The sequence below is a fragment of the Cyphomyrmex costatus genome, unplaced genomic scaffold (genome assembly GCF_001594065.2).
Source record: "Cyphomyrmex costatus isolate MS0001 unplaced genomic scaffold, Ccosl1.0 scaffold60, whole genome shotgun sequence".
In the NCBI taxonomy this organism is placed as follows: Eukaryota; Metazoa; Arthropoda; class Insecta; order Hymenoptera; family Formicidae; genus Cyphomyrmex; species Cyphomyrmex costatus.
In genome coordinates this window covers 893,674-965,762 of record NW_017280156.1, presented here as the reverse complement: position 1 = coordinate 965,762, position 72,089 = coordinate 893,674, and the positions used below count along the sequence as shown (strand labels likewise).

The following is a 72,089-nucleotide window of genomic DNA, read 5'->3' as shown; positions in this document are numbered from 1 at the left end:
AAGTACACGAATAACATGAGACACTTGACGCGCTTCGAGGAGCGATACATATATACATGTATGTGAATGTATAAGTTTCCGTGTTTTTCTCGCTAGTAAAGACTAGCAAGGGTTGTAAAATTTATGACGAGGTAGTACAGCGGCTGAAAATTGCCGCAAAGAAAGGCGCAGCCGTAAAAAATTGTACAGCTCGAAGGCACTACGGGAAGAACAGAAAGATTGCCACACGTGGCACTTCTCTTTTCCTTAATAAAAGTACTTCAGTAAAGAAGGAAAAAGGGCTGAGGAAAGAAAGAAAGGGAAAATTGATCACGCCAGAAGAGAGCCGGCTGCCGGGTAATTTTACCGAAACAGTGTCCAATTAAAAGTCCTGATAAACAGTGTTTAATTAAGCCAGAGAGTGGAAGCACCGGGTGAGCACGTGGAAGAGGGCCCGACGGCGCGCAAGAGCGGCTTCATACGCGGTCTCGTACGCCGATTGAGCGGCGGCAGCAGAACGGGGCGATCGGCTCGTTCGATTGCCACTTGTGGCGGCGGCGGCGGCGGCGGCGGCGGGTCCAAAAGTGGAGGCGGTGGTGGTGGAGGCAACACGAGTCCCAGCGGTGGTTGCATTTTCGCAGCTGGGCAACAGTCGGTCGCGGGGGCCGATAGCACCACGGTGTCCGCATCCGGGACTCCCCTTGGTGGCCGCGGTACCCCGAGCCGACGGTCCAGTCGCGATCTAAGCCCATCGAAGAAATCGTCGTCAACGTCGTCAGTGACCGGCCAGCAAGATGCGGCCGTGGCCAGCCACGGGGTCGGTGATGGTGCCGGTACCGCTGCGTCGTCCGCCAGTGGTACCGGACAGGATTGGCGGAAGCTAGTCGGCAGCATAAGGCGCAAGGTACGCCGCAAGACCACCCAGAACAGCTCCAGCGTATCCGAAGCCGCTCTGCAGGATACAACGAATCGTAATCAGGATGACTTCCTCAAGGCCGCAATGAGGATCTTCTTGGTGGTGTCGCCGCCGATGGGGCGCATTCAGGTAAAATGCGCATATCGGCCGTGCTCGCTGTTTTGTATCAACATACTTAGAATTTGCAAGTGCTAAACATTTTTTTTAGCTTGCTTGTCGATTGTGTTACACTGGAAAGAAGTTTTTAAAAAATATTTGTTTGAATAGTTCTACGTGAATATTTACTAAATGTAAACATATATTTATTTGATACAAGAATCATTAATTTAACTATTATTTTTTTGTTTTGAGTAAATATCTATTGAGTTAACTGAAAGTAAATGTTTATAGTTAGTACTATTCAAAGAAATATTTATTAAGACGTAGTGAACTTTTTTCAGTGTAAATTTTATTTGATCATCTTTTCTTAAAAAAAAAAAAGAAAGTATTAAATGAGAGAAGACATGTAACATATGATAAGTAAAATTTAAACATCAATGCCTAATTTCTGTTAAATTAAATGCATGAGACAAATCTTCTTACGTAAGACTGAAGCTTACATCATCTTAAATATCTCATCCATCATGCTCTACATACAGACACTGCACGAATTTCTTTTCTCTGACGTAAATTGCAATCGCTACGATCTACAATATATCCGCATATCCTCTTCTTTTCTTTTCTCTACTCTCCTCGGGCTGATCGGCGAAACCGTATAAAATGTTTTAACGAAAGGAAACATTTGATGCTATCTAGGCAGAAGATGCTTTCCGCGCAATCATACAGCTCGGATCCAATCGAATACTTTTATTCGATGAAAGGAGCTGATAATTGTCTTGCGGATCTAAGACCCAGATGGGATTTACTTTCCGCGTCCAAGGACAATCTGGTTTCCCGTGATAAAAGAGAGCTATCTTCTTCGCCATCGTACTCGCTATATACTCGCAACGTACAAAAAAGGCACTTTATTATTTTCGGACTTTAATTCCTTCGGGCAAATGCGCTTTATGCTCCAGTTTTATCCGCATATATCGCGTTATATATTATTATCTATTTATTTATCTATTTATATTGAATTATTATATCAATATATCAATACTCCTCCCCCATTTATTTTGAATGACGTATACCAAGCGAATGTTTGTCATGCTAATGAAATTAAATTTTTATTAATTCCATTTGCGATAAGTAACAGCCATTTCGGTATACGTTTAAAGGCTATTGTGGAATATATCTCCGATAAATCACGACAATTAATCTTAATATCCAACGCAACGAGTGGACCGGTCATGCGTTACAGTCGTTCTCGCAATTACGTTGACCAACGAGTGCATTATTCGTCGATGGCCTGCCCGAAACGGGGATGTTCTGTCGTAGATGCGCGAAACAAATTGTCTCTGTCATAAAATATCCATGCCAGCGAAATGTTATCACTAGATTTCCCGCACATTTCTGAATCTTCGATAAATAGTTGGAACTAACTGAACTATTAGATAGTTGGAACTTATCAAATTTGTTAGAGGAATACTTGGAATGTTAGAAATATCTGTTTATTAAATTACATGCGTATTTCCAGGCATGCGCCTCTATTGTCGCTTGGTGTGAGAAATTCTCTCTTGTTGTTCCAGATTTCAGAAATTCCGTTGTAATACACCGTAGAACGATGCGTTATCTCGTTTCGCCGCTCCGTCTACCTGTTTCCGTCTGAATTTATCAATCAATCATGCCTGAATGGGCGCCTTAGTCAATTAATCGCTCCGATTAAACAACCGGTATGTTCTCTAATCTACTTCGGCTCGGTTGCTCGATTTTTCTTCCTTGCTATTTTTTAAATATTTTTTTATCAGATGCGGCTAGATAGACATTGATACGCAATGTAATTCTCCCGCTAATCGATTATCGTCACTGTTTGCACCGCGACCTTTCGTTTGATGCAATAGCTGCATTCGATGACCCGTTCTTCAACAATCGTAATGGCGTGGTTAATATTTGCACGCTATCGTATCGTTGTTGTAAGTGGAAATCGATCAAAGATAATTAATAATTCTTATCCAGCGGAACATTTCTTGCGCATCGATTTTTTAAGGATCGATTATTTTTCGAGTGTTGTTGCACAGTATCTTATTTAGTGAAGGAAGTTATAAGTGCTAAAGAGTTTATGGGTTATCGTCGTGTTGTGATCCATTGCTAATGCCAACATTTCGTGAACTTTGCCGTTCATTTCATTAGGGCGAGATACGCCCTATCAGTGGAAACGCAAGGTTTACGAAACGTTGGTATTGCAAGGATTGCGACATGACGATAACCCGTAAATCCTTTGAATAAAACACCTGGGAAAACCTCAAAAGTATTATGAAGGAAGTTACATTTCTAAAATTTTGACACTAGCGATTTTTATACAGTTGAATTAATGACTATTTTTAAATAAAAATTATTACACGGTCTATACATGTCCCATCTTGACTTGCTTCTCAATTATATCAATTTATGGTGACAATGTACAAAACATATGTATGTATACATTGAAATTTTTTCACAAACTGAAAAGATATCTTCCTCTTTGAAATGAAATACAATATAAGTCATGTACTATTTATATTAATACAGATGATTTGTATAAGTAAACTCGAAACATCAAGAGACGTATAGGGCTGCTTCGTAAATAAAAGTCTGTGAGAAAATATCCCGTGTATAACCCCGTGCTTGTTATGCTACCACTTCACCTACTTTAAGGAGAGTCTCTTGTAAAATCAAACGCAGTGCGTCGTTTTTGCTAAAAAAAAAAAAAAGAAAAAAATAATCACTCATTGTTTCTCATTACATTTTCGAAGAAGAAATCCAGTGATTTTATGAAAAAGAAACGTTCGTTTGTTTTATTTTTAATTTGATATAAAACTATCATATATAATAAAATTATTATTGTTACTGATCTACTACTGTTATTACAAAATAAATGCAGTGCACTCGAGTAAATCTTTTCGAAAATCTGACATTTTTCTATTGAAGATGAGTGTAAAATATTCTGGATAAACTTTTTTCGATCGCAACTTGTTTTTTCTTTATTCTTTGACATATCGTTTAAAGTGTTTTTCCGAACGTTAGTGACATTGCAAATTAAAGATATCTACTAATCCAGATTTCGAAGTGTTAGCTCAACCCACAGATGCCATGTGATAATATCGTAGTTGACACAACAAGATATATACATACCTCTGCATGTGGCACGTGTTTAATGCGCGTTTCTGTTGCGTACTCTGTCATGTAAAATTTTATCTTTCTGTTATTTGCGTTAGCCATGTTTTCCTAAATATCAAAATTTATGACCAACATATCGTAGAGAGAAATAAATTTAAAACTTTAAGCTAATTATTTCAGTAAATAAAAAATTATATCTAATTTTATACGTATAGAACAGCAAAACCTTCAAACACAGTCATTACTAAAAGTATCCAGAGAGACATCAAGTATTACAAAATATTATTACCACTTTATTTTAATTTTTTAGCATAAAATGATGCTCACATATGATGTAAAATTATATTTTATTTAGGATATTTATCAGCGTGTATGCGTTACTCTTTTTTTATATGGGTACTATATAAAATTACATGTCTGTAACATTAGTACTCGCATTTTCCTTCGTTAGGTTAATAGATTTTATGACAAAATTATATTGTCGACAGCACATTTTCTGTAAGATTTGAGAATATTATCGAAAGTGATAATATATCTGCAATATCGAGTAACCATTTTGTTTATCAATAATTGTAAGAGATGATGATAAGAGAGATGGAAAGAAAGAAGATAAATCATTTCTTTCGACCATCTCTGCGCTGAAGTAAAACACTTCTATCGTATCCATAATTGATCTTTTATATTTTTTTATATTTTCAAAATAAGGTAGTTTATTGTCTATAAGATACTTTTACAGTACATTTATCTACAATGGCGGACTAAACCTTACTTTTGTTAAGTCAAATATTTATTAGAAAAAATTAATTATTTGAAAAATAATTGGCTAGAAAAGAATAAATGACTCAATTTGTTTATTTTTTACGACATTTTTATATTTTAATTGGTGACATTTTCTCGATTCGTCATGCAAACGAGCATGTCACGCGAAATATAATTCCTCTTGTTAAAAATAATGAGCGGTATATTATTCGAAAATTAAGAAGTGAGTACGATCGTACATCAAAACTAAGTGAACTATTGTATTTTAATAAAAAAAATACACAATGTCTCAAAATTCGCTATTCAAAATACTGCGGCCAGAAGGTTTTCGAAAAATGAAGTATAAAAAAAGTTAAACAATATTAAATATTAAAACATATAAGATAATCAAATATTAAATCGTAATTAAATATTGAATCTTTCTCATTAGTTATAAAAAAGTTATTTGTACATTTTTATTTTAAACAATAGTTTCTGAAATACAAGGATTTGAATAATATACCAATTGACTATATTTAAACTCTCTTTTACTATTTAAAAAATTACTGTTTAATATAAAACTTTACAAATAACTTTTTTACTTAATTTTTCAAAAATATTTTTGTTATATTATTTTGCGAACACATTATTTTGGAACACCCTACATAGCTCAACTTGTATACATCAAAGATTATGAAATAATAATGAAAATTCTATTGATTTAGTTGTAGGGTGGTACTAAAAGAGGTGTACTATGATGAAGGAGGGAAGATAGAGAGAATATATCAAATATTAAGTGGCCATCTTGTGATAGGAAAAGAGGTGTAGTGTTTTGTGAGAGATTGATGGCTGGCGGAAAATATGGAAAAGGTGTGTAAGAGGAGTGCGGATCAGAAAAATTCCTCGGGAACTGATGACACGTTGGTATCTATACATATCATATATGTATATATACATGTGTATGTATATGTATGCGATTTCACTCACCTCGGTTATAAAGTCTCGAGAACGATGGCAGGGATAATCTTTGGTGCGATGCCAGATAACCAGGCGACCTTAAACCTCAAAGGTTTTCTACTTTCCAGGGAAAAGACCTACGGCGTTATCCCTCCATCATCATTGAATCTTATCGTCTTCAACAGTGCTTCTCAATTTCGAGAAATATATCGGCTTAAGAGGGAGACTCGCCCTCCTGCGAGCTACATGTATTAATATTCGAACCCAATTTTCCTGCTTTCTCGAAAGTTAAAATTGCTATCCATCACGTGGTATCTATCGCGTACAGGGATACAAGCCTCATTTTTTTTTTTGCAGATTTTTCATACGTGTGTGGAGATATATTGAGATTGAACAAAAAGATTTATAGTTGCTATAGATGTTGCTATAGATTGATGTTTCGCATTAAAAAAGTATAATCAAATGTTTATTTAAATTTTTGGTCTAAATAATTATTTCTATCTCAACTAGATAATTATACAATTTTTTTTACTTGACAGAATATTATTAAAAATTACTCCTGCTGTTTGTCAAAATTTTTCATCATGCCTTACAAACTTATACAGTAATTAAATTATAATCGTTATAAATGAAGGTTTTTTCTCTCAAAATAAATATTATATTATTTCTACAACATGACAATATAAGCAACCATGTCCCGGAACACTTCGTCATACGAATCCCTCATTGTTGTATAACGTTCAGAATAATTGCAACAAGCGTATTCGTCCCGAGGCAATAAACGATGACAAATCGCGTCGCGGCGACGCGCGCTAATTAGTTCCTCAGAGTAATTACGATCACGCTCGGTGATACGGAGAGTAACTTAATGAAGCGCCAGTTTACGTTTTGATATACAATTTACTGATTATGCGATTAAATCGGGCCTTAATCCACCTTCCCCGGCCTACCTATTTAATGGAGTTAACAAGTTTCTCAGCTGTATGCCTTCTCCGCACCGACGACGTATTTGTGTTCCCGGTAAGGCGTTGACGAAATATGGCCCCGAGCTACTTGCCTTAAGCTCCACTTATGCAATAGTTTGTTTTACTACCGCATATCATGCCGGCCCAACTTCGATAGCACGTAAGCCTTGTAGGCACTATATAGAATAAAGTAAATATGTCACATATATATACATAAATAAGTTGTCGTAATGCGGAGATGGTTTTCTCAAATACCGTGTCGCACATAAAATGAGATGTGAGTTATTTAACGAAGCTGCCTCAGGTTTTTGATGTTAAATGAATTCATTTGGCAGTTTACATCTAGTGCACATCTGGTATCTCTAATTAATTATCAATTAAAATTATTTGACAATTAATTAACTCTCCCAATATTTTGAAGAGTACGTAATTTAATGGCTATCGAAATATTTAATGTCGACTATTAAAATTACTACGTTAATGAATTCAATCAACAAGAATCCTGTTAAATTTCCTCGATATTTGGCAATCGTTCAAATTCCATCAACGAAATGTATCGTGCTTATTTCGAAATTTACCAGTGGTCGTAAGACAGACTCAATTCCCAGGTGCATTTTTGCTCCGTCCTGTCGCAAAACGGAAGTTACTGCGGTCGAGGCGTTTTGCAGTGCGCCCAATTTCTAGATTTAGTACAGCTGGTACACGAGAACCTTGAAATTACATTCCCGCTCGTGAAGCTTTCCGTGTACGAGACGGAGCTCGATATTGTTATACCGTCAGCTTAACGTCCTCATCCACTGTAGGAGAAACGGACGGTTAAACGAGAAGCGACGGGTGACATGTGAGAGCTCTCCGAGTATTTCCTATATGAATCAAAACATTAACAATGTCAATTGAATACAAATCATAACGAGCTAAAGAATTACCAACTTGAAAAAATTCTATATAATTCGTGAAATGATCGATAAGAATTTTTTAATTGTCTCGTTATTTAATTAAATTATCTTCAAGGAACTTTTAAAGCTTGAAACTTATACAAAGAAATCTAATAATGTAAAAAAAATTTTAATCTTAAAACATTTAATAATCGTCTTTTTCTATTGTGGAAAATATACACGCAGAGAACGATTCTGCTGAAGTATCCAAACATTTAGTTAGATACAAATCTAAAAATAATTTTGCTGGACTGTCAAAATAATTAAGTAGGACGACGAAATTGGTAAAATGTCAAATTAAACAAATCAAAATTTTTTTATATTCTAGCAATCAGTTTGAGTGTCTTATCTAAAAATTTTGATTCTAACAAAATTATTTTTAGATTTCTAGTTAAATTTTTAGATACTTCAACAAAGTCATTCTCTCCGTGTAGGACTGAAAATAGCCCATAGTAGAATACGATAAACTGAACAGTAGGGCAGGATTAATTATTCTTTCACGCTAACGTACGAGCGAACTATAGAGGTCTTTACTTCTGGAGTATACTTCTGGAAGTTATTAAATTCTCAGGAACATCTCAATAGCCTTGGTTATCGAGCTCGAAAATTTAGCACGTGAATAGGTTTGCTAGCCTATTGCGGTTTACTGAAGCATCGGACGTCCACAATCTTGGATGATATGAACTAGGTTTATAGGTGGACTATCGGGGCGGTTAATGTTCTAGTCGTGGTCCATTATTATCGAACAATAGGCTGTCTACACATTAATAACGAGGTACATTCCAGCGATGATATGAGAGTAAACACTGAGACGCGTATAAAATTTAGATTCTAAGTTTATCATTCCTAAATCAGCATCTCATATTTTTTAATACTATTTTTACGACGAGACTATAAAGAAGTGCATATATATATAATATATCCATATTTTTTGACGATAATTAAAAGTCGAACTTTTATTGTCTTTCAGGAAAAATCACTTTGCTTAATCATTAAAATGTTTGTAAAGTAGAGATACGAATATAAAACAGATATATCATACGATTACCATATATGAATCTCGAGAAGATAGTTCGACCAGAAAGCGTTAATTTCGAAATCAAAATTATAGAATACTTGTGTTTGAAAAAATTGTTAGAGCGAAATTATACGTTTGCATGTATCTTGAAGTATTACATCCACAGCGAGAATCGAAGACCTGAATAAATTTGTAATTTTAGTGGCAATTCGTAATTTGTGTCTAATATCTAGGAATATAATATTAATTTTGAACATGGCCGAAGATACTACCGCGTCTCCTGATACATAATGTAATACTAACTTAAAAACAATCCTGTGCACGGAAAGAGCAATTTTGTTGAAGAGATGTTCTAAAAATAATTACTGAACCGTCAGAATAATTAGGTATTAGGACGACGAAATTGAATGCTAGAATATTAAAACGTTTGCAGCACTGCTAAACCACTCTTAAAATTCTCACAAAATTATATTCAGATCTGTATCTAGCTAAATTTTTAGATTTTTCAGCAAAATTGCTCTTTCGGTGTGATTTATGAAAACACAAAACATCATTAAAATTACGGAGTTGTATAAATATATGATATATGAATATATAAATCTAATTGTAAAATTTAAATGAGCAGCTGATTAAATAACTCTATTAAACTGAAATTACACTTAAAATTACGAACTATTACAAAATTATATTTTTTATTCAATAATATTCAGTTACATTTTGTTTTGCAAAAAGAAAATTCCTAAATCATCTTTAATTACGTTTCTATAAATTTTGCAGCAATAATAATATTTTAATTAATTTTAATTAAAACTAATTTTATTTAAAAAAATTCGCTATATAAAACGGCACTTTGAATTAATCAAATATAAATTAATGTAACAACGCGTTTTTCAATCATTTAAAATAAAATGTATTTCATGATGCTGATTCTAGGAAAAAGCGACGCATTTTCTCTCGCATTCAAATTCAACTAATTTTTGCCAGAAATTAATTTCTTTATTCTCTCGGATCTCTATTTTCGGACACGAACGCTACCAAAATCTCTTATTCTCTTACTTTTCCTCTCGTATCTTTCCATAAAAAATAATTCGTATTTTCATCAAATAAATTACAATTCAGCATAGAAATAATATATATATGTATGTATTTCTAAAATATTTTTACAAAATATTTTTTAATTTTATTTGTTTTAGAATATAACTTTATTTTTAAGAGTTTATTAATTTTATTGATTTATCATAAATTCACTCTGATTGTTGCATCATCGTTGCGATGTACAGATCGAATTACATTTGTCTCGTGGGACTTCTCGCAGTTGCCACAACCGCACGTACCTCCTCTTGTTTTATCAGGCGGCTGTTTTAGCGAGTTTGATCGGATAAGCCGAGGTCAGGAGAAAAGAGCGAAAGTCTGCATTTTCCTGATCAAACCATAAAGTTTTACATATTTATTCTACTCGCTGTTCGGTATAGGAATGCATTTCAGTCGAATTCTGATTTGATGGCACGATATTTAACAAGTTTGTTAAACAGTTGAAGAGCAAAGTCATAACCAGCCGTTTTTGCGCTCTGGTACACTTTATAATAACTGCGCGAAGATAAACACCGAGAAATACTTTGTTAAGTGAATTGTCAAGTGACTTGGCGTATACAGAACAGATATTCCGCGTGAAAATGTTTCACTTAACTTCCGTCGCTCTCTTATATCTGGCTAAAACGGATTGCACATTTCGGTAAGGAAACTTTCAACAAGACTGGAAATTGAAAAGTATATACTATTATAGAAACAAAAGCACGTTTACAGTCAAAACAAAGGATTTATCTGTCCTTTATAATGCTGTTTAAATCATAACAATTTATCATTCTTATTATATCTAAAACTTAATAATTAAAGAAAGAACATTATCGTATTCAATTTTTATGACATTAAAACTTGTGTAAATTTGTTGAAAAAAAACATAACATTTTATAACACATAAGAAAATACCATCAATAATTTACGTTGATAATTATTATTTATATTAAATAACACTTCAGTAACTTTTTAAATAACTACATTCAATCCTTTCTTCTATTTATTTTAAATAAGTTTTAAATAATTTATATTTCTAAAAAAGTAATTATATGTGTTTTATATTAAATTTACATTTTAAAAGTTTATACTTGTGAATATCAAGCTTGAAGAGAAACTTAATGTAGTGTTCTTTTAATAACTAATATGCTTTGTTAAATTTCAATTTGGCGGAATTGATATAATACAATAAGCTCATTTGAGGGAAACTTTATGAGGAATAACCAGCAAACTTCGAACAATACACAATTAGGCTAAGTATGATAAATTAGCAATTATAATCGCCAGGGACTATACCCTAATAGCCAACAACAGCGGATGTTATGACATAACCTTATCGGCTATTATACATATATAGTAGGATTACAAACTAGGATTCTGATAAATAAATTGTTTTTGTGAGATAAAGACAAGTTTAATACAATATAAGTGAATTTTTTATTTTTTTCAAAATACGCCTATAAAACGTAATGAAAGTATTCATTACTTTTCCCTTATATATATATGTTTTTATTAATCTTTAATGTTAATTAAATATAATTAACGTTAATTAAGTATTTATAGTATCTAGAAACATGTAGAATAGAGAAATTCTATTTTATCCTTTGACAATGAACCGAGTTATCTTCTTGATTGCTTCTCTTCGTGTAATATCGCTTTGATTCAGCATTTATAAATGTAATAACTAATCAATTCCTTAGCAGCAAAAGTTCCTCCTAGATTAAATTTCCTAATATTCATCAATCAGATTCAATTGCTATTCGACTGTCGTGCAACTGTCAGATCTGACTATAGTTAATCATTTATCATATGTAGCTGCATAAAGCAGTTTAATTCAGTTTCATTCAAACATCGCTACATGATCGTTGTCCTAGTTTTTATTGCTAAAACGAGACACGCGAAGTAATCTCCGCGTTTTAACAATCGCCGTTATTCATCATACTCATTCATCGTGCAACTTTTAATTATTAAATCCAAGCATAAACAAGAACGAAATGGTATTTTCTATGTGCATTTAAAATTTTTCGTTTGATGCTGAAAACAACTTTTATTATTACACACATTTCAGGTCATATGGAAATTATTTCACTTTGTTTCGGTTATTTTAGATTGTTTTCTAGTATTTTTTACTGCAGCTACAGATTGATTAGTTGCTATATACAAAAATAAATCCGAACGATGTTACGTGGAGTGATAATCGGCAAAATAATTCGCTTGAGAAAATAAAATTGTTTTTGTACAAAACAAATACGTATTGCATTTTTGTATTTTATGAAACTTATTAAGCACTATTGAACTAGTTTTTTTTTCTATTTTCATTGTAAACGCTGCTCAACTTGATAGGCAAGATCGATATACTATCCAATGTAACGATGTTTAACACGCTGTTCTATGTTGTCTGGAGATACCTTGGATATTAATATAAGCGAAGCACATTCCCGTAGTTTCAGGATACAGTAAGGATGCCAGTAATGCGTTTCTTTCAGCGCATCATGCCGAGGAGAATACGCGTTCTCACACCAATCAGAACTTTTTCCCTCTATATATTCCTCGCGCAAACTTTCCTCCTCAGTGCAGCTATTTTCTTCAAGTGATTCTTATGTATCAACACGCAGACAGTGTATCAAAGTATACGCGATCCGTGATACCAGTGAATTCATCAACAGTTTAATGCATCGCGTTCTCTTTGTTATGTGGAATTTTGTGCGTTCTTTTCGATACATTCCCGCATTTCGAAAGTTCGCAAATATCCGAAAGATTTTAACGTATAAAATTCGCCGTTCCAAAAAAATTCTATAGCTGAATATAGCCGATAAATATTCAAATTTAATAACTTAATAACTATAATCAAATTTCATGAACGATCGCTAAATTAATTTTTAACTGCAATTCATTAAATTATTTAACTAAAAATTTAATGAATTTGAGTTAAAAGAACATTATATATTTTTTTAGTAAAACAAGAGAGGATTAAATTTAACACGTACCTTGCAAATTTTATACAAATAGAAAGAAGTATTATGTGCAAACAATTTATATTTCTCTATTAAAAATTACGTGGCAATCAAAGCTCAGTTTTTTCCGAGACAAAGTTAAATATTCTTAATCATTTTTATTACCATTTAATTTTGGCATTATTACATGTATACATTTTTCGTCATTTAACGAATGTTATTTCTTTATATTGCTATATCTAATAATAAACATTTTCGATCGATACGCATTGAGATATATTAAAAGTTAAACAGCCAAGGTTTTCGTAAGTTTAGGACTTAACACAGTTCCTCCAAGTTTCCTATCGGAAATGCGAAGGGACTATTGCAATGCAATTTATTTCATGTCGCTTTCCGCAAATACGTAGACTGTACCCAAACTTCGCTATCGAATAGCACTTCGTCGAGTTTCGCTATGACTGTAGATAACTCGGAATACTTCATACATTTTGTAATCGAGAAATTCGGATCATAAAGCAAATATCATGAAATACATTTTTTAGTACATATCGATATAAGTATCAATCGTAGGCCGAAGTGCACCGATCTTTATTATAAATAAAATGTAATAGAGTATGTAATACAGAGATATAATAGAAACATTTTATTGCTTCGAGTTTAAATTTTCGCATTTAATAACAATGTAGTTACTATCGAATATTCGGTGTCGATGTCCTGTTTTTTAAGTAAAATTATAAAGATTCAGAAGTTACGTTTTGTGAATTTAAAACTAAACTGTACACTTATCTCCTGACGGTTTTCTAAGGGTGCGCTGCGTTTTCATGCTCACACGCTATAAGAATTAGTTCATCCTTGTTGTCTATGAAATATTAAAGAAGGACAAATGTATCCGAACGCCGCCATCTAACAGTAGTTCAAGTTTTGCTATAGCCGTAGATAAATGTACTTTGTACATTTTATAATCAAAAAATTTGGATCAAGAGAAAAATTTCACGAAGAAGTAAATTTTTTGGAAGAAATAAATACATATTAATATACATAGGTATCTATATCAATCGTAGGTCGAAGTATATCGACAACAAGCGCTGTAAGTGTTTCAAAACGAAACGCACCCTAAAGCTTGCTCTTGGGAAGAAAGACAAGTCTGAAGAAGGTACTGAATGCTCTAGTATCTTTATTAATACAACATATTACCATAATTGAAGGAAACAATTGCCACAGCAAGACGCACTCGGGATGTTTCAACAACAACAGCGCAAGACAACATAAAGAGCCACTGTAAAGCTCTTCCAGCTGTTTGCTGCTGGCACAACATTCGCACACACAATAATGATTTAGACTGTAACTCATCAGTGCTTCCGCAAACTTAACAATGAACGCCTCGTTGTCGTTATATATTATAATAACAAAACCAAACGGCCGCGTTTGCACTTTGCATGCATATTTATAAATCTCGTTTAGTACGACGATCGTTTTGCGGTAATTAAATAATAACAATATGTAACATGAGAACAATATGACGCTGTAACGAAAATAACGCAAAATTGTAATAATTAATTAAGTAGCGATTATGACTGCGTTGTTGTTCACTAAATTGAAAATTAAATCGCGAAGAGTGAGGTTAAAATGTAATGACAGTCTCTTTCGGTGGCAATTAGTTACTTTTATCGCTGTAATAATTATAATAATATAATAATGTTATAAATATAATGATATAATAACGTACTGTGATGGTTACCGTATAGTGATTGAATATAACTTAAAATTCTTGGAATTATTCGGCAAATATCAAGAACACAGTGTCCATATTTTTTTTTCCGATCGCGAGAGAATCCGAAATATTTTCAACCTGCACAAAATTGCACCCTGCTACGAATCGTGGACTGGCGACTCTTGTCAGTGACTCACTCTTTGCTAAACTGACAAAGCTGCGAGGCCCTTCGCTAAATTGACAAAAATCAGACTCTCGCCGATGAACGAACGAACGAACGAACGATTGCCGTTTGCGAAGTGTTACAGAATGCGTGATAAAATTCGCGTATATAGTTTGACGCTGGCGCAATTAGTTTCCATCCCAGCCGGACGGCGAAACTCTTTTTCCGTATGAGAGACCGAAAGTTCCGGCAGTCCGACATTTACGATGCAGTAAAATCGTCCGCTCATTCGATCATCGATTCAACCATTTCACCTTCTGACCATTGCGCACCGTTATCACCGCCTCTTGATTTGATATATTATCGCGCCAGCAGATAATCTGACATACTTAATGGCGCGTACATATATTCGCGAGCTGAACATGAGCCCCGATAATTCATTAAACCACATTCTCATTATCCGCGCGTTATCAATTATCGCAAGGTTTCCATTTTTACCTCGTTTGGTATCGATTATGGTAACAATAGTATTTCGCGCTACGTAACAGCTTACATTTGCGCTTTATTTACATTTATATATACATGTATAAATTGAAAACAAAAATTTAATTTATGTGTTCGAATGAACGCGATCAGCGTTCTATTTCCAGCATAAGAATATTCTGTATAATCTATAAAAATCGATCTTTCAAAGCGTTAATAGCGATTTATTTTGCGAAAAATTAATTCTTCTATGTAAAAGGAGCTATTTTAAACCGATCTATTTATACAGAATCACTTCGTTTTTAATAAAGGAAGCTATTTCGAAGTGATCTTCTTGCAAAAAAATCAATTTTTAGCGAATCGATCCGCACATTTCTGTTTCGCTAATAACGCGCTGGAACTTTACGCGCGCGATTATAACAGATCGCGTAAATGAGCTGTCGAATTATCGACGCGCGTCTCTGTTTCAGAACTCGATTAATTCCCATTTGAGGAGGAACATAATTTCATCTACGACAGGCGTTTAAGTGCCTACACGTACATAGCGATTGCGCGCCAAAGCGAGGCAATAATCGCAAAAAGCACGGTGAAAAGGGAAACTGGAAGCGGGGTAAGGGAAGTATGTAAAAAGATGTAGCGGAATAAGAGAAAGAAAGGGATAAGACAAACGGGAGAAATTAAGAAGGGATGACAGGCGTACTATCGTTTGGTTAGTTCAGCATGCGAACAAAGTTTACGCAGTAACGCCGAAAATCTTCAATTAAAAGCATGAGATGAAACGAGAGAGTTCTGCGAAAGTTTCGTATCTAACTTTACCCTTCTTCTGATCTTCTGACAAATGTCGCTGTATCTTGCAAACCGTTGGTCTAATCGCTTTTTCACCTTACAGTTTTCGATACAACTCGTCGAGAGCTAAACGAAACGCTACTCAGAACTACTCGGTACTCTCAAAAAATTTTCCGACGTGGGACTTCGAAAAAAATTTAAAGTCAAAATTTTTTGGGAGTACCGAGTAGTTCTGATCGGAGTTCTGGACAGTTCTCGGCGAGTTCTGTCGAAAAGTATTAGGGCTCAAAGCGATTGGACCAGCGGTTTCCGAGATATACTCACTTTAAAAATTGTTGATCTTCTGACAAATGTCGCTGTATCTTGCAAACCGTTGGTCTAATCGCTTTTTCACCTAACAGTTTTCGATAGAACTCGTCGAGAACTATAAGAAACGCTACTCAGAACTATTCGGTACTCTCAAAAAATTTTCCGACGTGGGACCCCGAAAAAATTTAAAGTCAAAATTTTTTGGGAGTACCGAGTAGTTCTGATCTGAGTTCTGTACAGTTCTCGGTGAGTTCTGTCGAAAAGTATTAGGGCTCAAAGCGATTGGACCAGCGGTTTCCGAGATATACTCACTTTAAAAATTGTTGATCTTCTGACAAATGTAGCTGTATCTTGCAAACCGTTGGTCTAATCGCTTTTTCACCTTACAGTTTTCGATAGAACTCGTCGAGAGCTATACGAAACGCTACTCAGAACTATTCGGTACTCTCAAAAAAATTTCCGACGTGGGACCCCGAAAAAATTTAAAGTCAAAATTTTTTGGGAGTACCGAGTAGTTCTGATCGGAGTTCTGGACAGTTCTCGGCGAGTTCTGTCGAAAAGTATTAGGGCTCAAAGCGATTGGACCAGCGGTTTTCGAGATATACTCACTTTAAAAATTGTTGATCTTCTGACAAATGTAGCTGTATCTTGCAAACCGTTGGTCTAATCGCTTTTTCACCTTACAGCTTTCGATAGAACTCGTCGAGAGCTATACAAAACGCTACTCAGAACTATTCGGTACTCTCAAAAAAATTTCCGACGTGAGACCCCGAAAAAATTTAAAGTCAAAATTTTTTTGGAGTACCGAGTAGTTCTGATCGGAGTTCTGGACAGTTCTCGGCGAGTTCTGTCGAAAAGTATTAGGGCTCAAAGCGATTGGACCAGCGGTTTCCGAGATATACTCACTTTAAAAATTGTTGATCTTCTGACAAATGTAGCTGTATCTTGCAAACCGTTGGTCTAATCGCTTTTTCACCTTACAGTTTTCGATAGAACTCGTCGAGAGCTATACGAAACGCTACTCAGAACTATTCGGTACTCTCAAAAAAATTTCCGACGGGGGACCCCGAAAAAATTTAAAGTCAAAATTTTTTGGGAGTACCGAGTAGTTCTGATCGGAGTTCTGGACAGTTCTAGCGAGATACGCTGAAAAAAACTAAATTTTAATAAATATTTGTTTGATTAGTTCTAAGTAAATATTTACTAAATGTAAACATATATATATATATATATGTAGTAGGTACAAAAATCATTAATTTAACTTAGCTATCATTTTTATTGCGTAAATATTTATTTACTGTAAGGAAATGTTTAATATACTCAATATATTCAAAGAAAAAAATACGTGTATATATGTATAAATTAAGATTTAGTAATTTTTTTCAGTGTAAAGCTTGTATACCCAATTATGTGATGGACGATGACGAACCGCGATTCAAGACAATCGTTGCGATGAGAACAAAATGTATTTTGAAAGACGGAGAGGAGCTTTGTGCAATTTGAAGTAGATTCCTCTTGAACAAGTTCTTTACAAGTTGTATTACAAATCGCTGAAGATAAAGGGCTTCTCGCTAATCACGTGAATCAGAAAGGCAAATAAGTATCGAAACTTTTAACTTGAGGTAGGCGCTGTTCTTCAAAGGAATTTTAATTGCAACCGTCGTGTTGACAAGACGTCCAATTTGAAAGTTGAAAAAGTTACATTGACTTCTTAATAACGTCCCGACGCCGCTGAACACTCTAGATGTAAATCAGCAAATATGAAATAGGATTTTCTATATGTATAATTACAAAATGTATTCTCGGGAATATTTCAACGATGAGCTGGTCAGCATTGTTTGTGAAAACGTACCGCATGACTCGTGTAATTTTATGCAATCGAACGTCATCGGCGAGTCGCATGCAACCAAGCATGTCGATTTAATTTCCGAGATCGCGTTCATAACCGAATTTACGCGAGCGAGAAATCTCGTCGTTCTCCATCCCACCCGATCCAATTAGCCGTCGCCAACCTCATTTGCTCTATTTTAATTACGACCTTCGTTCCGGCGACTCCATGCTGATGAAAAGTAAATCTGTAGTAGCCAAAACTTCTTCTGGTCTTTGAATTATCGTCGCATTCGCGGATTTTTTTAACGAAGTTAAACATCCACAATTAGAATAAAAAATTAAAAGAATTAGAAAAATGAAAAAATTAGAACCGTTGACAGGTAGAGCATAAATAGCAGCGGCAATTTTAAGCTAACGAAACCAGTTTTTAATTAAGTGAATGAATAACGATTTTTAGTAAGCTTACAAGTACTTTCTGTAATTTTTATACATTGAATAAAGTTTTGCCTTTTCTTTCTAGCGACTGTATATTACGTGCAAAGCATGTATTGAGAAAAGCATTTTTCATTCTTGTTAAAGAACCTATTACTCAAAATTAACAAATATTTTATCGCTGCTACTTCAATCTCTTCTAGTTTTTTTTTATCTTCTAAAATATGCATTTATTACAAATCAGTTAATATATTACTTTAAATTCTAAAATATAATATTAAATACGTACTTTATTTTGAAAAACATTTATTATAACGTTTGCAATATATAGTAATTAGTATTTATTGCTTCTTACCACTTTCTAAATTTACCACGTCAAGTACATTCACTTATTTTCTCTGCTGCCGCTCATGTGACGAAACCAACCCTGATTTCCCATATGCCACACCAAAGATTCGATTTAACGTCTGTCATGTTTAGACGGGGGATCGACGAAAATTGCGTTGCCTGTTCGTGGCCGTGACGGCCTGTGAATCCGCAAAATCTTTGATCGGAAGGGAAATGCGTTAGAATGCATGTGACACCGGGAAGCCGTAAGCATGCATCTCCGTTATTGCCGATTCTTTAGAACTCTGAAAGGTGAAAGGGAAAGAGGCGCGTTCGTGTTAGTCGCAATATTAAACTTGCACGGCCACCGGGCATTCTCAACCACTCCATTAAATGCATCGTTTTCTGGGTTAACGTTCGCCAAGCTGTACGTAGCACATTCGCTTTACGACTAATATCGTGGATCATTATTGGCGATGTTTCAGATATTAAGGGCAAGTTTTACCGCCGCCCTCGTGAGCGAGGTTCGCGCATTTGCATTTTAACAGCTGTGTGGGCAGGCATAAGGAACTCGCGAAAAAATGTGCGACGACAGTATCGCACCACTGTAATCTAATGGATATTTCGTTATTACAAGGTCGATAGGTCGGGCATAGCCTACGTGATGTTTCAAGATGTCTCATAAAGTGGAATTAAAAACATATTGCGTCATACACGTCACAAAATAGCAGTCATAAAAGAGTCATATTCTCCGAAAGTTGGATATAAGAATCGCGGCATGAAATGTTGCAAGCATGATTCGTTTTGTCCATATTTGTTTTTGTTTCGCGCACAGATGTTTCTCTATTCCCTGAAGAAATCCGAATGTTGTACATTAAATTATTTATTATATACAAAGATATCTCACTTGTTCAAGCCGTTAACACCGTTTTCTTCGGTTCTAAAGTAGGAAGCCTTGCCGGTCCGTAATCGAAATTCGGAAATCGGAAAACGTTTCATAGTTCGAGAACTACGAAACGCTACCGGAATCCGAAGCGATTCAATTCTCGCTATACTAACTGATAGAGGCTAGCATTCGAGTTTCCGGGTAATTAATCGCCCGTCGAACCACATTAAATCGACGATTTCGACGTTAACGCGCGGCACAGATGCGATCTTACGCGATATTGTTGTTACAGAATCGCCCAGACTTGACGAGGATTAATTAATCAAGGGGTTAATTAATGGAAACTTCATTTGATCATGAAATAATGCCAGTTTCAACTTCAGATTAGTTATCGTGAACTGCGGCATCGCGCGCTCGTAATTGACGTTGGAATTTAGGGCGGGAATTTAGGGATTCAACAAATTGATAAGACGACAGTTATAAATGAGCACAGTATTTTCCGATAAAGAAACATATTTCTTAAACAGACAACGTGAATTCCGTCAGACGAGATGGTTCGTATTATCGCACAATATTTATCGCGAGAGAAGAGAAATGCAAGAGCCGAAGAGACAAGAACTATAAATACAGTCAGAGGAAGGAAAGAAATACTCTTAAAAACGTCAAAGAAACTGCCATTATGAAACTGCCGTTCGCGTACAGAAAAGAAACGTTTCAATCTCGCATTTAGATTTTTGAATTGCCCCAGGAAATCAAACCGCGACATAATATCGTGTCCTTGTGAACGCGCGATATTCGTTTTAAAATACACGGAAAAGGTATAGCGTGTCGTAACATGGGACGAAATAAAGATTGACGTGTGTCGTACGACTTGCAGGACGTGCTGCATAAAGTAAAATAGATGGAAGAGGCCAAGGCAAGGAATCGAGAATACGCGGAACGATTTAATACGCGTCCCGCACATACGACACTTTCTCGTAAAATAAAATATGTTACGGCTCTCGCCCGCGAGAGAATTCTGCTGGATAATATAAAGTCGAAAGCTCGCGGATATATTATTTGCAACGTCACGATAAATCTGTAGAATGTCGGAATCAGAGAATGCGTAAAATCAGGGGAAATGCAACGTTTCGAGAAATTCGCAAAGAATTGTCGCAGAATGTCGCAATAGAATGAAAGATTAAGCGCGCAGGAGACAGATTGATCTAAAATGCAGTCCATAAAAGACAGATTGACGTCTAAACGAAACGAATACAACGCTTGTCTTTGGATTAAATAAGTTACTTCGAATTATTGATTCTCGAATTATTGATGCGAATTTTTTTGTGATTTACTTGTAAATAAAAACTGAAATGAATTGGAAAATACAATTAACAAGGTTATTACTGTTAAAAATAAACTAAAAATTCCCGCATTTGCACATATTTGTTATAATTAGTGGAAGATGACGTGTAATTACATTTTTATTATATACATTTTTATTTTATTATATAATTAAATTATATAAAAGATTATCACTTGTGAATTTTGGAAAATTTTTTTAATTCTTTATTCTCTCCTAATATTTTGTATATAAACTATACTAAAAAAAATTTCTTAAATCTTAATATACTTCTTTATAATATAATACTAAATAAACGATAAATTAGTGGTTTTTGTATCAAATAAATATTATATATGGTTACATTTAGTAAATATTTGTTTAGAACTATTCAAATAAATATTTATTAAAATTTATTATTTCTGACTTGTTTCTAAAGTATAACTAAACTCTATATTTTTTACAACAGAGCATAATTCAAATCTTACAATACACACATCGCACTACATGACAATAACTTTGAAAAAAACCATTTTTAACAATTGACTCAGTAAGGATCCACTCTCTTCGTTTAGGACACAGAATGACTGCCTGTTTTCGCTACCGACCGTAGAATGGGATCATTGATTTTATAGACGATGACAAATGTAATTTAGATGGTTAATCTTTTTTAGTATGTATTTTCTCTGTTATTTCATACTGTAAGGAAAGTGCTTCATATTAATGACATCGTGGGGTTTAATATGTATTATGATTAATGTATGTATTTTACAAGGGGATTGTCAAAATTTGTGTCGCGGCTGATGATGACTAAGTAAAGATTTAAAATTATTTTTAGTACTAATTATTAGTTCGTTTAAATAAATATTTGACCTGGTATGCTAATGTAAGAATTTGTTTTATTATTTCCATTTTAAGGATTGAGAAAATAACCAGTCAATAGACCTCATTTTTAAATGTATTTTGTGTTTACATAACTCTCCCTTTTTTATTTATACCCGACGCAATCTAAAAATTCCGTTATTCAATCGCACTGTCTTATTTTTAGAAGAAAAATCCCATAAGCTACGCGCGGAACGTACACAGGATCTTATTTATCTGCATGAACGTGTTTTCCAGGATACAACATATTGTATATCTTGTAAACGCGGCATTCTTAAAGGGATTGCGAGAGATCTTCTTGAAGAAGATTGTCGATGACCGAGGAATAAACTTCAATATTTTTCGATGACCGTAGTAAGGCGTCATTCTGCATCCACAAATACCACAATCCCTCTCCGACATTTTTCATTTCGCACGCCTTCGTTTTTGCTATGTCACCACGACGACACATGGTGACGACGTCTAGCTACGAATCCCTACAAGACCACGGGTGAAATAAGATCGAACGATCAAAGACGCCCAGGAATCGGCTTGGACCCATCGATGAGTAAACACCACGCGTGGAAATGTATACATCAAAGTATGTACATACAAGCGACGTGACGAAAGTATCAGCGTCTTCGATACCGCGCGAGGGCGTAATTGAGTTTTCTTCTCCTGTGATCCGACTCTGTCTCTTTTCCTCTTTCTTTTTGTAAAAGTAGGTTACTGTCATCCCTATCCATTTTCGGAATGTCGTCAGGGAACCAAAAGAGAAAAAGAGAGATAGTAATGTTGAAAAATTGACAAACCCGCCCGATTACCGAATTTCCAGCAAACCTTAGATTAAACCTCAAAGTGGAGATGAAAAGGAAAAGGAAATATACGTATAAGGAAATGCAATCTTTGAACGCGACCATAATCTGCAAATTACTTCTGTAATACGATTGTCTCGTATTGATCTATTATTAAGCAGCTGTTTCTCGTCGCGTAAATTGCCTCGAGTGCTTTCATCAGTCAGGATAATTGTGCCTCATGAAGGTCCCTTTGACAGCTAAAAAGGATTTGACACGACGACGCACTCTAGGTCGGTGTAAATATCCCGTTTTCGCCCTAAACGCTCGAGATGTGTGTAACCCAATCTCGCATGAAATCGTTATATCGCTCGTGATAGAATCGAAATCGTGGACACTTTAGAAATTGGGACGATTCGAGCACAATAGGGGAATCTGGAGAAGTTCAGAAAATTATATTTATTTGTTTGAGATATTTACATACGTTGAATTTGATCTTTTGTTGAAATTGAATTTTATCTTTAACGTATTTACGTTGAATTTGATCTTTTGTGTTGTGAAGTTTCGCCCTCGATTTAATAAATTATGCTTTAGTAAGTTGTTGTGTATTTTTACAAAATCTCAATTTTCTACATATATCAATCGAGTTAGATTTATTTTTCTAAACACATGGATCAAATTTAAGTGTCACGTTATTTTAATTTGTTATTTATTTCAAAGTTTTTATACCGGATACATGTGCGTCAGAATAACATATGCAGTTTTTGGAAGTTTATTCACTAGATAACTTCATGGAAAAAACAAATTTTCTCTGCCGTAACTATAATCTTGGTTTGTTAAAATATATTTACTGCCGTAGCTATAAATTTATAAACTACTGAAATAGTTTGCTGTTTGCTACTATAATATAGGTATCATAGCTAAGACATGAGCTATGATATCATACTTATATTTTAGCTATCCATATTTTACACCTATTAGGTTTTAGTTACGGCAACTATATTTTTTCTATTATTTTTTATATGGATACACCTTAGAATAGTACAACAAAATTGCCTCAGATAATCGAGCATTGCTATGCGAATTATTTATAAAATCGTTGACAAGAGCAAGAGCATCTCGCTATTTTTGGCCGTAAAAATTGCGAGAGAGCTTTCTAAAGAATTATTTATACGACCGGAAAAAGTATCTCATGTTATTCTCATGCACAATAGTTCATGCTTTTAGAGAAGAAATGTTTTTCAAAATGTTCGGAATAAATAGTTTATCTTATATATTAACAATATTTCAAGATTGCTTAATATTTGTAATGTTAAAAACACAACGATTAATTTTTATTATTGTCTATGTCTTTAAAAAGATTTAATATTAAGGGGGGTTAATGAAATTTATATTTGAGAACTCTGATGTGGATCTCCTAAGGATAAAAAATTTTCATAAAGAATGATTATACTATATATTAAACATCGTGCAATTTACGTGATTTTTGTAATTATTTTTAATTGGTCTTACACAAATGGTTATTACTTCTCCTTAAGACCCTAACTTTAAATTAGGCAGTAACACGCCTAGCTGCTCGTTGTAAACTTAACGACGGTCATGCTTCCTTCCCTATTTCCAGCGTTGTCCTAAAGTTACGCGTCATTTGATAACTACTTCACTTAAGACCGCCGTATGCAAAATGAGAGCTTGTCCCCCTGTACTCCAGTCATTCAATTATATATCTTATGCGGTTTGTCGCTAATAAGAGAAAGAAAGAGAAACCAAGCGAGAGGAATCCCTTCGAAGACGCACGTCGCGGCGGTAAATTATTGCGACGACTGAAAAGAAAAGGAAGAGTACAACAAGTAAATTGTGATAACGAACGACGGAAATCCCTCGAGGTACAGCAGGGGGGATTGATTCGCATAAATCGATCGTCCAGTGACCCGCTTCGTCCGCACAAAGGTTTCCCCTGGATTTATCTCCTAGGAAGTCAGCCTGTTGGTTGCGTCTACACACTGTTACGCCATGCCGCGGGTTCGTTAATATTAGACCGGGCATCCTCTGTCGATGTGTCACCCTCCGCTTCGTTTGCCCTGCACCCTCCTCTCAGACGCGCCCCATGTATACTGGTGCATTTGATTGCGGCCACAAATTTGTTTTATTGTGGTCGCCCGCAATAATACGGATCGCATTATTCGTGCTCGCAATTCCAAAGCATTCGGCTTGATCCCCGAGCGAGTAATTGGAAGATAATTACGGGAAGAGAATTAGATGGAACGGGATAGGTATGATATTTGCATGAGATTGCTTGCAGTGATAGAAAGCGAATAATTTATGAGTTCACACTGCTCTGTTTAAAAAATTTCGATGATTGCATTAAATATAAAAATATAATTTTCAGGAGAAGTGTCCCTCCTTATTTTTATATTTTTTTAAATGGAGCATTGCTAAAATGTATTATGTCAAACACTGAACTTGATTTGCTGCTAATTAGACAAGCATTGTGAGAATTTAACGATATTTATCGCTTTTGAAGAAATAGAAGAGTTTTGGACGAGATTGATTATTTATCATGATTTTTACTCTAAAGCAGAGAGTAAAGTAGACCTCTCATTTTTACTAAAAAGCTTTCTATACGTTTCCTATAAACATATTTTTAATTAATTATTATTATTTCTTTACGCATAGCAACACATTATTTATTAAATATATATTATATTTTTATTGTTACGTTGTTATTAAACATGTAATTAGGTATTGTTATTATTTGTATAATGCGGCAACAGCAAGTACACGTAGTATGATACACGTTTCTTACTTAATTATTATAAGCGACTTAATTCTTAAAATTTTTTTTTAAGATAAATGATGTTTTATTGTTACAGGTGCGTTCGAGGTCGTTGACGCAGCTAGACTCTCTGAGTGGCAGCATGTTAGACACGGGGGAGCATCATCTGGAGGGCGACCCCTCGCAACAGCAACCCTCTCACCTGCATCACCATCAGCAGTCCCATCAGCTGCAACACCACCCTCTCGGCATTGAATGTAACCGGATTCGATTTCTCGCACCAAACGCGACACCCGCCGAGATCGCGAACTCCAATCGCAGGCACAAATTCTCGCGATCTCAGGTGAGTTCTTATCGACAAATATATTCGACAAACGCCTCTTCAATGTGTCACATCGGAAATGATTTGCGACGCGCTTTCACCACGCTTATTTTCCAATGGAATACCTGAATGCTCCTCCTGAACTTTCTTGTTCCCTTTCCTCAATTTAAAAGTTGGCAAATATTGCTGCAGCTTTTATAGTATAATTTATAACGTCTCTTATTATAGCTTCTCCCCCGCGTTTTTATGTCTTTGACACACTGTTATTAACGTATCATTTTTAATTAAAAGGAAGAAACTTCAATGCAGTTTCCGTAATAGTTTCACAAGTCAGACTTTTTCCTTCGTCGAAAACTAAATGCATACCATGGTTTGACGAAACAGCTGAAGTTTCATTATTAAATAACTTAGCAATTAGCTTCGAAGTGCGTTAAATTTCGTTGAAATAAAGTTGTCCGAAGTTATTTCAAATTGTCCGGAGTACCAGCTTAGTAGATTCTATTGCCATTTTATGAAAGTTTTACTTTTATGAAAGTTTTAAGTCGTTTTTATTTATGTTTTTTTTTTTATTGCTTATAATTAATAAATCACGATTTAATCCGGCTTAAAGTCTGTCGGAAAGGAAAAATTGTCTTTGATGAAAAATTTCGAACTTTGATGTGAAATATTGCATAAACAAATATATATCTACGAGGATTGTATACAATGCAAAATATTTATGTTACATTTGTTTGAGAGTAAAAGAGGGGGAAGAAGGATACGATATCCGACATAGAGATAAAGGATTTTCACGCATACGAGAGAAGCTCGATATAACGAGAGAATTTTCTCTTTATTCGCGGATTTCGCTTTATCCCAGCGCAACGAGCGAATAAAACGGATAAAGCAAAACGGGATCGGCGAGCTCTTATCGTCATTGTATCGCGAATGTCTAAAAGAAACATAAATGTTTCTACATTCTTCGCGCCGTTTGCCAGAAATTTACCCTTCGTCGCTTGGATATGAATTTCAAACCGGTGACTGTAGAATGAGAAATATGCTATGAGCGACCGTGAAAATTATGCAAGCGGTGAAATACAGCAGTTCCATTCTCGTCCTTGTGCTAACATCAATAAATTTCACATACGATAATCGTAACGCGATATCCACTCGAAAGCGAGACTACATGTATATGTACATCAAAATCTGCGAATTGTCTGTTACTTGATATGTGGTGGTTCACATTGCAGCACGTTTCGATATTATACAGTTCTTCCCGCGAATATAATCGGCAAGAGCTCAACTCTTTGTACTATTAGCTATCTTTACATGTACTTACGTGCTATGAATGTACAGGCTGAAGGAGACGCAACCATACGAGTTTAAACCATTATTCAAAAACATTAATCATATATGGCAATTATCTACAATATATAATCACGAAGAAAAATGTTTGTTTGAATTAACTGAAATACTTGTGAAAAAGGAATAGAATTCTAGTTGCGACAATTTTCAGACAACATACAGAATTTCCTTGATTAAATCTAGAAGTCTAGTAGATTTAACCAGAAATCTAATGGGCTTAATCAGAATTTTCGTTCATTCTCTACCTGAGAATTCCAGTTAATTCAACTAAATATTTTTTTCCATGCGGAGTAAGCTGGATGCAAAAAGTAAGAATAAAAAATTGACAATTACAGTCAAATGTGAGAAGAATAATCGACTGTCGATTTCTTACTCTTACTTTTTCCACCAAATTTACTCCGCATATTGTAGACAATGCATAAGAGATACATCTTGGTTTCGTGCTTAAGTGCAGATTTTGTTAAAGTAAAATCGTGGATTCCAAAAATTGTTGTTACCTTTCCATCTTATGCGTGCATTTTATTTGATCACGTTTGTGTCATTAAATCTGTAAAAATAAAAACTTGTACTTTACTATATTCTTACTTGACGTGTGGAATTCTTAAATTTAGGAAATTCTGTACTCTACAATCTATACACAGCTTCTTGTTTTTAACTCTGTCTTTTTATTTTGAGTACATAAATATTTTATTTTGAATACATACTTGCGCGTGTTCTTATTATTCGCGCTTTAAAAAACTCTTATCTTTGGGACGCGTACTTGTTTACACATACATACTTAATTACAATTTTGAATGCTATTAACAAAATTGACTGGCAAGATTGTCGTGTAGAGGCCGTTATATTGACAGATACCTCCGACAATTCAGGAGACGCCCCATGCTTTTGGTGAAGCATCTCGGATACGGCTCGAACTTCAACCCCCATATTCCAAATGGAGATTTCATGTTCACTTGCTGAATTCACAATGAAACCGGATTGAGTACGCGACAGAACAGTAATATGCAATTAACGACTCTTCAATGGACCATCAATATTTATGTGTTTAAATGCCCATTTCGATCTTATAAGTTACGCAAAAGCGATTAAAAACTTTATTTCCCTAGTCGGTATAAAACACACGCAAATTACTCTACGTCCCGTCGAGTCTTAGCGAAATTAATTTCCTTCTCCAGGTCGATGATAAAAGAATAGTGTGGAAGAGAGTTTACTGTAATTTACTGTAATGTAATTTAGGATGTTACAGTGATCGTATCCATGTCGCGAATCAACGGCACTTTATCGCCTTAATCTACATTATTTTATTTCTTTCGAGAAAAACTATTACAACGATTAGCATATTATTTTGCATATTATCTTCAAGCTGATCTCTGTAAATGAGAACATCAATATCTTCATCGGCGATGTATAAAAATTCTTTTAAATAATTATCTTCCTTATTTCAAAGTATTATACGTTTAATTATACAATATTATTTATGATAAATAAAACATGTATTTATCATGTATCATAGGAAATTTAATATTAAAAATATTTTAGGAAAGAAGAGAGAGAATGATTTCTGATGAATTAAAGAACACAATTTGATTACAAAATTAAGCGGTCAAAATTAGAACAATTTTATACAAACGTATATTAAAATTTACCAAAATAAAGCAAGAAGCACAATTTTTTAATAATTTTATGGCTGTTGTATGGATGCGAATCCACTGTGCAAAAAATTCTTCGTCGCCTTTTCATTTTATATGCTAAATAGCAATCTTGTAAATATTTCTTTCCGAATGGAATTATATATATTTGACTTCACAATTAGATTCCAGGATTAATAAATACATTAAGTCATGAGGTTACTAGGAATTACAGAATGTCATTCGTTAACAAGAAGAGATAATCAAACTAACTTTAATTGCACTAGGGAATTGTTCCGCATTGTTAGCAGTTTCTGACATTTCATTATATTAGCTGACCTGTTGTCATTTTCTTGCGATATGCGCTAGTGCGTGCGTATAAACGTCACCGAGTACATCCATAAAATTAATATATCAATTCGCATAATCCCACGTTCCTGTGACAATCACACGAACGCGACGAGATTACATTGAAAATGAAATAATGTTTTCTCCGTCCAGCATCGCACAATCGCTCGCATCGTCATAAAATGTCAGCCTGCCATTTTGCTTCACCCGTCTCTTTCTTATCTCTTTTCCACTCTGTAAGAGAGACGATGTTCTTGAGCGATACAAAAAAAACGCCTTATCTTGTTCTTCCAACCGGCATTAATTAATTTGCGCAATATTTTAAATTCCCACTGTAAGTACTTTTATCGATCCTTTTTAATTTCGCAGCGACTTTTCTAGAGTTATTCTCTTACTTTGCTTCATCTTTTTTTTTCAATTATATTATTAAAACTCAGATATTAAAATATGAAAAAATAAGAATAAAGAAGATATTGTTTATACTTTGAAATAAGGAAGAAAAACCTAACTCATTATTACATTCGTAAAATTTTATCGTTATGTTTATAATTTTGTTCTATATTGAGAAAAAAGTTGCTGTTTCAATAAAATATTAATTGATTGAACTAAATCACGGGCTGCCAAACAAATATTTGTTAATTTAAACAAATAATATGTTTTAAATTACAAGATTTTGTTGACATGACTCATATTTAACTTAGGAATAAATATAAAAATGAACTAAATTACTATACGAACGTAGTCAAGACAACTTTTTGTTCAGTGTATTTCTGTGAAAAATATTTTTTGAAAGGACGAGCAATTAATGTTTTTCATTAACCGGCGAATCTTAATTACAATTCTCGTTACTGTTTATCGCTTCATAGTTACATACAATTTCGCATCTCCGCGGATAAACTTCAACGCCATAATTTGCTCGATAATTTGAACAGCTTTGTACAGGACATAAACACTTGTATACACGTGTTACTATTTCGTTTACATCGCATCTGTGGCACGTAAATAATTGGAACTAAATCATGCTTAATACAATCTGCGCTAAATTATCAATCGTCGTCGAGCAATCGGTATTCAACGAATCGTTCCTTGCGAGGGAACAGACTTCTTTGTGTAATCCCCTCGTCGAGCGAGTAACCGGAATACGAAATTTAGAGACATCCGCAGAAACTGCTGCGGGGAGCGGCGTGAAAACAGGACGAAACACGAAATCGCTATTAGCCGGATCTGGTTTCGTAAAACTACGGGCATTGTGTATAACGCCGGGCGATGGTCGGGAAATACGCGCCACTGCGAAATACTTGATGAAACCGTAACACCGCAGTTTACTATAGTTTCAACGCGACGGTAATAAAATAAAATTAGCTACGTGATTAATAGTTAGCCGACATAATGAGCGAAGTAAAAGTAATTTATATCAGTATCCAAATATGCGCTAAATGCACGCGGCAAAATTTAAAAGCCGCGCGACCGCTAATCTGTTCCTAAGGGTGCTTTTTATTTGACACTTATATTATAACAAGGAGAAATAACGAGCATTATTTTTTCTTGTTTAATATTTGATAAATTACAAGGATATATGAAATCATTTCATGAGCGTTACGAGCATCAAGTGGAACACTAAATTCTCGTTTGATATTGCATCTTAGAATCTGCTGCATGAAGCGCAGCTTAGAAATGGAGCTCATGTTCATCATGTAGATACATGCATCAGTTAATTATATAAATATCTCATCCCTGATTATGTGATATTAACAAGGCTTAACATCACCGAGTGAGCAGCTGGTGCAATAAAAAATGTAAAGGACACAAGGGAATTTAAACCAGTGTAAATCGAACATTAATAATGTTTTGCGAACACTACTATATCGCTGTATATTGGACGATCGATATTTATGTGGCCATTAATAACCGATGTTTACGCGGATGTTAATAACCAAACACTAAGCAATCGATTACTAAGCATTATCTCTATAGCTATATTCGATAGCTACATTCTTTGTCTAATTTAGATACTGAAATTACAGTTTCGAGTATGCGGAAATAATCATAAAATTCCCCTCCCCTCCTCTTTTTCTCTCACTTGTGTACTTTTAGATAATAAAATGGATTATTTACATATACCGTTCAGATTTAATGAGAAAATACGTTAGCAATTACGATGTGCTTGTATGTTTACAATAACACGGATAAATTTTTATATTTATTTTTTTCAATTCTGTCGCCAATACCTATTTATTTTGTATCTTGAAAAAATATAATAAAATTCATATATTTTTATATTATACTTTTATTATATAAATATTATTTTGCATTATCTATTTCTTATTTATTTAATAGATATTTACATCTATACGTGTATCACATATGTACCATATATGATAACTCTAATTATTTATAAGGAAATCATGTTGAAGATTTATTTTTTTTTTCTTATAGACTATTGTCAACGGCGGCTACAATAATTAGAATGTAAATAATTTACAAGAAGAAGAGCCGTAAATTGTGTAAAATAGTACGAGTACAGCAGGTCGTTTGTTCATACGAAAAGATCAAAACTAAACGAGCACTCCGCATTGCAAAATTATCCGGATTTACCGCACTCTCGCTGTCAAGGTCGTATCTTAACGGGCATAAAAATCTCGACGAATCGCAAAAGTGCGAAATTACTGCAATTTTCCGCCACAAGTGGTTGGTGAAGGGAATGTTATAGCTCGCAGGAGGGCTTTTTTTAAGTTTTAGAGGATAGAAGTCGGTAGTTCTCAAGCCCACATTATTGTCGTTTTCGAGAAATAAGATCGAATGAATAGATTAGACTGCGGTTACAACAAAGTGACCTTTTAACAATGCAAATGAGTGGTAATTTGCAAAATACACCCCGAGCTTTATCACATACATGGTTTCATGTTCTCGTAAAGCTTTCGAAAGGATATTAAAAGGTTTCCACATAAAAGTTACTCGATTATATTTTCACATGTCCGCGTTTTTATCGTAAAATATCAGCTAGATAAAAAAGATTTACTCAAAATTATTTTGCAAGCGCATTGTAAAATCTCTAATCACCGCAGTTGTTCCCACAAGGTGTATAAATTATTTTTTATATTTTTTACATGAACTACTCTATCACATATTTTCTTTATTATTTTTTTTTAATTTAAATTTATTTTTAAACTTGTGAACTGAAAGTCGCTTAATCTTAGTTATATAAAAGCTATTCAATTTTATTTATACTGCAATAGCGACTAAAGTCCACTATTTCAGGAGACTTCACCAAACCACAAACTGGCATGTGTACAGATCGATAGAAAAGGGTAAACACTATATGAATGAGGTTTATATCTATATGTAATCTACTGAAATATAAGTGGCCGCGTAGGCGTTGATTTGGACTACTTGCAACTACGCCTACACGTGCCGCCTATGACGTAAAAACGTGAACGACGATAGTTGTGTGGCATTGTTACGAAAGAACGAGCATGTAATCAATCTATCAAATATGAAATTGCAAGGAAAATGTGCACAGAAAATTTAACCGTCGGTATTTACTGTTTGAATGAATAAGTAAATGAAACTGGCACTGACGGAATATTTTCAAAGCTCATTGCCTCTTTTTATGCCACGCTAAAATTTTCTCACGAAATTTAGTACAATTTAACAAAATCGTCGCATACTTTTAGCAAAAGTTGGGATATATTGCGAATTTTATTCGAGTCACGTAATAATATACGATGAGAATTGAGTTTGTCAAACTGTAGCCCTCGGATAATTCAGCTCTCTCCCTCTTTTAATGTCTTTTATTCTTGGTGAGAATGGATTGATAGTTTTCTCACGTATGGATTATTAGATTAAAGAAAAATTTTGTCAGAAGAAAGTTTCTGGGAAACAAATTCCAGTAAGTTATGAGCATAGAGTTAAAATAAGCACAAGTGAAATAATTTAATGCTGTAGAAAATATTAAAAGATATTTCCTGACATAATAAAAAGATATATAAGAAACAGTTGTCATCTCGCGTAAGAAATAGAAAAAAAAAAGAAAATTTCGCGCGATTTAATAATAATATAGAAAATATATTAAAGAGCGATTATTCGAAAAAAAAGTTTACTTTCTATAAGGGCAAAATTGTAATTATAAGGTTATCATTTTTTATGGCGATTGTCTTCATAACGACATTTTACGACTCTCTTATTACAGCTTTAATTTTTTATTATCGAGTCAATCACATTAAATATTTCTATTTTTTTATTATATTCAATTATTTGCACTATATATTTTCGAAAAAACTATAGACTTTTTTGCACCTTTAAATTTGACATAAAAAATTAAAGATGTAATAAGAGAATCGTAAAAGGTCGTTATAAAGGTCGTTAGTATCATTGTCACGAACTTCCAAAGTATTTATTCTTACTTCGAGAAGGTCAGTAAATTAAATACGTCCTCGAGGGACAGTAATGGAGTCCCGCTCCTCCGGTTATCCCCTATCGAAAGTTGAATCGATATTATGCAAACGTGCAGGAAAAAACGACTACGGTTGCCACGACCAAAAATCCATCAATACATTTTTTGGTTATAGAAACTATAGTATGATTGTGATTACCATAAAATTGGCATATCTTAATATCGGTTTTGTCTGTAAAGATATGTTCATTTTACGATTATCAGAACTAAATGTATTGATGAATGAGAATTTATTTCCGGTTGTAACGGCAATCGTAACATTTTTTTCTGTGTGAATCAACAGTGCCTCCAGAGCAAAGAGATCCCTGCAGGATTCTAAAACTAATCAATTTTAATAACGCCGCGACAATACGCTGAAGTATGTTGACAAAATTACGACAGACGAGATTATCTCTACTCTCAATTTCGCGTTTACGAAACACATGCTTTGTTGAGTATTATATAAAGATAAAACTTATAACGGGAATGAAGAAATATATGATTTGCTATAAAATTCGGAATAAAAGTCTACCAGTTTTTTTATGAGCTTAGAATTAATCTTTATTTTAAGAAAAGTTTCTAAAATATATGAAATATTTCTTTTAAAATCTTTCATTCTTAATGAAGTAATGTAAAATTAACTAAAATTTAACTATTATAATAATAAGAAGAAGGGAAAAGAAAAAGTTTATAAGAAAGATTCATAAATGAAAATTTTATTTATAAAATGTGGAATACTATTTTTTTTTGCACATATTATATATTTAATAATAATATAAAACGAAATAATGTAGCAGAAAAATTTATCGTTACTGTACATCAACCTCAATTATATTTGCTAAACATTTACTTATAGAAAAGATGATTTAATGATATTATTTTACGATCTATTATAAAATAGGATTAATATAGGGACAATCATTATTTTTTGTTAATGGAGGAATAATTTAATCTTAAATAAACAATTCTTACAGCAAAATGATTTTTGACATTGGTTTTGTGCCAAATATTATGATACCAGCATCGTGTATACAACATAAAGATTTATTCTAAACGTAACAATATATCGACTTAAATAATATCTTATGTGCTACTCTTGTTTTAAGAAACTAAGTCAATTTTATTTACTTCAAGGAAGGTAAATACGTGAATTATTGATTTAATTTTAATATTGTCTTATTTTTATACCGCATAATGAGATTAAGTACATCAAGAATATTTTTATCTTCTTATCAAAAATTCTTTCTGAGAGGACATTGCAGTTACATATTATGATTATCTGATAACTTTGGCAATTATCATGGTGTATTTAAATCTTGATTAAGACCACTTTATATCGATCTATAATTCGAGATCAAATTCAAAATAAAATTTTATTTATAATTTTTTATGTGATATATTTTAAATGTATATCTTAATATATATGTATTTTATAAACGTGTAAATTTCACTTCAAATGTTTTCTATGTTACACGACACGCTAAATTATAAAGAGAAATCTATTTCGAATTTGGAATTATAAATCGTTTAAAGTGAACTGAAATGTTGCCAACTGTTGATTAATTTTATTGTGATGCAACGCCGCGCAATACTTTCTAAATTTTTGTAATAAAAGGATCGATAATACAAAATCCACGCAGAAGAACGTGGTGTGTATAGTCTTTTTCTCTCTCTCGATTAAGTACTCAAAATTACATAGCCAAAGAAACAATTTAGTATAGCTATTGCACCTTGTTATGCACTTCGCATTTCGAGCGTGAAACATATTGCGACAATTGCAGTTACAGACTTTGAAACCCTCGGGATTTAAAGTACAAGAACCGACAACTACCTTTTACAGTCCGGGTATGATTTATGTACGTGATCTTACATGCAACCGACGCATTCAAGAAACGAAAAATATCTCTCCCACATGGAACAGCTGTTGTTTCGAATTTATTTCAAAAAGTTATTATATTAGAAAACTTTTATTTTGAAGGTCGAAGGGCAGCCAAGTTTCTGTAATTCTCGCGATCTTGATTCAACAGTATTTTGATTTGCCAATCGTGATTAAGGATTTTCTTTTCGTCAACTCACTCGGTGAGTATTTTCCTGAAATATAATACTTATTGAGTATGTCATTTATATGCTGAACAGCGAGATAAGCTAATTTGCAGCGATGACAAGCAACAATCTTTGCCGCGATGACGATTACTCCGGTGCCGCGCGCTTTAATATTTAATTCCGCTGGTTGACTCACCAGCCTATCCAGGTGACTCGAATTTATGAGAGCGTTGCGTCCCTGCATTATTTATGAGGGGAAAAAATTGAGTCGAATAGGCGAACGTGGCGGCAATATTGAATCCGAGCACCCGAACTACGGAGTAATCGCAGTAACGCGAAGGAGAAACTGGCCAGGCCAATTTTCTAAGTTTTCGAGATGCGTAGTAAAGATTGTAGACAAAATATAAACGACGCTCGACTTCGAGCTATATCTGCGTTAAGGATCGCTGAAACGCGCGCAACCATAGAAATATTTGTATGGGCGTTTTGTATTCATAGACCCTTTGTATTATACGTTGTCAGATTGCTAGATAAACGCCTAATTTGTTTGAAGCTTTGTTTCTCGCGCGCTAAAATACGCGAATCTCGAGATTCGTGGTCGATTGTAACAGTTATTGTATTCGAGAGATACTGCGGCATTTAGTTTTTCCTTTCAAATTTAATGCCTTATCACGAATTGTGCATTTAAACAAGATTTATTCATTCAGCGTTCAGTTTCACTTATTTAAATCACAGTACGTCGCAGCTTACTGATTATCCGATCCTGTATATCCGATCCTAAAGCGATTAATGGTAAAACTAAAAGTCAGCTCTTTGTGCGGCAAAATCGGCTGGAATTTTCTTTAGAGTGTAATCCTGAAAGAGAAATGCCATCAATGGAGTTAATCGTTGAGTTTGGCACAATTCGTGTGGATTTATCAGTATCAGAAATTTATTATTTAAAGTTGTCGCTTTTATGCGAAAATATTTTATCTCTTAGATTTGCCGATGTTTTATTCTTGCGCGATATGTACAAGACATTAATTTTAACAATTAAATAAAAAATCTAATAGCGAATTCATGTGAATGCACATTAAAGCCGTTATACGTCGTACACAAATTGACGTAAAAATATGTGTTTGATATAAATTTATAGAAATGGATTAAACCATGAAATCCTCAATACATTTTATTGTGCTGTTAGATAAATTCTGTATTTTATAATTCGAAATATTTGCATTTTACTTTTACACAGATTAAAGTATAGTCTACAACAACTTTAATACGCACTAATGCGCATTAATGCATCCAATCGAATTCTCTATAATATATCGTGATATATATAAATATATATTAAGTAGAAGGAACATTCTGCAGTATTTTATTAATTCAAAATTGTATATTGTATATTTAAAAAATTAACCATTGTACTATTCGATAGAGTAACGTTTCAGCTTTAAGAATTTGATTTTTTAATTGCGGTACGATATAATTTTTAACGGAGTTATGAGTAATTAAAATCAAAATACTCCTTTATTTAACTCATGAATAACTCAGGAACAAAAAATTGTAGGAACATTTAAAAAAAAAATGTTTTTAGGAAAAACTTTAAGCTTTCACGTTAGATAGTCAAAAATTTTCGCAAATTCTTTTTTGATACATGACAGATCCACAAAATGACAAGAAAAAATTTCCATTTTTTAATTTGTAGTTTTCTATATGTAAAAATTATGAAATTCACATGAATTAAAAAAATTATAAAAACCTTTTAAAAGTAGAGATTTCAAACTTTAAAACCTTTTTTCTAAATATAAATTTGTTCATTTTTTACGAAGATATTGTATGTAGTTTTGAATTAACAAAAACTACATAATTTTTCCTCCAATCCAATATACTCTGAGAAAAATGTACTAAATTTTAACGAATATTTATTTGAATAGTATACTAACTTAACATTTTACTTACGGTAAATACATATTTACAAAATAAAAAATGATATTTAAATTAAATAAATTGTTCGTGTATATATTCAAATATAAATATATATGTTTAGTAAATATTCAGCTAATATTATTCAAACAAATATTTATTCAGATTTAGTATTTATTGCAGTAACTCTATTGGCTTATTAGATTTCATTACGTATATTTTTTTACAAATCTGAAAATAATCTTCTTTTAGATATAATATGACATACAAATAGCTCGAATAAAAGTTGTCGTACAAGAGCTCTCTGTGAAATGAAAACTGTCTACGAGCTTAACATTTATTTATATCACTTTCTCGTTCAAAATTCTGTTAAATCTCATTTACATCAACAATGAGTGAAATCTTTGCCAGACCAAGAATTATCTTAAACCAAGATTCTAATTACCAGAATATTAAGATCAGCTTCAGCTGTGAAGAGATAAAATTAATTGTACTTAAAGACGTGCTTTATTCTGATTACAGGTATCCAGCAACGAATACTTCAGCGTTAGTTTCGAGGTAGGCGATGACGTCTTGACTTCCTTCGACCGGGAGGAGTTTTTGCCGGCAACTCGAGGAACTTACCTGGTGTGAGTGAAGCTTTATCGTACTTTTAATACTTCGCGCATTCGCGTCGCCGTAGGGGGCGATAAATTTTCACGCGTGTCACGTCGCGAATGACAATATGGCGATATTTATAGACGCGCAACGGAACACCGCAATACGCTCGTCCCGGGACCGATTATTATCCATGCGGATAACCGCTGTATTACGTCATACGACTTACGAAACCCTCCAAGTTGCAAGCGAGGACGTGAAAAATGTTTGCCGTCCGCCCTCGCGACATCATTGTTCTGTTATCTCACGATGGTCGATCCTGAGGCGGATCAGTTTCAGAATATTCGTCCCGACATCGACATCTTTCATCTCCCATCGTTGTCGCGAGATTAAAATTCACTCTCAATGCGAAAAATCTTCGTTCTACCTACCTACGCGATCAATAATGCTTCATAATTATTATATTATCTCTTCATTATTTCTCCATATTTCTATATGAAAATGTAATTTCAATTTCGCAGTATCTGTTGAAATACGATTGGCAAAACGATAGCATTATATTCGTCAATTACACAGTGAACTTACAATTTATTTCCATCATATGTGATATACGATTCTCATTGCAACGTGGCGTTTTTTTTTACGAGAGAGAATATTTTCCGGAGCGCAAATTTCTGAAATCATCAATTTCACGTTCAACGTTTTTTACCATTAATTCTCACTAATTAATGCCTGCAGAGACATGCTTGAAATATATACTACGTAATGCCTATCATTAAAGAACATTTCGCCATTAAGTCAAATACCATCGTCATGTATCACATGTTGTTAAACGACGACCGAAGATATACCAACCGACTGCGTTACATTCAATCTTCTTTAGATTCATTCGCGAAAAAAGGAGATAGCTCCTCCTACCTCTTTTATCGACCTCTGAGACGATCCATTAAAGAAAGAGGAGAAGAAGAAAAAAAGGCAAGAAAGTACTTCCATTTTTGAAATCGTCAGGAGGTCTCGATTCTTCTTCTCTCCTCTCCCCTATAATTTTTTTGCTTTACAGGGTGTACCGATTTATTATCATGACGCTGCATTTATCGTGGTGCATTTATAATAAGAGACAAGGAAAATATGATAAGTAGCGTCACGCATTCGAAAGCTTTATTTTATAATCAAGAGCATGGATTCACACAGAAAAATACATTAAAAATATTAAATTTCAATAAATATTCATTTGAATAGTTTTAATAAAATATTTATTAAATATTATATATAAATATATATTTATTTTTAATATAAAACCAATTAATTTAACCCTCAAATTCCACACTGATGGGAATTCGCTCTAGTAAAAATACCCATAGAAAACATATATTTTGACATATTTTTGCTTTTCATTTTCATAACAAAATTAACGTTCAAAGACTAAAAGCAACAAACAAGAAACAAATTCGCATAATGTCGAAGTTATGGTTGCGTGATGTGAAATTTGAGAATTAACTATCATTTTTTATTGATATAATATTATAAAAAGAATTATATTAAAATTTAATAATTTGATTTTAATGTATGGTATATTGTACGTAAGTAATAATTACTGGTTTTCAATTTTTCAAAAGTTCGTATATCCCCAAATTTATCAGGAGTTCATCAAGCATCAGAGAGAGATTTACTCAAAGTAATTATTTAAAAAATTCTAGTAAATTTAATACTTTAATTAACATTATTAAATTAATAAATTTAATTTGATTGTTATGTAAAATTCTTCTTCGAATGAATTTTATAATATTTTTTTTAAAGAAAATTAATTAAGTACATAATAATGAGTTTTCCTCTAACATTTGTAATAAGCACATTTTAAATTCATTATCAATAAAATAGTGTTTATTAAAGATAACCGTTACTTAAAAGAAAGAAAGTAAATTGAATAATCATATTTTTTAACAATAGAATTATATTTTTTGCAAAATTATCTTGATGATTTATTCAGGAGACCTTTTATTCTTTGTTTGTTTTAATCAGTACAGACATATGAACACTCTCGTTTATCCGTGAGAAATTTATTCACAAACAAAAAAAGAAAGAGACACGATTAATTAAAAATTCTTTTCCGGTATAAAGAAAGGATGTCATTTTAATATATACGCTGATTAGGAATTAAATTTGTTAATTTAATAATGTTAATTAAAGTATTAAATTTACTAGAATTTTTTAAATAAATACTTTGAGTAAATCTCTCTCTGATGCTTGTGTTGAATTCATGATGCGGATATATGAATTCTTGAAAAATTAAAAAACAAGTAATTATTACTTACAATAGCAATCTATCTCGCAGTTTTGTAGTGCCACTTCTCCAACTTTTCTGTGATTTTTCGAGAGTGAGTAATAAATTAATGGGCAAAATTTACTGACAAAGAATCTCCCAAGAAATGAACGGGATGCACTTTAAAACGTCGCTGTTTTAGAAACGTCCCAAACTTTTGAAAAGCTTTGACTCATTTGAACAGCCATTTAATGTTCAGCAATCAAGTAGCTTAATAGTCCAGGCGGTTATTATGACAAGCGTGATATTTATAGAAAAACTTTTAGAAACTTTATAGATGGATAATGAACGTAGAAATCTCCTTTCAGAAAATTAAAACGTGACTTTTCAATTTTTTTAATCCTCTTAGCTTTCGTTATTTATCAGATTCACAAACAATTCGAACATCATCGTCGCTATTCTTGTCTTTAATCAAATTCACCTGATTGCTATATCCTTGACTAATATCTTTGTCTTACGTAACAAGTAGTATCAAAAAATAAAGGCGTTGTATCATGAAAGGACAATACTACCAGTAACCTGTCGCTATGGTGCATGTGAAAGCGCCTTACGCTTTCAAACGGATTACTCTTAATTGCCAAGTATTGTTACGCTGCGAGCAGAGAATTGCACAAAGCCCGCGTGCGTCCCGCTTTTGTCGCGTCTCTTCGTTTCGTCCCATGGAAAAATTCTCATTTTACCGGGATCGCGACCGCGCGACACGCGGTTTGCATGAAAAGCATACTGTTCATCACAACACGGGATCTTTCTCGTCTCAGATCACGCGGATCGTTTTGTTGCTCATAATAACCTCCTGAAGCTACGGCTTGCATAACAATTAAACGCGCGTTACCGTTTCTTGCGAGAGTCAAAAGAGGAAAAGAATTCAATTCGCGTGATTGTAAAGAACTCGATTTGACACCCTTTTAATATGGAATATGTCTTTAGGATAAAAAAGAATAATTCACAAATCAGATAGTGATTTCTCTTCTTCATTTCTATTTCAGACTTGTCACAAATTTCTAACTTACAATTCCATAACTTTTCTTTGATTTCCAGACAAAATTTTATGATCTTCCTTGATACTTTTAATAACATTTTGAATTTTTTATATTTTCGTCCTGATTTGGAAACCGTCAAATATTTTGTTAGAAGAGTAATTTATAACAGCAATGTGTAAATTACTGTTAATGTTATTTACACTGCTTGCATTTAATTGTTAAGTTGATAATATATTCCAAAATGTATAGAGATGTGATGCTGTAAGCACATTTAAAGTTCAAGCACTTCTTTAAAGCTAAGAATTTTAATTTTTCAGAAAATTTTGTAATCTTTATAATTTTCCTGATCGTTTTTAATTTCTCTGACATTTTCCTGATTTCCAATTTTGTATCAACCCTGTATTTATTCTCTCAAGTCGAATTTATTTCGATTGAAAAATTTCTCTTTCTCTTAGTTGATTACGTGTTAATTATTTATGTATGACACCTTAATTAATTATTCGATGTCTAAGAAAATTCAGCGACAGGTGCATTTATGTAGAAGGCATGAAATATAGCCCTTCCTTTCTCTATTTTCCCTCCTTCTTCGCATTCGAAGTATCTCATGCTGACACATCGGGAAATGTATATTAACGACGAGTATCGCTGAGTCACTCACTTTGAAATGACATACCGCTATTTAGAATGTTAACGTGCGCATATATACCATACATGCATACACATGTTCATATCTAGCTAGGTGGCTGTCGCATCAGCCAGTGATTTATAGCAATTTAATGCGACTGGATACGTTCAATAAATATGAACGGGGCGCAAAGGGACAGTCCTGTTCAAACGATATATATCGTAACTGTAGGAGAAAATATAAAAACGAGTAAAAGGTGAAAACGATTTTGCGTTACAAAGATTGCATCTTCGTACGGAAACTAAAACTCAATGGACATTACGTCATAACACAAACAAACAACAAACAAATTATGGATAATGACTGCTTTCGATTGAATAAACATCATTACTTGCTTTTTAATGAAAGAAAAATCAGCTGAATCAAGTTGTAATATAATTATTTATATTTATACAATGATGTAAATCTCACTTTATATTATTACATTATTTAACATATCTGTTTTATATAAATAATTATTGTTATCTCTGTTATCTATTATTTTCTAAACATTTTGTATTGATCTTTTAATTTTACATTACAAACCTATGAAGTGACGATGAAAAATTACATTGACAAACATTAATTGAACTTAAGAGGCTTAGGAAATTTGTAAGCTTTATTTATTTGCAGTACTTGACATCATAAAATTTCGAATTAATATTGCATTTTATTAAAAAAAGAAAAGTATTCGATTTCAAAAGGCGCAAAGTTTAAAAGTTTAAAAAAACTATATCCGAGCACACACAAGTGCCACTCTGTATGGCTGAAACGAAAGCTGCAAAGCCTGTAGAATGTGAAATAAAAAAAATGTCGGGAAACCGGACTGCCAAACGCAATGACGATTCGACTTTTAAGTACTTTGAACAAGCCACGTGCATCGTTTTCGATTTCGTGACGTTGCGTCATCGGTTTACTTTACTTGCATCAATACACTTCGAAATTTTAATTTTACGAATTTTTAGCTTGACCTGATGCAATTGCAACATACTCGTGTATCATCCAGTTTTTTATTTGACATTTCACTGCTTCAATAAAATCCACAATTTAAATATTCGACTAGAATTTCACGCTTGAAAATGTGAAAAAATATCGTAAAATATATTTATTTAAGAAAATCAGGCAAATTATTTTGACGAGAATAATGGTTACCAAGTTGCGCCTTTGAGACGGGACCGTCCAAGAAAAGCTTTTGTTTTGATACATATTAGTTAATGTTAAATAACGAAGGCGCGGTGTAAAATGTACGAAAGCAAAGCTGAATAATGAAAGGGTTGTATAAAGCTTGGATAAATAAATTAATTTCTTATTCCTCTTGTTCGAATTTCCCGCCGACGAAATTTCTCCTCTGTCACTGTCTATACAGCATTATACAGCTTTCTTTAGGTAGGACGCGCTTTGTTCCACTTTATACCATTATTTCATTAGGCACTCCTTGTTCTTTTGAAATAAGCCGCCGGAAAAACTAAATGATATCTAGAAAACAAAGACAGATAAACTTTAGGCTACCGGAAAGCGACCGGTAATGTAAAATTTAAATACAATTAATTTCAACAACAAACTCGCACACGTAAATCTTCAACTCGCGATTGTTTTATGGTTTACCATTGGACGTAAAAAATGATTACTGTATGAATCAATTTAGTTACATCAACGACTTGTCGATATTTGTTCGATTTGTTCACATCGTTATTGTGGTTGATTATATAATTTCTGTTTTGCAAATTACGTAATGAATTTACAAATTCCCGTGGCAAAAGTGCGAAATTTTGGATGATTTGCATCATCAAGAAGCATGTGACAATAATTTTGCATAATTTGGTAAAATTTCTGTAGTCGCAGCATGAAGTGAATGGAAAACAAGGATAACAAATTTTATCCTTTAACGCGGAGGGTGCGCGTAATAATTTCTGATCCCTCGACTTGGAAACAACTTAGTCGCCTTCTCTAGTTACCTAACTCTGTCCGGAGAAAGCAACGGAGTTGATATATGTATTGTACAATGTTATATGATTCGTCTGTCGTGTCCAAACCAAGTGTATCATGTTCGCAATTTATTTTCGCTTAATATACACGAAAGCACGGTATGAAACGTCATTGAGAAATGCAATAAACGCGGATCAAACCGAGGATTATTGACTATCGGAATAGATACGAAAAATTAAAAGTAACCATCGACTTAGTGCTTTGAAATTAACAATAGAGTTATTTCTAAAACTGGGATTATTCAAGGAATTGAGAAGCGCATCTGGAAACTAAATGCATGATATTAAAAGAAGGAAGTCCTTTGTTAATGCAACAAATAAAAGTGAGTTCAAAAAGAACAGAGTTTAAAGAAGATGTTTTTAAAGACAAGGAATGACGGATGTTATTTCTGCGGATAAAAATACATTTGTAGTCTTCAGAAGTAATGGAATGAGTTAAAATCAATCTAAGACGCTTGCAAGAACATAATTAAACTTTGAAAACAATAACTACAACAATAAGATACGAACAATAATTGTTTACTTGAAGAAGAAGTATAACATTAGCTTTGCATGCTAAAAAAGGAAAGATTATTTATAATTTTTTTTATAATGTTAAAAGAAATGATTTAATATAAAAATATAAAATAAATGTATAACAATCTGATTAAACAACTTCAAACCATCTGATGAAATATTTTTAAAGTTTATAATATTTTAATCTTTCTCTAAACATTTTTTAAATCTTATATCGCGCACGTATAATTAATTACATATTCTCCTTGAAATTTTTTTCATGTAAATTCACAAATTCTGTATGATATATGGACGAATATATCATTCCTTTTTACAAAAAAAATGTACGATATTTTGCAATCGAATTTATTTCTGGAAAAATTATAAATTTATTTTATTAATTTATTTTATATTTATTGCATCTCGTTTCGCTTGAAGTTAAAATACTCTTTAAAGTACGAGATATTCCTTTACGGATTTTGCGCGAGGTCTTTTTAAGAGATTTCTTTAATCGCCGTAGAGTCCGACTGAAAAGTACCTAAAATTGAATTACTTATATACTTTTATTCTCAAAAGTTGAGGGGATTACGCGGATGAACAGATTGTAGTGGGAAGTAAAATTCGTAGACGAGAATTAAAATTTGTATTTCTCGACGAGAGCTTCACGATGATCGTGATAGCAGTTTAAAACAGACAGGAAATTTTTCAAAACGTGTTTGTGCAATATTTTCTACTTTTAATTAACTGATATAACGCAAGCTGTATTAGTTCTTATATCGCGTTTGTGATACGTAGATCGATTACCATTTTATAATGTCATGGAAGTTGGATGGCAGATTACAACTTGTACTTTATTACGAAAATATTGTCAAGTATTTCCACCGTCGAAAAATACGGAAATGATTTAACTCTCACTGTATTATGTGTTACAGGGATGTGCTGAGTCCAGCTTGTGAGCGTCGCGGCGTCGATTTATCGCGCGTCGAAGTTCTGGACAGTTCCTCGACGCCGTTATCCCTGCTGACGACGGACGCTTCCACCCTCGGCGGAAAACACCTACGAGTAATCGGTGAGAGAGATTGCATATTTCATAACATTCGGATTTAAGTAAATTCTGTTCAAGGATTTACTTATACAATAATGGACAGCGTATGCGTGCTCGATTGATTTTTCGATTTTTGCTTCCTTGCTGTCGCGTCGTATTTTATTCTACCCCATTAGACTTAATCAATGATAAATATTGAAATATATTCTTACTTATTTCACACTAACGTATATAAAAGAACGATTTTATAATCACAGCGTCTACATAGTCAAAAAATTTTAACTATTATAGATTTGAATTTTATTGAATTACATCAAAATAATGTAGAACGTTGAAATAATGCTGCGAAAAGTAATAATTATTTTGGTGGTCAAAACAATATTATCAATTAATTCATTTTAAGTTATAAACTAACTAAATTTTTAGATAACGTAATATTCTTCGCAATATATTAGAATAAAATTAAATGTTTTAACGAATTTGTTTGCTCGTATACCCTTTTCTCTCTTTATTATTAGTTTGAAAAAAAAAGAAAGAAGAACTTAACGAGCCTTCTCACTACATGTTTAAATTTTTAGATACTTCAGTAAAAATTTCTTTTTGTGTAAAGCTTCGTAGCAATCATACGCGTAATATATAGACGTTTTTAAAATAATAACTAAAACAGAAACGCGTTTTGCGATAGAGAAGGATAGACTGTAATTGAGCCTTGTATGTCATAGTACTAAATAAATTAATTATCGTACAGACTGTTTGACATTAATTTTCACACGTTCCTTTAAACGCACTACTCAATGCTTGGTTTCGACTACCATAATTAATTAATTATTAATAGTGCATTGGAACGCTCCGGCTCATTTGCGGCTAGCGAATATTGAGCACAATCAATTATTCTACACCGAATGAGATGGTCTGGCGAATTCCCGAGGTTTGATTAATCTACAACCGCATAGACACAGTCCGAAGTTGAGTGACATAAATCGCAAATGGATCATACGCATTGAAGAAAGTCTAGGTTTTTGATAAAGAGAATACAGGCAACTGTCGTAAATTATCGAAGTCAAAATAATAGAGTCTGATATTTATATCACTAAACGGATTCTAGATTTAACTTTCTTGCAGACATTCTTTAAGAAAGTTAAATCTAGAATCCGTTTTGTGAACATTCTTCCGATGATATTTTGAGAGAAAGTACTTAGCTTTTTTTTAAATCCTATTGGACTTTTTTTAATTTCGTTTTTATTTAAATTAATTCTTTTTAGAATTTTCGAGGAATGCTTTCTAAGGTATTCTCTGTATCGAGTTAAAAAACTCTGTAAATTTCCTCGTACATTTTTAAGATGTTGGAAAATATAGCTTATATTAGGTGGTTAAGTTTATACTTAATTAAGCTATATGTAATCGTCTTAAGCGCAAAGTTTATCGATTAAACGCGCGAAATAATTCAACGTCTTTGTTAAATCATCATGGATCATGCACAAACCATCCCCTTGTTTCTCTTGATTAATTTAATTATCTTCCGGCGACTTGGGGCAACGAAGATATCTGGTGACGACAAGCGAAGGTTTTAAAGAATGGTTAATAGATAATGAAGAACGGACGAGTAATTAAATTTACCTTCTTTGCAGTCTGGTCAGACGGATAATGAAAGCTTGGAAGAAGCAGACTGACCGATAAAATTCTTTTTCTCTGCGTGTATTTTTAAGTGTTTTAAGGAATATGCTTTCTTCTAATAAAAAATGCATAATTTTGCAATTTAATTTTTGATGACAGATAATTCTAATAACTACAAATAAATTTTTAATTGCGCGTCCGAGCGAAAATTGCTTCACACTGTTATATATCAAAGGAGCAATGATAACCCACAATCTCTTAAATTAAAAATAATATTTATTTTTAATTTCCGTGTATGTTAAAATGTAAATTAATCTATTTCTGTGGTTAGTTTCAAAGTAAACAATGTCTACATTAACATAAGTATACTTAGTAAATAATTAATTTAATTAAATCAAATATAACCCTATATATTTTCTTGAGTCAAAGCATTTAAAATAAAATTAATATAAGGCTCAATTAAAATCACAATTATTTAAATTGCTACAAAAAAAGGAGTTATGAGCGAAAGTTAGGTGTTCATATTATTAAAACAATCTTGTTAATGAACAAATATTTCGACCTTTATTATAACTCTTCGATAGTTCAAAAATTTATCTGTACATAATTAAATACGGTACATAATAACTATAAGATCAGTATTAATCGAGAGGGTTTATCTATCAGTTTAATAAGTCAGTGTCTTTTTTTAACTTTTTTTCCAAAATTTGACTTATTTTCCAACATGGTCTTTTTTTCTTAAATCATTGACTTATCAAACTGCTTATTTATTTAAAACTGTCAAACGTTTATCAAACTTTACGATTAACTGCTTAACAACTATGAACATTTTAATAAGCGCAGTTTGCCCAACAATCTTATTAATTTGTAATTAAAACCTTTTAACTTGCTCTGTTTTGTTGAACCATCGTCCATAACGTAAAAATCTTTTACGATATGTACGATAATCCAACTTATTAAATTATTAACTTTATTGTTTTAATAAAATTAATGGTATATTGAGTAAGAATGGCAATCTAAAAAATGACTAAATAGTTAACCTAAATTGGGTATAACTTGACATTTAACAGCATCGCAGACAATTGAATTACTTTTGACTTGTACAAAATACATTTGCTATTATAATTATTTCTTTTAATTACAATTTAATTACCATCTTTGTTAACAATGTTTAGTTCTAATTCCCAATAGTGTTAACTTATCTTTTAACCATTTTGTATACTATTGCACGTTAGATAGCAGTTATTTCGTAAAAGAGAAAATATAAAGGGAAAAGATAGAGCAAAAAATGCACTCGCGCTTTACATGGAGTTTAAACACATTTTTATCCATTCGAATATACATATAAGTAAATCGTGAATCCACAGCTGGTCGTTTCATACCGGCTTCATGCCTCTACCCTCATTTTTCTGTGTCTGTAGGATATTTGAAGTGCAACACAATTGTGTGTGTATGCAAACAATGCATCTTAATTCAATAATTTATTGAGGCGATAAATTTCGTCGTATTTTTCGAGCAAAAGAGAATTTTCACACAGAGAAGGAATGAAAAGAAAGACGGGCAGCAAAATGTGCTGCTTGCGGACGATGTCTGTATAATCCTATCAGGGCGAAAAAAGGCAAGAAAAGTGGGACGGGCAATAGAAAGGCTAAACGTAACTCGACGCTCTTACGGAAAATTTTCTCAGTTACTTAACGCCGCTATTTCGTTTCCATCGTGATTTCCCCGGTGAATTTACTCTGAGAGAGAGGGGTACGCATACAACGCGGGGAGGTCACAGATTCCGCCGAGTGATTTCGAGAGCGATTCGTGCACCCGATGAAAGCCTCCGCATGAAATGGATACGAGTAACGTGTGTACATACAATGCCTCTGAAATAACATCGCATTTGCTATATGATTGTATGCTGCGCTGGGAATTTAAAACAGCCGATGTTTATATCTTCCACAAGCATTTGAAAGATTTAACGTTGAAATTAACACAATTTCAGAAATGTAAAAAGTTCTATAGGCATACAACGTGTATATAGAACTTCAATCATATTATCTTATTATTATATATTGTATTTTATAGGGTAAAATAGTACAATTTCAAATATGATACAATTCGAAATAAGAATTGAATTCAATTTTCGAAATTCAAGTTTAATTTTTTCTGTTTGAAATATTATACTTTTCAGATCCTTCTCGCAATGAGAAGTTGAATTTGAATTTTGAAATTAGATTCAAATATTCTTTTGAAACTTATTAAAAAAATTAATATATTTTCTAAATTTATTTATTAAATTTATTGAGAAATCTAAATTTAATTTATTGTGATTTTCATTCAATGGTTCAAACAATAATGGAGATACGATTTATTACAGTTTGCTATAAATGTATTGTATAAATTTATCAACATAGATTAGTTTCTTTACTTAGAAGCATACTTTTTAAATAAACGCTACGAGAAATGTAGCGAAATATCTATTAACACTTTAACGTCAAATACGGAGGCGAACAATCTCAGAAACTTCTCTTCTGTTTATTAAACAATGCGTCATGTTTGCTATATGAGCAAGTGCTTCATATTTAATCGATATATAGACCTTTGCCATATACAAGTCTTTGAAATGGAAGGAAATCACGTAGAACATTTGCTGTAGAGATAACACGGAACTATTCAAATTTTGATAATAAGTATTGATTTTAGAAAATGAATTCATTAAGTAAGACCTTTTCATTTTTTTCAAAGTACTGTATATCTAAAGAATTTACAATCTTCTTTCTATGAAACGAGTAGATATATAATAGTGATTTTTTTCTTCCTTTAAGAAGTACTGTATGTCCGAAGAATTTGCAATCTTCTTTCTGTGAAACGAGTAGATATATAATGGTGATTTCTTCTTTCTTTAAGAATATTGTAGCTTTTGGAAATAACAGCGCAATTTTATGAGTCTGATACAAATATTCTGTATTAAATATTTGCGCGCGACGGGAATCGGTTTTGGATCGAAATATATACGCATATAAATGCAAGCGAGCGTAATTCCAATACGACGACGCGATGGTACGCAACGACCGTGTCGGAAAAATATTCAATTTCCTCGCCGTCGGACTCGGGCAGAACAGAATCAGAATACACTCACCCGCGATCGACAGATCGCCAATAATATTCTTTACTGCTGAAAGTCGCCAGGTTTCTTTTCTAATCGTACTCTAGGATGATCGGCGATGAAGAAGAGTACACGGGGCATTATTCAAAAGCGAAAAAGCGAGCTACGCGTTGTCACGTGGCGCTAAATTAATGAGCCAGAACGAGAAAAGGAGATACGTTTCCCCGGAGGAAAGAAAAGATACGCACGAATGTAACAGCTGTGTTTCATGAAATTGTCACGGCAAGCACGCGATGCTGTATTATTTATTGCTATCATTCTCTGAACGTGGTTAAAAAATTTCAAGGGAGGATATAATCCGCATTTTAGAGAATATCTATAATTTGTCTTAGAGATCTCAGGACAGATTTATATGTCATGTATTTTATATGTGTATATGTTAATATATATTTGTGTATTCTTTGATTTTTTAAATATTTTTTATATTTTATCAAGCATATAAAATTCTGAATATCTAAATACGAGTTATGGTATATAGAATCGTCGAATTATAGATGTGAGTATATATATGTATATATCATAGATATCAATTTTACACACACATACGATGCACACAGCGCGATGCAACCTTTATGTAGGTATAAATCATGATTAATATCGCAAAAAGAGAGAAAGTTGTAACAACGTAATAACGCTGTTGTAACAAAATATGACATTATTTGTATTAACTCCGGAAAGAATTACCGAGACGTAGTGATCCTAAGTCAGAAATATGAGAATTATCACTTTCCTCCGTAGACAGGAAATAAAATTCTACGAGAAAGACTTTTGTCTGCGTAGGAATGAACAGAATCACGTCAGAATAATACATGCGACAACAGATAACAATTTTCTCGCATTTTTTTCGTTTAATCGCCCGGACCGAATGAGTAGCTGTTGCGCAGCGGTAAAATTAAACCGGAACTAACTACACAGAAAGTTTTGTATGTCCGAGAAACTGCAACCGGAACAAACAGGTCATCGTCGGGGTCCAGATGTTGGTACGACGAGCGTCCTAGAAGTAATATACGGATGATGCACAACTCCGGGGGTGATTAAAATTCGAAACTAACTAAATCCGTAACAAGGCGATTGCGAACGTTACATGTAACAGACCGCAATTAAAACGCTGTATCTATAGTATACTGTAAATGCGTGCGCGAAAGTTATATTCTAAAATTGCTTTCTATACAACGTAACTAAATTTCCAGCTTAAGCGTATTTGATTTCATTTATGATAATCTACTTGTTTGTAAATAAACACGCAAATTGTACGAGAAAATGATGATTCTGCTCGTATATGATAAAATAACTTGAAATTTAGAACTCCTGTATAAACAGAAATGAGCTTCAGAAATGAGTTCCATAGATTGTCTATTCTTAAATAATTGCACATGCTCTTTCGTTAATATTTTTATTTTTATAAGGCGATGATGAAATTTTAATACGAACAATGGATGAGTGTGATTCATTTATTCCCGGATAAGAGTTAATGCCGCGCACAGCGACTCTTGTAATGCGTTTGATCCTTTGATCCCTTTGTGAGCAGAAAAGGCAAAGTTCTGTGACCGTGAGTTGCAGATTATCGTCATGGAAAAGCTCTCAAAATGCAAAATTAGGCCGCCTCGGGCACGTACGATTTAAATGGTTCCCGCGACTTTCTCGCACGCATTACAGAAATGTTATGCGTGTCGATAACACAAAGCCGTTCGATTCGCAAACCCCGCTACAGTTCAATGCAGCGTTCCATGTGCCTTGCGGGCGTTTAAATATAGAGCGAATTCATTCAATGCGATGAAAATAACATTTGCAACGTCAACAAAAAAGATTGGCATCCTCTTGCATATTTTATACCGCGACCTATTTACAGAGTGCTTTCGCTAAATTAAAGTTTTTTAATTATAGAATGCATTGCTGCGTTGTAAATTTTCGATGTTGATTTACGACTAATAGGAATTATTATTAGGTAGAAATTGCTTTGCCTGAAATTATTAGAAAGTAATTATGACAGGGGATGCCCGTCCGATTGAAAATATATACAAAGATTTGTAATAACCGCAGCTGTCGCTTTCTCATTTCAGTTAAAGACGAAAGATTGAATTCTCGAACGCCCAGTCAAAGAGGAAATCAGAACGTGCTGTTACGGAAAGCCAGTGGGGTAAGTAATTCATTTCCTTCCAAGTAATACTCTACTGAACCTCTTTGACAATAAAATTAAATTAAACAGAGCGCATCTCCCACAAATATAATAAATCTTTAATTAACTTGACTTTATCGCGATAGGATCTCTTAAGCCTGTCTCACACTACGTATTGGAGACCGAGGATTGCTAATGAAAGTCATTAGAGAATGGAATTTAATCAATCATAATTTTAATCCATGTTTTGTTCTAATTAGTTGAATTCTAATCTTCAGTTTGCAATCCTCAGTTTCCAATGCGTATAGGGTGTGACATGGACTTTAGAATTAAGGAAAGACGGTGTTATGTGTCCAGTTCTTCGTAAAAGACATCGACGTGTGTCAGCCTTGATGTATTATCATTCGTCAAGTACGAGCACCTTTGTGCCCCGCCAATGCTTTCTTTCGACGACTCTCTCACGAGATGAAATGAACATTTTAGCATCTCTGTGAACAATATATGCTTGTAACCCTTTTACGAGCCTCGACCTGCTGGTAGGGCGGTAACAATACGGCCAAGCTGACAAAGACAAATCGTAAAACGATTCGCCGGGCGCAAACAAAGCCGCACCGAGCAAAGTGCGACGGCGCATCATCGGTTTAACGCTGTCGATATCGTAAACGAGACCTTCCCGCGGGAAATTTCCTGGAGGACCAGGAACTTTTACGAAAATACACATCAAACTCTCTAATAAAGAACGCAATCAATTATAATTTAAATGTAATTACACTAAAAAGATTATTTTTTTTTAGTGTAATTACATTTAAGTTATAATTGTATCAACAGCATTATCTTAATTGAAAATTTATTTGTTAATTTGATATAACATCATTAATGAAACAGATCTTATGCTCTTATTTTGATAAAATTTTATTTGTTTCATTTAATGGTAAACTAAGAATATAAAGTAATTAGTTATAACATTTATATACAATTTTTTAAACACAATCGTATTATAATAATATTTTCTATCGATATTAAAGTGTATATATAAAAATTACTTAATAATTACTTAATAAAATTACTTAATAATTTTTATATATTTACTAAAATGATGATAATTAACTTGGTTTACGATCAATTCATCGTGTGTAGTAAAAGTTCAGAAAATTATTATGTGTACTATGAGTTAAAATCTAATTGTTTTTTTTTGTAAGATTTGTTATAATTTATTATTTGATTATATTCTTTGCTTCAAAATAAAATATTCTAGATATAATATTTCACTATATAGTGATTTTCCTGTCCTAATGTCCTAAAACCTAATCTGGAATGTGTTCTTTGCTTGCTGTTTCTTGCTTTTTACCACGACCTCGTTTCTTTACGACCGTTTTATCGACAATCGCATTTCTTTTTACATGTTTCTTGTCTCTTCCGAAGTTCGTCAACTTTTATTTCAGACGACAGAAAACGAAAAAACTAGGTAAGAAGCAAAAAGGCAAGAAGTAAAAAGTCATATAAACAGCAAACAAAGAGCACACTGTAGATTAGGCTTGAAGGTTAAAAGAAGTATTACGTAGATATATTATGCAACCAAACATTTCTCTGAGTTCTTTTTATTTGGTGACAAGTCACAGCCAAAAATTATTATTTTGACATCGAAATACATAATTTTAACTTTCTTTTTGGTGTAATTCTTGGATTGGATCACTTATAATGGAAAGCACCCAAATCTAATCGATCGACATACCGTATAATATTATATTTTGATCAGGAGACGCGGTAGTGTCTCCGGCCATGTTTAAAAAAACTGAGAGACACTTCAAGTCTCTTATTCCGAGCCACCAAAATCCATTTTTGGGAGGTGCATAACTATTAAAATATAAAAAATTTTGTCCGGACGCTGGGACAGACGTACGAAATTTTCGATCGCAAGTATAAACCTTTACCTTTTGTTTTGTAACGATTCGACATACGTTTATAAAGTATTTCTTAATTTTAGTACCTTAGGCAAAATACAGAATAAAAGAAATCTTCATCTTCCAATACCTCCAATATATTTAAACGAAGAAAAAATTACAATTATTCTTTTTAAAGAATTATTAACGCTTATTTAAATATTTTAATTATTAAGACAATGTTATAATTTATTTTTAATTTTGATATCCTCAAGTATCAGGATTTCCTTTATTTAAGCACATATACGCATGCATTATTTACAATTCAGTGTCACTACTGTCATCTTCGGAAGGCATCTCTAATTTTTGTTTAAATTGCTGAATATATTTAAGTAACCGTTTATCATAATTCACCACCTGCTAGACATTAAATTACAGTTGATACATGTGTATATTATTACAGAACACATTTAAATTATACATGTGTATATTATTACAGAACACATTTAAATTATAGTATAATTTTGTAATTAATTTGATTAATGAACACGAAAGATTTGATACAGAAATATGAAGATAAATAACATACCATTTTCGTAACATTTTTGATAGCCTTTTGCAGATTTTGTTTCGATAGATTATCATCCTGAAGTTGAATGCATAAATCTGTCAAAGATCTAATAAGAATTTCTTGATCTATTTTACTTTCTGGATTTAAAATCTCAGCCAATATAGCAAAGGCAAGGTTGTTATGAGTATAAAACGTTTGTCCGCTACTCTTCTGGCAACCACGTCTCGTTAAGCCCAGTATAAATCTAGATACGTGATACGCATTAATCTCCTGTAGAGGGCTAAAGTCCGGTGCGTTACAAAGAACCTGCAATGTTGGAAGGTATGCGCTTTCGAGCATTTCTTGTGCATCAGGTACGCATCCTATAAAACAGTCAAAAAAAGCGCTTAAGCACTGACAAAGATAAATGTCATCAACGTTGACTGGATTGAAGCACATAATTATCAGGTGCAATAATAGACTACTGCTATTGATTCGTTGATTCAGTAATAATTTACAGAATCCTTCCGCTGCAATAGTGCGTAAATCTTGATTCTATAAATTTTCAAATATAATTACTATGTGAATATTTTATTCAATTTTAGCAAAACTCAAAGATATTGTTACTTACCGCGCTAATTAGCAATCCTTTTAAGATTTTAATGAAATTGCAAGGACCTTCCTCTATTTCAGTCCGCTTATTTATAGAAATGTCCTCATGTATACTATCCTCATGCGTATACAATGAGCGAATCTTTTCAGATTTATTGTGTACTGAATTGTTTTCTAGAGATGGCACTATATCAAAATATTCCAAACCATACACAAGTAAGAGATCGAATATTGCTTTCAAAGAGACTACCCACATATCTTGATTTTCTTGTTCAAGAGAAAATTGATAAAAAAATATTTTAATGAGTTTCTTAGCTAATTCTTTGTCCAAGATACAATAAACACATAACGTCTTTAACGCTAATACCTGTACACTATCGTGAGGATGCTAAAATGATAAATTAGATTAAGTTGAGACAATAAAATACAATGCACATTTTCACACATGCGCTTGCGCACATGTTAAATTTATGCGTACTTACGTCAAGACTGTTTAAAACAAGACACATCAAACTTTTAAGTGTAGGTGTTAATACCCGAATAGATTGCATTGCAACGTATAAAATATCAAGGCATTTGACCATAGTTACAGTATCATTTTTCTCCCGCAAATTCTCTTCAGTTGTTACAGTTTCGGGTGTATTACATAAACGATTTATTTCCTCTTTCAAAGTGTTAATCTTTTCTTTAAGACTATCAGCTTGTAGAAAATTTTGTTCCTTGATCGCTTGATACAATTCCTCTTCGAGTTCCATTACTTCAACTTTTAATTTAGTTTCCTACAATCAAATTGTTAGGAAAATAAAAACATTTTTACAGATATATCATTTTTTTAACAACATCAGATTTTAATACTTACTTGCATATTGTTCTCATGTTGTTGATCTGCAGTAATTTGCTGAGAGACTACATTTTCTTTCAAAGGTAGCCTAATCTCACTAATAATATTAGCAACAGCATTCAACAAATTGCTGGGATCTGGTACCACTTTTGTTAAATGACTGACTAGACACTCAATTATTTTAGTGGAGCAATAATCACTCATTAAAGTGTCTATTATCACTTCGTTTAAATTCTTCCTGCCTACCTCGTCTGAGAGATCATACATTGTAGATATTTCGAAAAGTTGTAAGAGAATAAACTTGTGACTCTCTGTTTCCCATATCTCGTGTGACTGAGAAGATATAAAAGCAACAAAACTGCGTATATATTTACAAAACTCTGATAATTCTGTAATCATTAATTCTAATTCTTCTGTAGATGAAAGATGATGAAGGTGCTGTATTATACATTTCCAATATAAAACATTTTCATTTGTTAAGCTCGTCAAAGGAATCAATTTTGTATTCTTATCTATTGGCACTTGCTCTAATAAAGTATTTAAATCAGCATTTCTGTATAGAAACAATATTTATACTTTTATAAATATATATATATATAAATAAATATATATATAAATTATATATATAGCAGTAGCACATATTAATTTATCAGATATAGCTACATTACTTTATTTGCTATTTTTTTAGGAGAAATACTTACCGAAATAATACCTGCAAAGCTAAAGTTCCTGACTCTGTTCCTACTCCTGCATCTAATGCATGAATAAAACTCATATACTCTCCCTTAAAACATCTTAACCATGCTGGTAATAAAACATTGTTTACACATGTTCTAACATTCTCGGATCTATCTTTGAGACCGTCCTTTAATAAACGTTCTCTTTGTTTAATAGTCAAGGAACGCACTGTGACTTTACTGATGAATTCATATGCTTTCTTACGAACAGAATCATCAATATCTCGTGTTCTCATAAATGCGGCTTGTAAGGTTTTCTGATTTTTGCCCATAGTAGCAAGAATCGCTTTACGAACTTTACTACTTGGATCTCTAGATACATGAAAAAGATACATTTCTATTACAGGACATTGTTCATCTGATGGATCCTGTAATCTGTATAAGGCAAAAACAGCCTGTGCTCTGACTTTAGGTGATTTGTCCAGTAATCGTTCCATCATACTAACTGTAATTTGGTCACATAAATTGTCGTCGATGAAAGCATTATCGCCCAAGGAGTTTAAAAGCATATTTAAAAAATGACATATGCGAAATCTTACTCCTTTGTCCTTAGCATTGTGACTTGATAAAAGAAACTGGAACAACTTGCTAAGAAATGGTGAGACTGATTCTGTGGATTCATTGTCCAAAGATGGAAAAAAACTCATACAGAATTCAACACAAAACTCTAATGTGTTTACGATATTTGGTTGTTGTTGTGAGTTTGAAAGGGGCACTTTTAAACACCAGACGAAATGTTCCCAAAATATATCTAAATCAGTCTAAAAGAATGAAAATTTCAAATCAATTTTGTAAAATTAATACCATTTCAAGAAAGCAAAAACAAAATGTACCGAAAAAAGCACCCAAAAAAAAGATATTCTGCCGATAAGCGGGGAATTCCTCTTAGCATTTATTCTAAGCAGAAAATCGTAAATGAATCAGGCGCGTGTATTTATAACACGTATTCGTCTATAAAAATGAGGACATTTCAAAGTTATCATAATAGTTAGGAGAAGATTCTTCTATTATTAAGAGGGATATTATTAATCCAATTTTAAATCCAACCCGTAATTATTAAACGAAATTCCTCTATTTTGGAGAGTATCCTCTCGAGGTCATATGTAAATGGAAAATCCTCTGATATTAACACGGAACTGCTAAACGGCAGAATATTTTTTTTTGGGTGAGCATTATTTCTCATGCAGACTCACCTTCTCATACAACTTTGTAAGTTCTTTCATGTACTGTGGATGATTAGTTTTTTTAAACTGCACTTTGTAAAATATGCTTTTCATATTTTCTTTGATCGCCGAAGCCATATTTATGTTGGCGTAGAAAATGTTAGAAAATATTGTACTGCACGTCTCACATTATCCTATCAGACACAACAAACGTATAACTGGCGTTAATTTTTCAAATAAGTTTTATGCGATTATAGTGCCATCTCTTTATCAGTCTATTTATCATCTATTTATTAGCAAATATTGGTTTTGATCGACGGATCATAAAAACAATCGGCTAAATTTATCGCCATCTTTTGGATCTCATTTGAGTTTATTACCTTATTTATATACTATTAATGATATATAATATTAAAAAGACGTTTTAGAACAGAATATGTAATTAACAAATGTTTTCAATAATAATGCAAAGTTGTTATAGAAACTGTTCACCAATCCTATTGTATAATCCAACCTGAAAAAGAATAATTTTCAAATGTTGATATATATATGATTAAATCAAAATGTATACCTTCCAAAAAATAGTTAATATATGCTATAGTATTAAAATATCTTATTCCTTAACATATTCATGGTTTAGAATATAAATACATATTTTGTGTATATATTTAGGATTATCTTTTAATTATTACATTTTCTCTAGATTGCATATAATGAAATAGCTAAATATTACGTTATTCAAATTGTATACAGTATAATCAATCTAGAATTAAATTGCATTTGCATTATGATATATTTGGAAATATATATACACGTCTATAAAATAATATATACAATCTTTTACACATTTAAAATCATAACATCTAGTATACAGTATTCATATTTAAAACCATATATTTTCTGGATATATGTATAAATACCTATGTATTTTAAATATCTTCATGAAGACCCTTGCTTTTAGAATACTAGGTAACTTTAGTAAAAGCGCATCCACATTTATATCGACATGAGGATCTTTTTCTTTAATCTGCTTCATATAGTTTCTTTACATACTTTGATTACTCCCCCAGCATTCAGGCGACGATCATCGCTCCACAGTGGGCAACTATGTTTAAAAAAAATGTAAGATAATTTTGATACAGTTAAACAATAACATTAATAAATAAAAATTGTCTATTATTAAAATTCACATATTTGAACGTTCTGTTCCTTGACCTCGGAAGTGCTTATAATCGGTAACTGGTTTATCACAAATGTAATACATTTGGGCGCCACAGATACAAGTCATTTTGTTACAGCCTTCTTCTTTGAAAAACTACAACGGTAGCATTTTTGTACCAGAGCTTGAATCATCTTCTCTTTAGATACAAGTCATTTTGTTACAGCCTTCTTCTTTGAAAAACATTCGACTACAACGGTAGCATTTTTGTACCAGAGCTTGAATCATCTTCTCTTCCAAATATAAACGTGCAGATTCTGACTTCTTTTCGTTGCATTTCAAAGGTATATGATTAAGTTCCTTGCATAATCTAATACCAAAACAATTTATTAATGTGACAATTTTAGTAATGGTTAAATTTTCCTATACAACTCATTCGATATTGTTCTTAGCATTACTGTCCCGAGTGCATCCGATTCCTAGCGTCGCGGTTACCATTGTCTTCTCCGAACGCCCCGCTATTGTCCAAGCGACAATTACGCGAGCGTTCCGGCTTGATTCGCGCAACTGCAAACGTGACACAGCTGCCTCATCCGTACCGGATGCAGCCGGATTAATCCGCTCGGTCAGCAATGTATGTAATCTGTCGCGTGTTCGTGTCGATTCGAACGTGGCACGTTACAGGCACAAATGAAGCTGTGACGAATTTCAAGTGGCAAAGACGGAGTTGGCTGCAGGCGTCAGTAGAATAAATGCGTACTTGACCCGACACACCTTCGATCGTCCATTCTCGACGCGTTTTCCGCCACGGACGATTACACGTACGATCAGTTTAAATTTCGTCGTAATTGCGACAATTCACCGTTTTGCGATTTTATTTTAAGAAAATACCGAAGTAATTGTATGCGTGCGTAAGATTATATATTTAATTTAATTAAACTTTTAATTAAATTACATTCTGTAAAATACCGTTTTAGAACAACGAGGAAAAAAAGCAATTTTAAAACACTACGCAATTCATTAACTTTATTTTATTTTCGTTTGCGCTCAAAAATTTTTAATCTTTTTCGCAGTTGACACAATCGATGTCCATCGGTGCGGTTTACAGATCGTCGTTGTATTTTCAGTGTGACAAACGGCGTACACATTAAAGACACGGTAGACTGCAATAAAGATCCGTTATCACCATTATTACAGTACACCTCCAGAGATGAAATCTGCCTGCATTTCACGTCACGTGAAACGAGCAGGCGAAATGTCGATTACGCTACATTAACGCTTACACATCGTGTCGCATTTATGCCAGGGAGCTTCTGTTGCAATGCAGTGAATTTGCTAGTTCACAGTAGTATCTCACTTATATTTGTTATTTTAATAAACATCGATATTTTGCTGGAGCATCTAAAAGTTTGGATTCTAAATAAAGATCTGTGAAAATATGATTTTGTTAGACTATCAAAATAATTATGTAGGACGCTCAAAAGATCGCTAAAATGTAAAAATTTTCTGCAACATTGCTCATCATATTTGAACATCTTAAATAATTATTTTGACAATCCAATAAAATTATTTTCAGATTTTTGCTAACTTTTTAGATACTTCAGTATTAATAAATTAACTATTGTTTCTGTATGACAAAGTTGCTAATATTGCTCGTTCAATATTTAGAAGTAAAAAAAAAATGTAAAAATACCAATTGTTTTGTGGCTATTCTTCATTATGAGAGAAAAACGTCTAGTCTTTAAACGTAGATGATGGAATTGATTTAATAAATTGAATCATTATTATGTGAATATAGTACAGCTTTTGCGCAACTCGTAGGGAATCAAAGAGAATGGATGACTAAGATGCTAAATTTAAAATTGATCGGCGTGTCGCATCGTGTCGAGAAATAACGCGTAAGATAAAATATTTCGCGTTTGCTCGTGTGTAACGCGTGTAATGCATGCAAGCATAACGAGAACGATTTGTCGCGACGTTGAGCGGTGGCGGTACACGGCGAAGGGATAACGTTAATAAAATGCTGGAAAGGGTTCTCTTAACGGGTCGGGCCCAGTATTGGGCGCGATACATTATTCATGGCGAGTACCGACACATCACACACTCGATAGCGGATTATACAGCGCGATAACTCAACGAGCAATTTCTAGAATGTTGCCTTCGCTCTGAGAAGCTTTCAACTTGATGTACGATCGCGGTATAATCACTTGACGAAGCGAACGAGTTTCCGTTAAAGGTCTTTATAATGTGTCCTGATAATTTCATGACAGAACAGAATGCTGTCTTTTTACTGCAAATGTTTAACGAAAGTGTTGAAAATATTAGATACCTACATTACGATAAATCATTTGTCTGATGGAAAAGTGATACAATTCAAAAATTAGTATTCTTGAAATAATAACAGAAAATCAAGTCTAACAAAGACATACATTTTTGTTGGAAAAATATAATCCTCAAAATTTACCTCTAAAGGCCAGAAGTAATGCAAAAGTTTGCTTGTGTGTGTTGTCTGATTTAAAGATCCTCTCGAACTATGTAAAGCAACCTATAATTGGTCTCTATTGTAATATTTAATCTATTGCAATATTGGTCTCTATTGTAATATTTTTTTTTTATTAAACTGTGTTAATCAGAGCGCGAGATGATACATCTTTTTTCTTTCTCATACACTGGAGAATGAGATAAAACATATTTTTCTTTACTTGCACAATTTTGACGAAAAATGTCAGACTCCTCATCATGGCCAAACTCTAATTAGACAATTTCTATTCTGATTAAGTTCGCAATGATTGTTTATAGAAAAGAAATATTTGTTTGGTTAAATACACTGAAGGAGTGTTGTCGATGCTAAAATAGTTGTGTAGAAGAATTTCTATTATACCATTTTTCTTTAAAAAGTACTTAAAATGTCTCTCAATATGGAATTTTGAAAATACTCTTCTGAAAGAGACAGAAAAAGAAAGAAAGAGCGCTTAATTTTGAGATGTGTCATTTCTCTATCAAATAAACAAAATATAATAAGAAGAGATTCATGTTCTCATTATATTTATTTGACAGATAAAAAATGTGAAGAAGAATAAATTTTCGTAATTAATTTGCTTTTACTGTATGTCATCAGACTTTTCGATTCTAAACTCCATAGTTAATTAGAAATGGACTGTTAATTTATTCCTCAATAGAATTATCGGAGTCGAAGCGGTCGTTTCTTCAGCGTTTCCACCGAGGACACAAATGTTGACTCTGAGGTTGGTGCTTGCACAACGGTGTCTTCCGGTCGAAGTTCCGCCGGGGCTACAGGACTCAAGGCCAGTAAACAGCGATGGAGTGGATTCTTCACTAACACTAAGGGTATCAAGATGGACTTATTAACCGCCCAACTAGACGAATACAACAAACACGGCGTGCCGAAACTCGCGAACGTTCATTTGCAGTGCGACGTAACGATCAGTGAAGAAGGTAGGAGATTCCTTTAATTTCTCTTTTTTTCTCTTACGAGCGTCTCTTGAAATGAGAAATTTAAAATCCGATGATTCAGGCTCAAATTAACGCAAGGTACGCTCTTCTCTTGAAAAAACACCTTTATCTCATGAAAGAACATTAAAATCCTTTTCTCTCGCTCGTTAGCTTCACATGCAAACGGGATCGGCAAAGTTTGAAGATCCCTTTAACGATTACACTCTACTTTGTTAGAGTAGTCGCATTATTTATTCTTACGTCATGCTCCTCTCGTTTCGCGAAGAAACATTCTCGTTCGAGTGCGAAAGCGCGATTGAGTCTGAATCAGGGCGAGATTAATTCTGGAGTAGTACTATATAATAACCCTGATAATATTGTAATTTAAATTACTAATAACATCGCTGCCATAGCATTGAAAATCGAAAATCGATAACGATGCGTTCTCGTACACCTTAAACAAAATAGTCCGGTACCTAATTTTCTGCAGAAAAATATGATTTAAAGGTTCTTTTTCTCATTTCTTTTTTTACAATTGTCGGATAAATTCTTATTTATATTGGCTGCTTTCCTTTTAGAAGGCACAGTCGATATAAACGTCATTCTATTCTTCTTGGCATTCAGTGAATAACAAAAATAAAATGTTGTCGACTACGTCTTCTGAAAAGAAAGCAACCATTATCTCTACTAAATTACCTAGTTTGCTGCAGTTGCAGACATTGTTACAATGTAAATATTACCATGATATTCTTACAGCTCTTTACAATTTAGAGGGAGACTGGCGCGACATCGTCGAGAATTCACAGATACTTTCTGAAAAACACACGCAGCAGCAGACTGCACTCTGGGAACTGGCTGAGACCGAAGTAGCCTACATTAAGACGTTAAAGGTTGTGACTGATGTAAGTAAAGTATCAACACACCTCCTACGTTTTCGCGAAAGCAGACTCGTGAAACTGATTAATCTGATGAAGATGATAAGATTACTTGATATATCAAACATCTTGAAATTATAATGAGATCAGGATGACGTATCTCATTAAGAGATTAGAAATTTTCAATGTTTTCTGAAAGTGATGATCGTCGTTTTTGATCTCGTAGCTCTTTATGGCGTGTCTCTGTAGCCTGCAAGTCTCGAATATCTTGATCGAGGTCGACAGGCTGAAACTCTTCAGCAATATACCTGATATCTACGCCGCCAATCGCTACTTTTGGACTGAGTACCTACTCGCGATGGTGAATGCGTCGCGGTCGAGCGGACAGCCGCTCGATCCCGGCCATCTTCTATTGGGCTTCGAAACTTTCGAGCAAACGTTTGCGCCTTACACAAGATACTGTGCCGAGCAGAGCAAGTGTCAGCAGTATTGCAAGGATCGGTTAAACGATAATCAGCTTTTCACAGCATACTTGGTGGTATGTACACGCTGTGTTACTCTTGTTCGCTTCCGTCGGCTTACTTTGGCGCAGTCAGTTATCGATCTCTCACTATTAATCTTAATTAATTAATTTCGGAATTAGCTATCATGCAGTTATTTTAGAAAAATAATTAGGGATCTTAAAGACATTTTCTCATCTAAAATAAGAAAAAAATTAACAATTTTGGCGGATTTGTTTAAAAAATAATTTTAAACGAAAAATTATCTAAAGTGTTAAAATTTTTTTAATATTTTTATAAATTGGTACGAAGACATTAGTTTAATATTTTTAATATATTCTTATAATATATTTTGTTTAGCTATTGTTCTTATAAAAGAGACATAAAAAGAAATTTAAATATTATAGAAGGAACGATAAATGTATAGTATAGTATACTAGAACTAGTAGCGATGTCTCTCGTCATTATAGTGGTGCGAAACGCAAAAGGACTGCAACCGACTGAAACTTATGGATATACTGGTCATGCCAATGCAGAGGCTCACTAGATATTCGCTCCTGCTCAAAGCCGTCTACAAGAACACAGAAAATGAAGATCAACGCACAGAATTGATACACATGGTAAAATTTATGCTTTACTTTTTCTCAATTTCTGGGTTATGACAGGAAGGGGTGGCGTTGGTGCGAAGCGAAGTTAGCGCGTTCGTGATAAGCGACACTTCCCTGTATAGGTGAAGGTTATACTGAATCCCATGTATTATGAACTCAATTTGCTCTTGCTTCAAAATTCTTCGTAAATAAAAATACATACAGAGAAAGAGAGCGCGCAAGGAAGTTGTTTACGTTTAATCTTTCGTTTTGCGTCCAGATTAAATCCGTGGACGGTTTTGTGGTGTCCGTGAATGCTGCATTGAGGAGGAACGAGGAGGCTGCTCAGCTGGTCCACGCAGCCTCGCGTCTGGAATGCTATGACGTCGTGGAAACCAAAGGGCTCGACGAAGAAGTGGAGAAACTGATAAGGTTGTACAGCAATCTCGATATTACTACGGCACCGATGCCCGGCTGTCCTAAGGACAGCTTGAGAACTCTTCTTCGAGAAGGAGATTTAAAGTTAAGAGACGCCGCCACCAGTAAGGTAGATCGATAATGAAATGTTAACTTATTTAATCGATCGGAAGTTGCTTTTATGTCTTAAACTACATGCAGAAATAATATATGGTCAAAGAAAAATGTGCGTAATTTTTTATCATGTTATTTAAAACGATCACAAATAATTTTGCTGCAATTTATATTTATTTTGCAAAAATGGGTTCTACAAATTTTATCGAATCGTCTGTATCGAAAAAGCAAACAGAATCAGTCAGACCACTTAACTAGGAAAAACTATTTGTAGAGACCTACAATCCGTTAATTATCCCCTTTAGATGGAAGTGCACGTACTTTTGTTGACTGACATGCTGCTAATTTGCAAACCGTCGACGAAGAAAATGTTGAAGATCATTAGGCAGCCATACGTCGTCGACCGCATACGGATACACGAGGTCAAGGAGCTATCTAGCCTTGGATTGGTTTATCTTAACGAGTACGGGACAGTTTCCGCCGCTTTAATTCTCAGCGCCGGTGACCCGAAACTAGCCAAGGTAACTCAACAACTACCGCGAATTACGACAAATTTCACGGGACGACTGATTCACGTACCGTTCCAATTTAGATTCCATTCCGTAGTTCGCCAACGATGGCTTTCATCAGTCACTTAATTAATGGTAACAGCTAAATTCTCCATCCCTCTTTTGATCATACAATACATGCAATGTTACAGAATCAGTTAATCTACAGCGAAGCGTAGTTTAATTGAAAAAAGTGACACAATTGAAGTAATTGACCGATATCGGCGAAACTTTAATTTAATTAATAGATATCTTAATTTAATTAATAAGTAAATTATTTATACCTTTATTTAATCAATAGATTAAAGTTTCTTAAAACCATAAAATTTTCAAGCTTGCTTAAGCGAAAATTTATTTTGATTTCTTTTCCAGTCGTGGATGGACTCTTTGAAACAGGCTCAGCAACAATTCATATCGATGAAAGTTCCGTCGCTCGGTGAACCCGTGATGAATCTGACGTCTGTCAGCAGACAGCCGAGCACATTGGGCGATGGCGATTTCGAAGTAGAAGAGTATGACAGTACCTTCCCAAGAACTCCACGCGGCAGTAGCAGAGCTTCGCACGGCAGCAGTCTCGCTCACAGTCACAGGTACATGCAATAGCAAGGAAAAAGAATATATCAGTAAACATTAATGATAACAGCTAAATTCTCCATCCCTCTTTTGATCATACAACACATGCAATGTTACAGAATCGCAGTTAAACTGTGCAACTGATGTGAAACTGGATGACACATCAGGTTAAGCTTGACTACAAGTTAACCGCACATAATGAAAAATTCAATAATATAACTGTAAAATAATACATGTTATACGTTAAACTTATATTATTGAGTGGAAAATTATAATTAACAATTATGTTACTGTTAATTGATGTTTACTGATTGTGAGTCGCGTCGAAGTCGATGATAATTTATTATCTATATTTATCATTGCGACTGTACATAATGAGACTTTTGTCGTCTCTAGTGGTAGCATGGAGATGGAAGGTGCATCTCCGGGTAGCAGTAGCTTCCTACCGAGCTACAATCCCAGCAGGAATGTCAGCGTGGATACAAACGAGCAACCGCGAGCATCAAGTTCGCTGTCATCGGAAGAAGGTGGTGAATCCAGCTCCGGGCACAATCGAACTATACACATGAGGTAAAAAAGCGTACAAGTAATCGATTCCGCGATCTTGCGATAGCCGATGAATATTAATGTTCCTATTAAAATTAATTTACAAACCTATCAGGCGCTCGTTGATGAATAAATCTCCAACACCAAATACTCTGAGCGTCCACGTGCCGTACTCGAGTCTGGGTCAATCGCTGCCCAATCTGACGTTGGCCACCTCACCACAGACTTCCACTGTATCGCCGACGCCACCAAACTCGTTACTGATCGTACCACAGATGACCAAGAGCAAGGACACTCTACTTTCACCAGGACACCGAGGTAGCAATTACCGATGCGAATCTTTCTGCTTGTTTATCGGTTTTTTCAAAGCCAAAACCTTTCAATGAGAACTCTCTGTCGCGCCACGTAATCATACACGTTAAATGCACACAGATTAGATCATAACATATAAATAAATAAATATTACAAGTACGAATCGCCAAGCGCTTTTTTTCTATTTCAAAACCATTTTAATGCCGTTTGCTTGTTAGAAATAGCGGAATTGTCATCCAGGGCACAGGCACGAGAGAAACATAACATCAAGGTTGTAACGTAGTTTAGTGTAGATTTTTTTTATTAAATATAAAATATTGACACACATGATAGTTTGATAGAGTTGGTCTACATGCCGTTATGCACGAGAACTTCAAATATTAATAAAAATTAGTATTTTATTTACTTGAAGAGAAAAACGTAAACTGCAAGAATTTTACTTAGTATTTATTTTTTCCATTCAATTCAAGCCTAATTCATCTTATTTAAATTCACAAAATATTTTCTCATAAACAAGAATGACGCAATATATATATTTAATATTTGTGAACTGATGACACCATTTTGGATCACTCCCTTTTATTTTGCAAACTGCTTGCTTGATTATTGTGAAACTTGTCTTATGTGGAATTTTTTTATAATGCTATAATATCAAATCACATCAAAAATAAAAAATTCTGACTGGTAGATTCAAGCAGACAGAATTTTAAAAAAATAATTTAAAACTTTCAAGAATTCAGCTTTGTTTTAAGATAATCTAATTTCTTTTTTAATTTGAATTTTATAATTCTAAGACAAAAAACGTATTTAATGATTCCGAAAAATCTTCAGAAAATATTAAGAGATTCTATAAATTATTCTGTTTAAAATCTCCGATTTTTTCCTCTGAAAAAATTCAGCAGATATATTCTTTTGTTTTCTCATGTATTGATGATATGTCACCAGGTATATCCTACCCACCGCCGTCACCGCCGCGAGGTGCTCTCAGACGAGGGTTCGCGTTACCGCAATCTCGGAATCCGCCCTTGATGAAAACGAGGCACGTAAATGCATCCCTGACACAATCAGCACAAGTAACCATGGGCAATTCCGATACCGAGGTTATTGAAGAAAGACGGAGAAGGATAGATCCTTCTCAGAGAGTACCATCGACGAGCAGTATCGTTGAAGAAAAGGTATAAAGAACCCTGCACCATTCTTATGGGAAAATGTCTTTCTGCGGATTTGGCTAATTGTTTGATGTATGTGCAGTTTTCTTTATTCTCAACAAATATCTCAGTTTTATTTGTTCAGAATGAAGAGAACTACACATATTCAAAAATTAGCCAAATCCGCAGAAAGACATTTTATCATAAGAATGGTGCGAGGTCCTTTTATAATTCTAAGAAAATTAAGATTTTTATTATAATGCAAAACTTAGGACATTTCTGTGAAATAATTTGACATTATTTATTATATAATTTTGCATTATTTATATTATTAAAATAATTTTTTTATAATTGATTAAAAAATCCATTACAATTTTAATCAAATATTATATATGCTGAAAGATTAGAGTGATAAAAAACAGTAAATATTTAACAAAATTGTAAAAAATGATACAAGGAATGTTCAAATTCCTTCGTAAAATAGATAAAATCTGTTCGTCTTAAATATAAACAATAATAGAATCTATTCCTCAATTTAAAATCAATAAAATGTAAATAGTTCACGAATTAACGTTTTATTTTTTGTAAATCAAATATCATTGTTAGAAAGAGAGAATATAAACGTTATTATAAAAATTAAATACTAGAATAACCAAAATAATTATAGAAATTCATGAAATTATAATTATTTGTTAAATAAAAATGTAGAAAACATCGAAATTCGTTAAATTTATTAATTTCATTAGAGAGAGTCTTAGTTTAATATCGTTTATTAATTTCCGATTTTTCATTGTGCTTGAATTTCATATTTTTGGGGGACGTCCGACAATAACAGATCGCTATTATTGCTCATAGAAATGACCTGCAAATTGACCTGAAAGAAGAATTTTCCGAACGTTTGGTATGGACCACATCGTCGACATGGATGTACGTGATATGTAGAGGCTCGACGTGATATGTAATGCTCGACGTGGATGCACATGATATGTAATGCTCAACGAGATGCATTCTTCTCTCTATGTGTGGGTACTGCATACAGAAAATTCGAGGAGCATTGATCTTCGAGGATTGATTGTCTCGCACTCTTTGGAATCCTACAAAACGAGTCAATCAATACATTACAATCGGTAAGACGTCATTGATACGTCATACCATGTCGATACGTCGTACAAATTGATACCGATAAGAGCGAAAATATTCATTAATGTTTCTGTATTTTCAGATTGGGGCCATTCGAAATCAACGTGTGAAGTTTGTACCATTATCGTATTGCTACTTTTATCTCGTTATCTCCTTGTAATTCGTAGATGTCTCTTTGTAATAAACTAAGTCCGTGTTATCTATAATTAATATCGCATCGTGGCGTTATCGGCTGCGTGCAATATTAAATACAGATTTCGACTTAGACTTTTAAGCGATGAACAGAAGGCCTACTTAGAGTAACTATATTAAGATTTCATAGTGAATGTAGGGCCGCAGCTAGCGTATAATACGCCTTTTTAAAGGAGTTCATTTAGGCGCCTTATGATAGAACAAAAATCTTTGAAGAATCGAAGAAAATTGAAAATTGATTTCGAGCGAGGAAACCAGGAATGTGCAAAAGTATAAGTTGGCGTCTTTCTTTCCCTTTTTCCATTGTAGGGGCACAATGCCTACCCAACGACCAAAAAAGAAAGAGAAAATTTTGAGTACAATTGCCTTGTTTAGATTTAACGCATTAATGAGAAATAAGAGCATACAAAGACATCGAAACCTTTAAAAATTTGTAGACTTTAAATCGTTGCGTTCATTCTAAAGAAAAGTCTCAATTTTATGGTGCGATATGTAATCAACATCGCGCAATTCAGACATCGAAATGGAAATGACAGTTACTTCATCTGTTTTATTTAGCTAATCAGTCTTTGCCTAAAATTTATTTTACTTTTTGTTGAATTATTTCATTATTTTCATGAAAACGATTCAATAACTATTGTCAATGTATAATCAAATGTTTTAAGGAATATGCAAAACGGCCATTATCCTGGCACACCACTCTTTAAAATTATTATTGAATAGTAAAATAATAACATAACGTTATTTAATTCATTTACACAAGCATCGTAAAAGCTTTAATTATAACAGATTAGTCATTTAATCGATGAACAAAATGAAATATCAGTTTAAACAAATATTGTTTAATTCTTCTTTAACATATTTTCAAACTTTTTTTTCTCTGTTTTGTATTTTTCTCATTTATATGGCATTATCCTTGTACGGTGCGCAATTGTGACACATTGATGTATACAACGGTTTTGGTGAATGTTGTAACTTAATGATTTAATAATAGGGGGAAGTAATAAATCTCTAAGTTACCTAAAAGAAAGATCATGGATGTAACAGATGACTGAATGGGAATTATTTCTACACGATATAAAATAAAAGTAAATGAGAACAGCTAAAGTATGTTAGCGAGAGTTTTTTGAAGAAATGTATGTCAATAGATACGCATCATAAAAACATTAATAATGTATGTACAGCAATCAATTGCGTCTCAAACATTGAAATAACATTTGCTTCAGTCTTCCACTTTATTAATATCCTCTGCCTAAAATTATTTTACTTCACATTCAATTATCTTATTACTTCCATGAGAAATGAAAAAGATTCAATAGCTGTGTCAAAATGTTGTGTGTCAACGTATCGTATGTCTGATTGAAGATTGTTAAAAAACAGGTCGTAGATAGTGCACTGTTTCCTTGATGAAACACGCCTTGACGAATAGAAAAACAAAGAATGAAAAGAGAGAAATGTAAGAGAAGGATGTTTACTTCCAAGCACAAATCTGATTTGACGACATCTCGCTTCAAGATGAAGAAAACGAGCCTCGCGAGATTGATTTTTTCGTTTCAATTATTTGAAATAAAATGTCATCATAAATCGGATGTGTATTCACAGTAAATAAGTACTACCTGCCTAGAATTAACATTAGATACAATAAAAACGCCACCTGTCTAGAGATAATATTATGTAGAAAAGAATGATAGAGAAAAAGGAAGAGATACAGGAGAAGAAACAGAGCATTGTGATTTTATATACGAGCACCTGCTGTTCGGTTCCTCTCGTTCCCTCGATTCGTATTATTTGCTCTTGTAAACTTGAAGTATTAATTACTTCCACGAAAATACGAATCACATATATGTACAATTATATTCGAGATTAAAATATAATACATAATTTATTAATCAAGCGCGATTATTGATGTTACCACCCACTCTACAATTCGCGAAGTTCTTGTCTTATAAGCGATACTTGTATTTTATCATGCTCCACTAATACTATGGTCTCCTGTAGTTTCAATTTCGTAAATTTTAAATCGCAATTATCGTCAACGAGGCAAATAAATAATATATATTGCAATAAATTAAATAAAATACAAATCTCTCCTTTTTGTAAGTATAATTTAGTTTATTATATTATATTCAGTGAAAATATAGGCGCACTTTGCAATTTAATATGACTTACCCTGATATATATAATCTAAATTTAATTTTCTATATCCTCTTATTAGTTATAGATATTTCTTATATCAACAATTTTCTGAAACGTCTTGAAAATATATTTACCTTCAACAATACATGCACATAATATTCATTTTTA

At 33.3% G+C, this 72,089-nt stretch overlaps 2 protein-coding genes across 2 annotated transcripts; one reads left to right on the top strand and one right to left on the bottom strand.

The window, feature by feature from the left end:
- Window positions 1-38,002: 38,002 nt before the first annotated feature.
- Window positions 38,003-70,381, top strand: LOC108779509 (pleckstrin homology domain-containing family G member 5). The gene is made up of 15 exons (XM_018546932.1): window positions 38,003-38,097; window positions 45,442-45,578; window positions 52,383-52,459; window positions 62,560-62,836; window positions 63,590-63,735; window positions 63,935-64,246; window positions 64,679-64,828; window positions 65,076-65,342; window positions 65,632-65,847; window positions 66,247-66,464; window positions 66,844-67,017; window positions 67,109-67,311; window positions 68,251-68,480; window positions 69,309-69,580; window positions 69,676-70,381. Exons 4-14 carry the CDS (start codon window positions 62,737-62,739, stop codon window positions 69,312-69,314), a joined length of 2,022 nt encoding a protein of 673 aa, XP_018402434.1. The 5' UTR covers window positions 38,003-38,097; window positions 45,442-45,578; window positions 52,383-52,459; window positions 62,560-62,736; the 3' UTR covers window positions 69,315-69,580; window positions 69,676-70,381.
- On the bottom strand, window positions 54,637-58,359 carry LOC108779501 (condensin complex subunit 3). The gene is made up of 7 exons (XM_018546923.1): window positions 58,252-58,359; window positions 57,023-57,819; window positions 56,340-56,874; window positions 55,963-56,259; window positions 55,500-55,868; window positions 54,908-55,423; window positions 54,637-54,735 (listed from the first exon to the last, which is right to left on the bottom strand). The coding sequence occupies exons 1-7, from the start codon at window positions 58,357-58,359 to the stop codon at window positions 54,637-54,639; spliced, it is 2,721 nt and encodes a 906-aa protein (XP_018402425.1).
- Window positions 70,382-72,089: the final 1,708 nt, after the last annotated feature.

Coding starts and splice junctions, on each gene's coding strand:
- LOC108779501 (XM_018546923.1), bottom strand. CDS start 58,359: ATGGCTTCGGCGATCAAAGAAAATATGAAAAGCATATTTTACAAAGTG. Junction 56,260..56,339: donor AACATGAGAACAATATGCAA/GTAAGTATTAAA, acceptor ATTTGATTGTAG/GAAACTAAATTAAAAGTTGA. Junction 55,424..55,499: donor AAGGATTGCTAATTAGCGCG/GTAAGTAACAAT, acceptor GAAAATTTATAG/AATCAAGATTTACGCACTAT.
- LOC108779509 (XM_018546932.1), top strand. CDS start 62,737: ATGGACTTATTAACCGCCCAACTAGACGAATACAACAAACACGGCGTG. Junction 66,465..66,843: donor AGTCTCGCTCACAGTCACAG/GTACATGCAATA, acceptor TGTCGTCTCTAG/TGGTAGCATGGAGATGGAAG. Junction 67,312..68,250: donor ACTTTCACCAGGACACCGAG/GTAGCAATTACC, acceptor ATATGTCACCAG/GTATATCCTACCCACCGCCG.